The following is a 72089-nucleotide window of genomic DNA, read 5'->3' on the forward strand; positions in this document are numbered from 1 at the left end:
TCATCAAGTTTGTTCTTAAACACCCATCGAGTACCTATGATGTGTTTATTACTTGGTCTAGGCACAAGTTCCCAAACTTGATTTCTCTCGAACTGATTTAATTCTTCTTGCATTGCATTTATCCATTGATCGTCTCCTAAGGCTTCATCAACTTTGGAAGGTTCAATTTGAGAAACAAAAGCCATGTGTAAGCAAGCATCTTTGAGATTTAATCTTGTTGCAACTCCTTGACTAATATCACCAATAACTTTATCAATAGGATGATCTCTATGAGTTCTCCATTCTTTTGGTAGATCATTGGTGTTTGATTCTTGTTGTACACTTTCTTGTTGAACACTTTCTTGTTGAACTTCCAGTGCCTTCACAATTGTATCATTTGAAAGTTCTTTCGGTGCCTTCATAATTGTATCATTTGAAAGTTCTTCCGGGGGTAAATCTAAAGGATCATCATCATCACAAACAACTATTTCTTCTTTGGAAGTGTTAGTCTCATCAAAAGATACATGCATGGATTCTTCAATAGTTAAAGTTCTTTTATTATAAATTCTATATGCTTTACTAGAAAGAGAATAACCAAGAAATATACCTTCGTCGGATTTCTCATCAAACTTACCAAGATTGTCTTTGTCATTGTTGAGAACAAAGCACTTGCATCCAAAAATGTGAAAGTGAGCAATGTTTGGCTTTCTTCCTTTGAAGAGTTCATATGGAGTCTTCTTTAAGATAGGTCTAATGATTACTCGATTTCCAACATAACATGCCGTACTAACCGCATCCGCCCAAAAATATTTAGGAAGATTTGCATCACTAAGCATTGTTCTTGCAAGTTCCACTAGAAACCTATTTTTCCTTTCAACTACTCCATTTTGTTGTGGAGTTCTTGGTGCTGAAAAATTATGAGAGATACCATGTTCTTCACAAAATTATTCAAATGATGCATTTTGAAACTCTCCACCATGATCACTTCTTATGGATACAATCTTTAATGATTTTTCATTTTGGATTTGTTTTGCATACTTCTTAAAGGCTCTAAAAGCATCACTTTTCTGCACAAGAAACAAAGTCCAAGAATATCTAGAATAATCATCAACAATAACTAAAGCGTATACATTACCTCCGAAGCTTCTTGTCCTTGATGGACCAAATAGATCCATATGCAATAATTGAAGTGGTCTTGTTGTAGTCACCACATTCTTTGGTTTGAAAGATGATTTGGTTTGCTTTCCCTTTTGACATGCATCACATAGTTTATCTTTGACAAACTTTATCTTAGGTAAGCCAATAACAAGATCATGTTTGGTTAACTTATTTAAATGATCCATATGAATATGGGCTGCTCTTTTATGCCATAACCATGATTCATTATTGTTTACCAAAAGACATTTTACTTTCAAGGATAAATCATTTAAAGAAATCATAAAAATGTTATTAATTCTTGTACCTTTGAGTTTTACCTCATTGGTGACTTCATCAATGATCAAGCATTCTTCCTTAGTGAATTTGATCTTGAAGCCTTTGTCACAAAGTTGGCTAATGCTTAGAAGATTATGCTTTAGTCCTTCAACATAAAGAACATCTTCAATTGATGTGAAAGGTGGTGCACCAACTTTGCCTTTGCCAAGGATTCTTCCCTTATTGTTGTCTCCATAAGTGACAAAGCCCTTGGCCTTTAACCTTAGATCTGAAAATTGGTTTAGGTCTCCCGTCATATGCTTTGAACAACCACTATCTAGATACCATAGGTTTGAGGTGGTCTTCAAGCATGCCTACAAAACAAATTAAGTTTTGTTAGGTACCCAAATGGCTTTGGGTCCATCATAGTTAGTTCCTTTCTTCACCCATACATAATGTCCACTAGGAACACTAAAATTCCTTACATAACAAGCATTGGGTGTGTGACCAATAATACCACAATAAAAACAAGTAGGTTCAAAGTTACTTCTATATCTAGGAGGATAAGATTTCTTCTTAATAAAGTTCTTCCTTTTAGGATAATGTTGCATTACTTTAGGCTTGATCACTTTCTCTTGAATTGGTTGGTTACTAGCCTTGACAAAGATAGTCTTGTTGGATGTTGGTTTATCAAATTTAGAGAAACCAAGTCCGCTCTTATCATTGGAGTATCTTTGTGTGCTAAGAACATTTTCCAATCCAATTTGCCCTTTTTCATATCTTTCCAAAACACGTTTTAATTGGACAATTTGGAAGGAAAGTGATTCACAATTCTTGCATGCAACATTATCTTCTTGAACACTAATCAATTTTTCTTTGTCATCTTTATGTTCTACTTCACTTATCTTAACCTTCTCTTCTAAAGATAGTATGATTTTCTTTTGAGATGAGATAGTTTTATAGAGAATTTTGCATTCTTTTAATAATTCATCTATTGCACCTTGTGCACCATTATCAAAAAGAGAATCATCATAACTAACCTCGCCTTCTTCATCGTCGGAGTGGTGTGATGCCATTAGTGCTAGGTTTGCACTTTCGTCACTATCGGAGTCCGATGAGGAACTTACTTCATTATATTCCCATGCTATATAGGCCTTTTTATTTTTGAACTCCTTTTTGCCTTTGAATCCATTCTTCTTCGAAAGCTTTGGACATTCCGGCTTTATGTGTCCTTGTTTCCCACATTCATAGCATGTAACTTCTTGTGATGAAGTGGATGCTTCTTTATCTTTATGCTTTGAGAATTTCTTTCTTTTGACATAGTTAGTATTATCAATTTTATTTTTATTACCAAAAAATTTGCCTAACCTTTTTACAAGAAGCAAGAAGTTTTCATCTTCATCCGATGCATCTTTCATTTTGCTTTCTTTTGAATCTACCTTTAATGCAATGCTTTTGGATTTCTTCTCTAAGTTCTCATGCTTTTCCAATCTTCCAAGTTCCGTCTCATATTCTTGAAGTTTTCCAAATAGTGTTGCGGAAGTAAATTTTGATAAATTCTTCTTTTCGGATATCGCCGTCACTTTTGGTTGCCACTCCCTTGTCAAAGATCTGAGCACTTTAAGATTAAGTTCTTCGGTAGTAAGAGTCTTACCAAGTGCATTCAAGTGATTTGTCAAATGTACGAATCGTTTTTGCAAATCGAGAATAGTTTCTCCGGGCTTCATTCTAAACAGTTCGTACTCTTGGCTTAAAGTATTCAATCTTGATCTCTTAACTTCAGTGGTACCTTCATGAGTTTCTACAAGAGTATCCCAAATTTCCTTTGATGTTGTACATGCCGATACTCGGAAAAATTCATCCATACTAAGAGCACCTTGAAGAAGATTGACCGCCTTTTTGTCAACAAGAACCCTTTTTCTATCATTATCATCCCATGACGCTTTAGGTTTCTCCGATCCAACACCATTAACGACCGTTGTAGGGACATGAGGACCTTGTAGGACAGCCTCCCAAACTTCTTCTCCTTGTGCTTCTAGATGAGCCTTCATTCGGATTTTCCAAAAGTCAAAATATTCACCACAAAACAATGGAGGCTTGTTGTTAGAACCACCATCTCTGAAAACCGGATTTTGATTTGCGGAAGCCATTCTGGATCTTTAGGAACAAGTTACCTATAACTTGCTCTGATGCCAAATGTAAGTATCAGATATGCCTAAGAGGGGGGGGGGTGAATTAGGTACTTTATAACTTTTTCGGTTTTATGGTGTAAAGGTTATTTTTCTGGTTTATGGTAATGTTACTAAAAGATGTAAAGTGCAGAAAAATAAATGACACAAGGATATATCCTGGTTCCCCTCACAAACCGAGAGTACTCCAGTCCCCTTACGCAGTAAGAGATTTCAATATAGTTGGTATCTTGTACAAGTCTAACCAAACACCAAGAACAATCCTCTTGGACCAAGAACAATCCTCTTGGATTTTTCACTAAGACCACTTATGAGAACAATCCTCTCAAAGTGTCTAACTTGTTTCCAACAATCCTGGATAACAAGAATACAACAAGTATTTGATTTTGTATAAGAGTTTGGATAGTAGAACAATGTATCAATCACTTGATTGATCTTCCCTTTCAAGCAATTATCAATGATAGTATAGTGCTCAATGTTTATGATCAATGATATGAATTTTTTCTGGACATGTATGGAACACTAATGCAGAAAAAAAATATCAATGTGAAAGTTTGAATATTAAAGAGCACTTGGTGTGAAATTTGAGAGAATAAATGTGTATAATTGCAAAGTGAAAGAGGTGAATATGATATCTGAAAATGAGAGTATATATAGTGCCTTAACACCTTTAAGAAAGGATAAGATTATGTGAAAAGATGCAATGTTTGAATGAAAGAAAATCTGACTCGTATGCATTGAAAAAGAATGAAGAAATGCTACTATTTCAGCCGTAACGGGTTACGAGAATGGCCGTAACCGGTTACGCTGTACCGTTATAAGGGAAAATTTGAAAAATGCGTTTTCGTAACCGGTTACACCAAGAACCGTAACCGGTTACGCTGGAAAGAAAAAGAAAACCAGTAGCAAAAGGAAGTCTGCCTGCGTGACCGTAACCGGTTACGCCTATAACCGTAACCGGTTACACTGAAAGAAGATACAAAAAATTTGTTTCTTAAGACTTCTAAAATGTCAAGATATTCTAGAAAAAGACCTTAGTGACTTTATGCAATATTGTATGTATTTTGAGCACTATTTTATCAAGATAATAACATGTTTATACCTTAACTCCAAAAGTCTTCAAAAGTTGTTTTTAACAAACTTGATGCTATATTGAGACTTGGATTGAATGCTCTTTGAATCTTTTTCTCATCCTTTCTTGATAGTTAGATATCCATGTTGTCTTCATCAAAACCATTTGATTGAGAAGCTTGTGTTTACAAATACGATCATAATCTAAAAATGTAGAGAATATCATCAAGATAATATAGTTATTACACACATTGGTTACTATTTCTTCTACTACCAATGTTAAAAAAAAAATTTATGAATAGCCTTAAAATATTATCTATATTTATCTACATATTATAGTCCACTTATAAATATTAATTTACTTATTTACCACTAATTTTTGAATTAATTTTACAAAACTTAATAATTTCATCAAACAATGAATATTATTATCCATTATTATAAAATAGCGACACGTTATTGACCTGGTCAATTTATGGAAACACTGGATTACTCGTCGCATCGCATGACTTCTAATTTATTTTACAATTTACACAAATCAAAAAGAAAATTCATATATCAAGATTTCTTTATATAAATTTCATGCAGATTAGTTTAATATGAATTTTAAATGAAATTTCAACACCCAAGCATAACCATTTGTTGATACTCTTAATTTAACAAAATAAGTTGGAAAATAATTGCATGATATAATACCATAAACTAATATGAGACACTAAGAAATATATATATATATATATATATATATATATATATATATATATATATATATATAATTAAAAATAGAATATAGAGTAGAAAAATAAAAACTCTGTAAATAATGTGATTCACATTGAAAATAATGTGAAAATATAATTTCAGCATGTCTTTCATAATCAATGGTGAAAATAAAATAATATTATTTAGGATCTGTCTTAAAATATTGTTTATATTTTACTACATTTCGTGGTTACAATGTCTTCCATATCCTATAATAATCATTATAAATAAAATGTTTTTGAGTAGTCCTAAAGTCTAATACTACATTATTGACGGTTTATTATACTTTTAATTTTGTTATTTTAGTTTTTACAATTAATCATATCTATTTTTATAAAACTTTAAAGATTTCAAAATAAAAATGATTTGTATTTCCTAAACTAGTTCTTTGTACTATTATGAAAAATCTTAAATAGATGAAAACATATTTTCAATCGAAGATAATTACTATTATGTTAATATTAATGTCTTTGAAATTACAAGGATGAAAACGATTGTCTAATTAATATATAAAATTAATAGTTATTAATTTGGAATAAACTATGTATATTTTATTTGTTTTAGAGGTGAATACCTATTCCTTTCCTCACATAAAACTAAAGAATCCCATTTGTTCCTCGAGAAAAAGTAATCCTCAAGAACAATTGACTCAAAGATTATGGGGCAGAATAATAAACACTGACAGATCGTGCCTTATGGTTATACGATTTTCATATTAAAATTGTATTTAAACAATAATTTTTTGAGACATTAATAATAATTAATTATTAAAATGTGCTTAGATATAATTTTTAAACTTGTACACATAAGAGTAATTTTTCAATATCATCCAAATTTATTCAAGTAAATTAAATTAAATTGATATTATTTAAGAGTGTGAGTTTTCTGCCTATATATATATATATATATATATATATATATATATATATATTTCATAAAACTATTAATTAAGGAATATTACAATTAAATATAACTTTGAATTGAGAGATATAAAATTTTCATTGCAACTATTAAATTGAAATTATAGAATTAAATATTTTAAAAGAAATTACATTATTGATTTTCAACTTATTTTCATGAGAATTTTATAGATTATTTGTAGATAAATTAATTCAAACGAATGGAAAAACTATTAATTTTATATTAAAATTTCCCAATCGTCAAGTTGCAACAACATTCACCCCCGTTACATGAGCCACCTTTAGATTTGCCCCATTGTTTTTCACAAAAATTGTTACACTGTGCTGGCTCTGTGGGACAAGAATTCGACGGAAAACATGCTGTGGAGTCAGATTCGATTTCTCCTGAAACAATAATTTAAATTACATTAGAAAGAATAAATGGAATTGTGAACTTATAACTTTTCATATATCTTGTATTTCATAAAATTATTTTTTCTCAAACATAACATGTGCCTTTGAATATACCTGATAGCATCCAACATTCCAAGTGCATTTATTAAAAACATAAAACGAAGCAGTAAAAATTAACATATAAATATAGATTATTACTGGAAAAGATGTTTGAGGCAATGCAGTTGATCAAAATTTTATTGTATAAAATAATTTTTTTAAAACAAAAAGCATTTTCCTTTTAATATACTCGATAGTATCCTACAATTCAAGTGCTTTTACTAAAAACACAAAAATGTAATGGAAGAAATGAAAATTGAATTACAGATATAGGTTATTACTTGCGAAGATGCTTGAAGCAATGCAAATGATCATAAATGTTAAAAGGAGAGTCTTGTAGAATACCATTTTATTTTTAAATGTGTAAATAAGCATCTTGCAATGGCCTATTTATAATGACTTGAAGAGTTCAATTAGAACATTAGGTTCAAGTAAGAAAAATGATAAAATTTTAATAGGAAATCAGATGATTTGAAAAATTCTATCTTTTAACTTAATGCTTTTCACTTATTTTAATGATTTTTTTAAGCCGATTCCAAAATTAATATAGATAATGTCAAAATTGTATTTTAAGTATTTAATGTTTCAAATATTTAATTCCTTTTGGGAATGTTTTAAATGGTTATAAATAACTAGTTGACTGTGGGACAATTTTTATAAAAAAAATATAAACACCATATATATATATATATATATATTTATATATATATATATATATATATATATTTATTTATTTATATATATATATATATATATATATATATATATATATATATATTTATTTATATATATATATATACATGTTTTATGGGACATGTAACATCTTTTTTAATAGAAAATCGTAACTAATTTTAAACAGTTTCGCAACTCTTGATAAAAAAATATCATATTTTTATTTTCCAATGTATTTTTAAAATGATATATTTTTTTCTAGATTTCTTTTTGTAAATACGATCATAATCTAAAAATGTAGAGAATATCATCAAGATAATATATGTAACACCCCACACATATTTGTCTAGAATAATATGCATAAAGTATTAAATATGGTTTCATAAAGACAACAATTACATAATGTCGCAGCGGAAAGATAATGAAAACACCACAAGCACGAAGTACAAGAGCCGAATGTATCATGGCCAAAATGATAATACATCCAAAATAGTACAATATCCAACGAGGTACTACAAAAGCATAAAAAGCGAACAAGAGATAATGTCTAGTAACAACGCCAAAGGACTAATCCGCCTTGCCTTTGCCACGATCTTGCCTTGAACCACCTGAAAAAGATAGAATTGGAATGGGATGAGATTACTAAATCTCAGTGAGTCCACCTATCCTATTGGTCCACTCGGATCTAAAAGGTTCATGCATAAAACCGAATCCACCATTGATTCAGGGTTTATCCTCACATCCGGTACAAGTACGGAGTAAACAAGTGATTCATCCACCATTGGACTCATCTTATACAAATACACAAGTATATCAACAAACAAGTATGCCAAAACCCATACCCGTGTACGGGGAATCCAGAAGTGTCACAAACCTCGGCTAGATTATAGAATGAACGCACCCTCGATGAGTTCACCCATGCATATTGTCAAGTGACTCGTACAAGCACACTGCAAGAGTAGTTAAGCAGGTTCGCACAAGCCTATTTGGCCGTGAGATGACATTAGCCTAAATGGCGTCATTGTCCCAGTAACTACCCGTACGCTGGTGTGTTCACACCAAGTACCCAACCGCCATCTTGACGCATGAGCCCACCGGGCGAAAGCCTAGTAGTAGTCTACATGACTTCACTAGAGGTGAGTTACCGAAAATGTATTGGCCTACGTGGCCACATAATCCCACCATACCGAGCACGCAAGTGTGTTAACGCCAAGTGAGTAAAACCCCGTACGGAAACTCACGAGCACACTGCAACGGTAGCTCAGGTGCGCGACCTATGATCACATCATCGGACTATTCTACGGACTCCATGGTCCGGGAAAATACCTTGACTTCATAGTAAGAGGTATATCCCAATCTAGCCCCCAGTCACTTCGATTCAAGCATACGCACATACAACAAGCGTAAGGTCATAAACCAAACCAATCCGAATGTTTAACCAAAACATTTGGATATCAACATATTTCCATGCTTGTTCTCATCATAGTATTCAGAATTAATCACGATTGAATAGACAAGAACTATAGAATAAACATATTCACTATCACGCACAACATTTCACGTAAGCAGTTGAATAGGAAATAAAGACAATGCGTGTCATAAAACATCACACCTTATACGTACATAATTGTACTAATGATTAAGGAGGAGTTTGGTTACCATTAGTATCCCAAAACTGCTCTCAGGGGAAGAAAAATAAAACTCTGCTCAGCACTGGCCGCTTAGCGGGCTGTAAGCGGGCTTTCCAGTGGTGAGCCCCGACTGTTCCTCCGCTTAGCGGCCTCGCGTCGCTTAGCGGCCTCGCGATAATTATTTTCTACAAACAGCATCCTCCGCTTAGCGGCCAAGGTGGGTCCGCTTAGCGGGATTGCGAATTTCTGGAAAAATGCTCAGCATCCGCTCAGTGGCCTTAGTCCGCTCAGCGGACCATAGCAGATGCAGAAAAACGCAGAACTCATCAGTTATGTTCTGGGGTACCCTAACCCCTTAAATCCACCTGCATGCACGAATTAAACACATATCCAGCCAGCACATGGTATAAACAAGTGGTAAACAACATTAAAACATGTTATTAGCAAGAAATTGGGCATAATCTCTCAAAACCCTTAAACCCCAAAAGTTCCCAAATCGAATCAAAACCCCATTTTCTATCTAGGGACTCACCTTTAGATGGAAGAAGTAGTTGAAACTGAGATGATTGGGGCGAAAATCGGAGCTTGAAGATGATTCTTGGTGCATGCAAGATTGAAGGATGACAAGCTTCTCTCTTCCTCCTTCTATTTCACGTTTCTTTCCTCCTCTCCCTCTCCAAGAATCTGTTTGGCACAAGTGAGGGATCAAACAAGCCTTGAGACTTATGGTGGGGGAAATGTCACAATTGCCCTTTAACTAAGTCATAATAGCCATTTTGCCCTTAGTTCTATCTCAACTAATATCATTTCCATTTATTCTAAAAGAAATAAATAGGATATTACATTCTCCCCCCCTTAATTAGAATTCGTCCTCAAATTCGAAAACTCACCAGAACAATTGAGGGTAGGACTCCCGCATCTCTGACTCAAGCTCCCACGTAGCTTCCTCAGGACGCGTCTCATCCCACAACACTTTTACGAGAGGTATCTCTTTGTCCCTCATGGACTTGCTAGCATACTCCAAAATACCGCAAGGTTGGGGATCATAGGAGAGATATGGTTCTACTTCAACAGAATCTGGGAGGATAGGGTGAAAGGCGTCAGGCACGAACCTTCGGAGCTGAGATACATGGAACACATCATGCAGCCCGAATAGTGAAGGTGGCAATGCCAACTGATATGCCACTTCGCCCACCCGACTCAAAATCTGGTATGGTCCCACATATCTCGGACTAAGCTTGCGCGTTTTGAACGGTCCTCCCAATCATAATCTCGGGGTAACCTTCAAATACACGTGGTCTCCAACATCGAATTCCAAAGGCCTCCTTCGCTTGTCCGCATAATTTTTCTGTCGGTCTTGCGCTTTCTTAAGGTTATCTTGAATCACTTTGACCTTCTCAGTGGTCTCTTGTATAATTTCCGGTCCAAGAATACTCTTTTCTCCCATTTCAGCCCAACACACAGGAGATCGACACTTTCTCCCATATAGAGCTTCATAGGGAGCCATACCCAAACTGGCATGGTAACTGTTATTATATGCGAACTCTACCAAGGGTAAATGATCTTTCCAACTCCCACCTTCCTCCAGAATATAAGCTCTTAACATATCTTCAATCGTCTGAATGGTTCTTTCCGTTTGTCCGTCAGTTTGAGGATGATTAGAAGTACTCATATCCAGTCTAGTCCCCATTTCCTTATGGAACGCCTTCCAGAATCTTGAAGTGAACTTTGGATCTTGATCAGACACTATACTGGATGGCACACCATGTAATCGTACAATCTCCGCTATGAAAAGTCTCGCGAGGTGTATCACCTTGTGAGTCGTCTTTACAGGCAAAAAGTGAGCAGACTTAGTCAACCTGTCCACTATTACCCATATAGAATCATATCCGCCTCGGGCACGAGGTAATCCCACAATGAAGTCCATGGAGATAGAATCCCACTTCCACACAGGTATCTCCAACGGCTGAAACATTCCGCCTGGTCGCTGATGTTCAATCTTAACCTGTTGGCAGATAGGACACTGTGCCACGTATTCTGCAATCTCTTTCTTCATTCCTGGCCACCAAAAGTCTTTCTTCAAATCTTGATACATTTTGGTCGATCCAGGATGAATAGAAAATTTACTCTTGTGGGCTTCATCGAGAATCAAACGCTTCAGTTCCAAATCATTTGGTATACACATCCTTTTCTTAAACAAAAGGATTCCGTCGGGTGCTCTAGTGAAGTCAGGCATGTTCTCACTTGTTTGCAATTGCTCGTCATATCCTTGAGCCACTTGAATCCTCTCTCGCAGTTCGTTTTGAATACTCAAGTTACTAATTAGTACACCATTGGGTGTCCAATCGAACTGGAGGTTGAGATTTCGAAGCTTCTCTAATAATCCATACTCTAACATCATCAACTCTGCAATCCGAAATTCCTTCCTACTTAAGGCATCTGCTACTTTATTAGCTTTTCCTGGATGGTATTTCAATTCGAAATCATAATCTTTAAGATACTCCATCCATCTCCTTTGTCGCATGTTCAACTCTTTCTGATCAAAAAGGTACTTCAAGCTTTTATGATCACTAAACATCTCAAAGTGAACTCCATACAAGTAGTGACGCCATACCTTGAGTGCAAAGACTATTGCAGCAAGTTCCAGATCATGGGTAGGATAGTTTTCTTCATGAGGTCTCAATTGTCGGGATGCATAAGCCACAACTTGACCGTCTTGCATCAATACCCCACCCAAGCCCTTCTTAGAAGCATCACAGAATACTTCATAAGATCGGTTTGGATCTGGAATTACTAACACGGGTGCAGTAGTCAAATTCCTCTTAAGCTTCTGAAAACTCTGTTCACATTCGGAATCCCATTCAAAGGCAACTTCCTTTCGAGTGAGCTTTGTCAATGGTAGTGCTAACTTAGCAAATCCCATAATAAATCTCCGATAATAGCCTGCCAACCCTAGGAAGCTTCTGACTTCTGTCACACTCTTTGGTCGATCCCAATTCACCACCGCTTCTACTTTAGAAGGGTCCACTGCCATGCCTCCCCCAGAGATGACGTGACCAAGAAAACTTACTTCGGATAGCCAAAATTCACACTTACTGAACTTTGCGTACAATCGTTTCTCTCGAAGAGTAGACAACACAATCCGCAAATGCTCTTCATGTTCCTCGGGAGAACGAGAATATACCAAGATATCATCGATGAAGATCACCACAAACTGATCCAGGTATGGTTGAAAGATTCGATTCATGTAATCCATGAAAACCGCCAGAGCATTAGTCACACCGAAAGGCATAACCAAAAACTCGTAATGTCCATACCGAGTCCTGAATGCAGTCTTAGGCACATCTGAGCTCTTTACCCGAATCTGATGATACCCTGACCTGAGATCAATCTTCGAGAACACACTGGCCCCTTTCAACTGATCTAGGAGGTCATCAATTCGTGGTAAGGGGTATTTGTTCTTTATGGTAACTTTATTCAGCTGACGATAATCGATGCACAAGCGCATACTCCCGTCTTTCTTCTTTACCAAAAGAACAGGAGCTCCCCATGGAGAAACACTGGGTTGGATAAAATGCTTTGCAAGAAGCTCTTCCAATTGGCTCTTCAGTTCCCTGAGTTCAATAGGAGACATCCTATAAGGAGTGATGGAAACTAGGGCTGTTCCAGGAACAAGATCAATTGAGAATTCCGCTTCCCTTTCCGGAGGAAGAGAAGTGATATCCTCAGGAAACACATCAGGAAATTCACACACCACCGGAATCTCTGACAATTCAACTCTCACGGAAGGTTCCTTGGAAAGAACTAAAAGAAAGGATCTTTCTTGAGAAAAGAGATAATTAACCGTGCTGATTGTACCTTCTATCAACTTGGTAATTGCATCATCGGAGGGAGTCTCTTCTACTGGAATGAATATGGCCTTCTCCTTACAACCAATATACACCGAATTAAGAGATAACCAATCCATTCCAAGAATGACGTCAAGTCTCTTGAGGGGTAAGCAAATTAGATCAATCGGAAAGCCACGACCATTAAAAGACACTGTACAATCCTTACAAATCAGTCGGGCTTCCACCGTATCATCGGTCGCCGAAGAAATGACCATAGGATAGGGTAATGGAGTAACTTCCAAACCAAGTCGACAAACACATTCGGTTGAAATAAAGGAATGAGTAGCTCAACAATCAACTAAAACACACAAGGGTTGATTGTTTACATAACAAGTACCTGCGATGAGATGGTTGTTCCCCTTAGCCTTCCTCGCATCTAAGGTATACACACGTCCTGTAGTCGTCTCAGGAGCCTTCTTCTTTCTACGACAACGTGGAGAGATGTGACCCTGCTCGCCGCCTTCGAAACAAGTAACTGGAGTGAACCTGCAATCTCCGGTATGCCTCCTCCTACACTTGTCACAAAAAGGAGGTCGAGAGGATTGGTCACCAGGGCTTTGTTTCTTCTTTGATGGAGAATTGCGGGGTTTCAAGTGTTGAGTAGATCTTCCTTGGTCTCTAAAGTTAATCCTGTTTTGATTCCTTTCTTCTTGAACTCTCTTCAAGCTGTTCTCGGCAACATAGCACTGCCTCAAACATTCAGCATACGTAGTGAACTCCCTCTGGGACACACTATGAGCAATGTCAGCCCTCAAACCCATCAAGAATTGATCAATCTTCCATAACTCATCAGGAGCATAAACAGCCTGTCGTGAGTAATCAGCCATATCTTCAAACTTCTCAGCATACTCAAAAACTGACAAGTTGCCTTGCTTAAAGTTTTGGAACTCTCTTTCTCTCTGGGTCCGAACACTGTTAGGAAAGTACTTCTCCAAAAATGCCGCCTTGAAATGATGCCAGTCCTTAGGGATCTCCTGGGTAGTGAAATAGGTAGATGCGGTATTCCACCACCTAAGAGCCGGTCCTTTCATCTTTTGGGTAGCAAAGATTACTTTCTCCTCTTCGTTACACTGGATTGCCTGGAATATCCTCTCCATACTAGCCAACCAATCATGAGCTACCACCGGGTCTAAGCCACCTGCAAACTCTGGAGGATCCATTCTGAAGAAAGCACGAAAGTCTGGCCCTGCTGGAGCTTGTGGAACAGGAACTGGAGCAGGAGGTTGTTGTCCCTGCATACCTTGCATCATCTGCATCATCATCTGATTCTGCTGCTGCATCTGTTGCATTATCTGTTGCCAAGGTACGCCTGCATTCCCAGCTGCTTGCTCGGGTTCCACATTCCTAGTTCTAGGCCTCCCGGGACCTCTGCGTTGCTCAGCCATCTCCCTGTCTGTCCTACACACGGAATTAAGTTGATCAGGCTCAATGCCATAGGTAAGACATACGGAATCATGCCGGCTATACACATATGAGGCAGAATTGTACTGCATTATGATGTGTCTTTAGCAAAGCCGAGAATCGACCTGCTCTGATACCAACTGTAACACCCCACACATATTTGTCTAGAATAATATGCATAAAGTATTAAATATGGTTTCATAAAGACAACAATTACATAATGTCGCAGCGGAAAGATAATGAAAACACCACAAGCACGAAGTACAAGAGCCGAATGTATCATGGCCAAAATGATAATACATCCAAAATAGTACAATATCCAACGAGGTACTACAAAAGCATAAAAAGCGAACAAGAGATAATGTCTAGTAACAACGCCAAAGGACTAATCCGCCATGCCTTTGCCACGATCTTGCCTTGAACCACCTGAAAAAGATAGAATTGGAATGGGATGAGATTACTAAATCTCAGTGAGTCCACCTATCCTATTGGTCCACTCGGATCTAAAAGGTTCATGCATAAAACCGAATCCACCATTGATTCAGGGTTTATCCTCACATCCGGTACAAGTACGGAGTAAACAAGTGATTCATCCACCATTGGACTCATCTTATACAAATACACAAGTATATCAACAAACAAGTATGCCAAAACCCATACCCGTATACGGGGAATCCAGAAGTGTCACAAACCTCGGCTAGATTATAGAATGAACGCACCCTCGATGAGTTCACCCATGCATATTGTCAAGTGACTCGTACAAGCACACTGCAAGAGTAGTTAAGCAGGTTCGCACAAGCTTATTTAGCCGCGAGATGACATTAGCCTAAATGGCGTCATTGTCCCGGTAACTACCCGTACGCTCGTGTGTTCACACCAAGTACCGAACCGCCATCTTGACGCATGAGCCCACCGGGCGAAAGCCTAGTAGTAGTCTACATGACTTCACTAGAGGTGAGTTACCGAAAATGTATTGGCCTACGTGGCCACATAATCCCACCATACCGAGCACGCAAGTGTGTTAACGCCAAGTGAGTAAAACCCCGTACGGAAACTCACGAGCACACTGCAACGGTAGCTCAGGTGCGCGACCTATGATCACATCATCGGACTATTCTACGGACTCCATGGTCCGGGAAAATACCTTGACTTCATAGTAAGAGGTATATCCCAATCTAGCCCCCGGTCACTTCGATTCAAGCATACGCACATACAACAAGCGTAAGGTCATAAACCAAACCAATCCGAATGTTTAACCAAAACATTTGGATATCAACATATTTCCATGCTTGTTCTCATCATAGTATTCAGAATTAATCACGATTGAATAGACAAGAACTATAGAATAAACATATTCACTATCACGCACAACATTTCACGTAAGCAGTTGAATAGGAAATAAAGACAATGCGTGTCATAAAACATCACACCTTATACGTACATAATTGTACTAATGATTAAGGAGGAGTTTGGTTACCATTAGTATCCCAAAACTGCTCTCAGGGGAAGAAAAATAAAACTCTGCTCAGCACTGGCCGCTTAGCGGGCTGTAAGCAGGCTTTCCAGTGGTGAGCCCCGACTGTTCCTCCGCTTAGCGGCCTCGCGTCGCTTAGCGGCCTCGCGATAATTATTTTCTACAAACAGCATCCTCCGCTTAGCGGCCAAGGTGGGTCCGCTTAGCGGGATTGCGAATTTCTGGAAAAATGCTCAGCATCCGCTCAGTGGCCTTAGTCCGCTCAGCGGACCATAGCAGATGCAGAAAAACGCAGAACTCATCAGTTATGTTCTGGGGTACCCTAACCCCTTAAATCCACCTGCATGCACGAATTAAACACATATCCAGCCAGCACATGGTATAAACAAGTGGTAAACAACATTAAAACATGTTATTAGCAAGAAATTGGGCATAATCTCTCAAAACCCTTAAACCCCAAAAGTTACCAAATCGAATCAAAACCCCATTTTCTATCTAGGGACTCACCTTTAGATGGAAGAAGTAGTTGAAACTGAGATGATTGGGGCGAAAATCGGAGCTTGAAGATGATTCTTGGTGCATGCAAGATTGAAGGATGACAAGCTTCTCTCTTCCTCCTTCTATTTCACGTTTCTTTCCTCCTCTCCCTCTCCAAGAATCTGTTTGGCACAAGTGAGGGATCAAACAAGCCTTGAGACTTATGGTGGGGGAAATGTCACAATTGCCCTTTAACTAAGTCATAATAGCCATTTTGCCCTTAGTTCTATCTCAACTAATATCATTTCCATTTATTCTAAAAGAAATAAATAGGATATTACAATATAGTTATTACACACATCGGTTACTATTTCTTCTACTACCAATGTTAAAATTTTTTTTTTATGAATAGCCTTAAAATATTATCTATATTTATCTACATATTATAGTCCACTTATAAATATTAATTTACTTATTTACCACTAATTTTTGAATTAATTTTACAAAACTTACTAATTTCATCAAACAATGAATAGTATTATCCATTATTATAAAATAGCGACACGTTATTGACTTGGTCAATTTATGGAAACACTGGATTAGTCGTCGCATCGCATGACTTCTAATTTATTTTACAATTTACACAAATCAAAAAGAAAATTCATATATCAAGATTTCTTTATATAAATTTCATGCAGATTAGTTTAATATGAATTTTAAATGAAATTTCAACACCCAAGCATAACCATTTGTTGATACTCTTAATTTAACAAAATAAGTTAGAAAATAATTGCATGATATAATACCATAAACTAATATGAGACACTAAGAAATATATATGTGATTCACATTGAAAATAATGTGAAAATATAATTTCAGCATGTCTTTCATAATCAATGGTGAAAATAAAATAATATTATTTAGGATCTGTCTTAAACTATTGTTTATATTTTACTACATTTCGTGGTTACAATGTCTTCCATATCCTATAATAATCATTATAAATAAAATGTTTTTGAGTTGTCCTAACGTCTAATACTACATTATTGACGGTTTATTATACTTTTAATTTTATTATTTTAGTTTTTACAATTAATCATATCTATTTTTATAAAACTTTAAAGATTTCAAAATGAAAATGATTTGTATTTCCTAAACTAGTTCTTTGTACTATTATGGAAAATCTTAAATAGATGAAAACATATTTTCAATCGATGATAATTACTATTAAGTGAATATTAATGTCTTTGAAATTACAATGATGAAAACGATTGTCTAATTAATATATAAAATTAATAGTTATTAATTTGGAATAAACTATGTATATTTTATTTGTTTTAGAGGTGAAGACCTATTCCGTTCCTCACATAAAACTAAAGAATCCCATTTGTTCCTCGAGAAAAAGTAATCCTCAAGAACAATTGACTCAAAGATTATGGGGCAGAATAATAAACACTGACAGATCGTGCCTTATGGTTATACGATTTTCATATTAAAATTGTATTTAAACAATAATTTTTTGAGACATTAATAATAATTAATTATTAAAATGTGCTTAGATATAATTTTTAAACTTGTACACATAAGAGTAATTTTTCAATATCATCCAAATTTATTCAAGTAAATTAAATTAAATTGATATTATTTAAGAGTGTGAGTTTTCTGCCTATATATATATATATATATATATATATATATATATATATATATATATATATATATTTCATAAAACTATTAATTAAGGAATATTTTAAATATTACAATTAAATATAATTTTGAATTGAGAGATATAAAATTTTCATTGCAACTATTAAATTGAAATTATAGAATTAAATATTTTAAAAGAAATTACATTATTTGATTTTCAACTTATTTTTATGAGAATTTTATAGATTATTTGTAGATAAATTAATTCAAACAAATGAAAAAACTATTAATTTTACATTAAAATTTCCCAATCGTCAAGTTGCAACAACATTCACCCCCGTTACATGAGCCACCTTTAGATTTGCCCCATTGTTTTTCACAGAAATTGTTACACTGTGCTGGCTCTGTGGGACAAGAATTCGACGGAAAACATGCTGTGGAGTCAGATTCGATTTCTCCTGAAACAATAATTTAAATTACATTAGAAAGAATAAATGGAATTGTGAACTTATAACTTTTCATATATCTTGTATTTCATAAAATTATTTTTTCTCAAACATAACATGTGCCTTTGAATATACCTGATAGCATCCAACATTCCAAGTGCATTTATTAAAAACATAAAACGAAGCAGTAAAAATTAACATATAAATATAGATTATTACTGGAAAAGATGTTTGAGGCAATGCAGTTGATCAAAATTTTATTGTATAAAATATTTTTTTTAAAAAAAAAAGCATTTTCCTTTTAATATACTCGATAGTATCCTACAATTAAAGTGCTTTTACTAAAAACACAAAAATGTAATTGAAGCAATGAAAATTGAATTACAGATATAGGTTATTACTTGCGAAGATGCCTGAAGCAATGTAAATGATCATAAATGTTAAAAGGAGAGTCTTGTAGAATACCATTTTATTTTTAAATGTGGAAATAAGCATCTTGCAATGGCCTATTTATAATGACTTGAAGAGCTCAATTAGAACATTAGGTTCAAGTAAGAAAAATGACAAAATTTTAATAGGAAATCAGATGATTTGAAAAATTCTATCTTTTAACTTAATGCTTTTCACTTATTTTTATTATTTTTTAAGCCGATTCCAAAATTAATGTAGTTAATGTCAAAATTGTATTTTAAGTATTTAATTTTTCATATATTTAATTCCTTTTGTGAATGTTTTAAATGGTTATAAATAACTAGTTGATTGTGGGACAATTTTTATAAAAAAAATATAAACACCATATATATATATATATATATATATATATATATATATATATATATATATATATATATATATATATATATATATATATACAAGTTTTATGGGACATGTAACATCTCCTTTAGAAGAAAACCGTAACAAATTTTAAACAGTTTTGCAACTCTTGATCAAAAAATATCATATTTTAATTTTCCAAAGTATTTTTAAAATGATATATTTTTTTCCAGATTTCTTTTTGTAAATACAATCATAATCTAAAAATGTAGAGAATATCATCAAGATAATATAGTTATTACACACATTGGTTACTATTTTTTCCACTACCAATGTTAAAAAAAAAAAGTTTATGAATAGCCTTAAAATATTATCTATATTTATCTACATATTATATTCCACTTATAAATATTAATTTACTTATTTACCACTAATTTTTGAATTAATTTTACAAAACTTACTAATTTCATCAAACAATGAATAGTATTATCCATTATTATAAAATAGCGACACGTTATTGACCTGGTCAATTTATGGAATCACTGGATTACTCGTCGCATCACATGACTTCTAATTTATTTTACAATTTACACAAATCAAACAGAAAATTCATATAAGAAGATTTCTTTATATAAATTTCATGCAGATAAGTTTAATATGAATTTTAAATAAAATTTCAACTTCCAAGCATAACCATTTGTTGGTACTCTTAATTTAACAAAATAAGTTGGAAAATAATTGCATGATATAATACCATAAACTAATATGAGACACTAAGAAATATATATATATATATATATATATATATATATATATATATATATATATATATATATATATATATAGAGTAGAAAAATAAAAACTCTGTAAATAATGTGATTCACATTGAAAATAATATGAAAATATAATTTCAACATGTCTTTCATAATCAATGGTGAAAATAAAATAATATTATTTAGGATCTGTCTTAAAATATTGTTTATATTTTACTACATTTCGTGGTTACAATGTCTTCCATATCCTATAATAATCATTATAAATAAAATGTTTTTGAGTTGTCATAAAGTGTAATACTACGTTATTGACGGTTTATTATACTTTTAATTTTATTATTTTAGTTTTTACAATTAATCATATCTATTTTTATAAAACTTTAAAGATTTCAAAATAAAAATGATTTGTATTTCCTAAACTAGTTCTTTGTACTATTATGGAAAATCTTAAATAGATGAAAACATATGTAATACCCCGGTATTAATATTTCCTAAGAGTCTACTAATTGATTAATTAGTGGAGGACTTTTAGAGTTATGTTATACCTACCATGTATGTAGAAGTATTGAGAAGTAAACTAAATATGTGTGTGAGGGGTATTATAGTCCTTGTCCACTTAAATTAGGACTTAGGAATTGTTTGGAAGGCATGATAATCCTCCACTTTTGGAAACAAAACCAGATTTTGTAGAGAGGAAGAGAAAGAGCGTGAAACAAGAGGAAGGAGGGAGGAAGAGACCCATTATCATCTTCATCTTCCACCTTGCATGTTCAAGAGATCATCATCACAGCCCTGATCCATCATCAAGCAACCTGTTAGCAGCTTCTTTTACTCTGATTTCAAGGTGAGTCTCATAGATAGAGACGTTTGGGAAACTTTTGGGGTTTATGTCAATGTGAGGGATTAAGGGATTGAGAGTATGTGTTCTATAATCCTTATTCATGCATGTTTAAGACTTTATTTAGTAGTAATTCGTGTATGTACTACTGCCATGCCTTATTACTCCATCAAGAATGATTGCATGTGAAATTTTGGGGTCTGGGGACCCCAAATGCGTTTCTGCATTTTGCTGATTTTGCACTGTTTGCTGCAGCGAACTTTCTTCCGTTGTAGCGAATAAACCTGGGAGTTAAATTGATTTATTCGCTGTAGCGAACTTTCATTCGCTGTAGCGAATCAGGGCTTCGCTGGGAGTTCGCTGTAGCGAAAGGACTTGGATTTGAGAAAGTTTGCTTCTGTTTGAGTTCGCTGTAGCGAACAGAAGTTCGTTGCAGCGAACTGGTCTGGTGCAGAATTGGTATTTTCCCCCCTATGAGTACAGTTTCGCTTCGTATCAGAATCGAAGGCCTCTTATGACTTGTATAGCATTCTGATATGTGTTTTATTTGTATATGACCGTAATCCCTTGGATATGTTTGTATGTTGTGAAATACATATTGTGTGGATAACATTGTGATATTATTATTATCGAATTCGTTTGTTCCGGTTGAACACTCGAATGTGATTGCCTGTGTGATGGCTTGTACCGTGCTGTGTGATCTCGGTGATGTGTGTATGCTTGAATCGGAGTAGGCCTGGCTAATAGATGATAAATCGCTTAAGACCACGACTATTGCTGTGTGATCTTTAGTTCGTGCCTTGCTGTGTGGTCTGGGATACCTTGCTATAATACCCGATATTATATTTATATAATCTTTATTATTACTAATATGATTGGTATAAAATAAGATGGATAAATATGATATATATTTATACTAATTGGTCTTTTGTGCTAACTAAACCTATTAGTGGAAATAGAAGGGGTATAATGGTACTTTCACTCTTAAATGGAATTGGGACTTGTTTGGATCCCTCATTCTTTTCTTGATCAAAAACAGAATTTTGTGAGGGAGAGAAAGAGGAAATGAAGCGTGGAAAGAGAGGAAGAGGAAGAAAGTTTCAAAACTTGGTTCAAGCTCACTTCTTGCATGCAGCAAATTCTGTCCAACCCTTGCTCCTATCATCATCTCCATCTTGCTTTAAGCTCTATCATCATCTTCATCTCCTCCTAAGGTGAGTCCCTAGTTAGTAGCCATGGGGTTTTGCATGTGGGGATTCAATTGGGGTTTAGGGATTGTGAATGAACCTATAAATCAATGATGCTAAATCTGTTTGCTTTGCACTAATCTTTGCATGCTGAAGTTCTTAACGGTATTTGTATGATGAAATTTCGTTTGGACTGTTATACAAGTGTAGGGGATCAACTATAGGTTGTTTGGGACTGGTTTAGAGCTCCTAAAACACAGAAAATTGATTCTGCATCAGAGTAATCGGTTACTGGTTCCTGGGTAACCGGTTACCCTGTGTAAAATGGCATGGCTGGGCATTTTTGATGTCAGTAATCGGTTACTGGTCCCAGAGTAACCGATTACCCTGGGCGCAGGGTGAAAATTCTGCAATCTTGGGAAATTCATATCTCCTGTTTCGTGTATCCGTTTGACGTGTACCATATATTGTTAGAAAGCTAATTAAGTGTACTATCTAGGAAAATTAGCCTTAGTGTATGAATAATATTTTTTGATTTATCTGACGCACCTTCAATTAAGTGCGACACTGATAACATGTGAAGTATGTGTATTTAGACCGAATTTTCTTCATTATTCTTGATAGCTGTGTTATGTCATTGTGTACTATGCTGGAAATATGAAAACTCCGTCGTTTTGGTTAAACGATTGAATTGTTTTCCTTGTTGGTGACCTTGACATTACGTCATATTTTTGTATGCTTGAATCGAAGTGGCCGGAAGGCTAGATTGGGACGCTGCTTCGACTATGTAGTCTATGAGCCCCCCCGGACCGTGTAGTCTAATGGAATAACCCGTTCATGTGTATTGTTCGATATGGTGTGCATCTGAGCTACCGTTGCAGTGTGCTCGTGAGTTTTTGTACGGGGTTCTACTCACTTGGCGTTAACACACTTGCGTGCTCAGTATGGTGGGGTTATGCGGCCAAGTAGGCTAATGCATAATGAGGTAACTCACCTCTAGTGAAGTCACATAGACTAATACTAGGCTTTCGCCCGATGGGCTCAGGCGTCAAGGTGGCGGTTTGTACTCGGCGTAACTCACTAGCGTGAAGAAGGTTAACGGGACAATGACGCCAACTAGGCTAAGGTCATCTCGCGGCCATTTAGGCTTGTGCGAGCCCGTTTAACCGTCTTGCAGTGTGCTTGTACAAGTCCCTTGACAATAGGCAGGAGGTTACTCATCGAGGATGCATTTATTCCATAATCTAACCGAGGTTGTTTATGCTTCTGGATTCCCCGTGTGTGGATGCGGGTTTGCATACTTGTTTGCTATACATTGTGTATTTGTTTGAGGCGAGTCCAATGGTGGACGAATCCCCTTGTTTACTCCGTATTTGTATCGGAAGTGAGAATAACCCCGATTCCATGGTGGATTCGTTCATTTTTTGTATGATCCCTATAGATCCGAGCGGACTAATAGGATAGGCGGACTCACTGAGATTTAGTAATCTCATCCCATTCCAATTATTTCTTTTCAGGTGGCTCGAGGCAAGATCGAGGTAAGGGAAAGATGGATTAGACCTTTTGGCGATTCTTGGACGTTTCTTTAGTTTCTTATCGTGCTTGCTAGTTCTTGTATTTTGGTTATGTACTGTATGATGTACTTATATTTTGGCCATGATACATTCGGCTTATGTATTCGTGTACTTCTATTTCCGCTGCAAACATTATGTAATTGTTGTCTTATGAACCATATTTAATACTTTATGCATATTATTCTAGATGTATATGTGTGGGGTGTTACAGTTGGTATCAGAGCAGGTCGATCCAAGACTTTGCTAAGACGCATCATAATGCAGTACAATTCTGCCTCATATGTGTTTAATCAGTATGATTCCTTATGTCTTATTTATGGCATTGAGCCTGATCAACTTGATTCCATGCGTAGGACAGACAGGGAGATGGCTGAGCAACGCAGAGGTCCCGGAAGGCCCAGAACTAGGAATGTGGATCCCGAGCATGAAGCCGGAGGTGCAGGCGTGCCTTGGCAACAGATGATGCAAAAGATGATGCAACAGAACCAGATGATGGCTCAAATGATGCAAGGCATGCAGGGACAACAACCTCCTACTCCAGTTCCCGTTCCTCAAGCTGCAGCTGGACCGGACTTTCGTGCCTTCTTCAGGATGGATCCTCCAGAGTTTGTTGGCGGACTTGATTCACTTTTGGCTCACAATTGGTTAGCTGGTATGGAAGGGTGTTCCAAGATATTTAGTGTACTGAAGAAGAGAAGGTGGTGGAACACTGCATCCACTTATTTCACCACACAAGAGATTCCTAAAGATTGGCAGCACTTCAAAGTAGCATTCTTGGAGAAGTATTTCCCTAATAGTGTGAGGACTCAGAAGGAGCGAGAATTCCAGAACTTCAAGCAAGGTGACATGTCTGTTTCTGAATATGCAAAGAAGTTCAAAGACTTGGCTGATTACTCCCGACAAGCTGTTTATGCTCCAGATGAACTATGGAAGATTGATCAGTTTATGATGGGTTTGAGGGCCGACATTGCTCATAGTGTTTCCCAAAGAGAGTTCACTACTTATGCTGAATGCCTAAGACAATGCTATGTTGCTGAAAACAGCTTGAAGAGGGTTCAAGAAGAGAGGAATCAGAACAGGGCTAACTTTAGGGAACAAGGAAGATCTACTCAACACTTGAGGCCCCGTAATCCTCCACCAAAGAAGAAACAGGTTTATGGTGACCAATCGGCTCAACCGCCCCATTGTCGCAAGTGTGGAAGGAAGCATACCGGGGAGTGCAAGTATGTTTCTGTGACTTGTTTTAGATGTGGCGAGCAGGGCCACATAGCTCCACAATGTCCACAAAAGAGGATTCCTGAGAAGACTGCAGGTCGTGTTTACACCTTGGATTCAAGAAAGGCCAAGGGAAACCACAATCTCATCGCGGGTACGTGCTATGTTAACAATCAGCCCTTATATGTTTTAGTTGATTATGGAGCCACTCATTCTTTTGTCTCTACCGAGTGTGTTTACCGACTTGGGATGGAAGTTACTCCATTACCCAATCCTATGATTATTTCTTCGGCAACGGATGATACCATGGAAGCGAGACTAGTTTGTAAGGGTTGTTCGGTGTCTTTTAATGGTCGTGACTTCCTGATTGATCTAATTTGCTTACCCCTTAAGAGGCTTGATGTTATTCTAGGGATGGATTGGTTGTCTCTTAACTCGGTGTACATTGGTTGCAAAGAGAAGGCCATATTCATTCCTGCTGAAGAGATTTCTTCCGATGATGCAATTACCAAGTTGATAGAAGGTACGATCAACGCGGTTAATTATCTCTTTTCTCAAGAAAGATCCTTTCTTTTAGTTATTTCCAAGGAACCTTCCGTGAGAGTTGAATTGTCAGAGATTCCGGTGGTGTGGGAATTTCCTGATGTGTTTCCTGAGGATATCATTTCTCTTCCTCCGGAAAAGGAAGCGGAATTCTCAATTGACCTTGTTCTTGGAACATCCCCAGTTTCCATCACTCCTTATAGGATGTCTCCTATTGAACTCAGAGAACTGAAGAGCCAATTGGAAGAACTTCTTGCTAAGCATTTTATCCAACCCAGTGTTTCTCCATGGGGAGCTTCTGTACTTTTGGTAAAGAAGAAAGACGGAAGTATGCGTCTGTGCAATGATTACCGTCAGCTGAACAAAGTTACCATAAAGAACAAATATCCTTTACCACGGATTGATGACCTCCTAGATCAGTTGAAAGGAGCCAGTGTGTTCTCGAAGATTGATCTTAGGTCAGGGTACCATCAAATCCGAGTGAAGAGCTCAGATTTACCTAAGACTGCATTCAGGACCTGATATGGTTACTACGAGTTTTTAGTTATGCCATTTGGTGTGACTAATGCTCCGGCGGTTTTAATGGATTACATGAATCAAATCTTTCAGCCATATCTGGACCAATTTGTAGTAATCTTCATTGACGATATTCTGGTGTATTCTCGTACCCCCGAAGATCATGAAGAGCATTTGCGGATTGTGTTATCTACTCTTCGAGAGAAACAGTTGTATGCCAAATTCAGTAAGTGTGAATTTTGGCTATCCGAAGTAAGTTTCCTCGGTCACGTCATCTCGGGAGGAGGCGTGGCGGTGGATCCTTCTAAAGTAGAGGCGGTGGTGAACTGGGATCGGCCAAAGAATGTGACTGAAGTCAGAAGCTTCTTAGGTTTGGCAGGCTATTACCGGAGATTTATTATGGGATTTGCTAAGTTAGCCTTACCATTGACAAAGCTTACGCGAAAGGAGGTTGCTTTTGAATGGAATTCCGAGTGCGAGCAGAGTTTCTAGAAACTTAAGAAGAAAATGACTACTGCACCCGTGTTAGTGATTCCGGACCCAAACCGATCCTATGAGGTGTTATGCGACGCTTCTAAGAAAGGTTTAGGCAGAGTATTGATGCAAGATGGCCAGGTGGTAGCTTACGCGTCTCGGCAGTTGAGATCTCATGAAGAGAATTACCCGACCCATGATCTTGAGCTTGCTGCAATAGTTTTTGCACTCAAAGTGTGGCGACATTACTTGTATGGCGTTCACTTCGAGATGTTCAGTAACCATAAAAGCTTGAGATATCTTTTTGACCAGAAGGAATTGAATATGTGACAAAGGAGATGGATGGAGTACCTTAAAGATTATGAATTTGAATTGAAGCATCATCTAGGAAAGGCTAACAAAGTGGCAGATGCCTTAAGTAGGAAGGAATTTCGAGTTGTGGAGTTGATGATGTTAGAACATGGAATATTGGAAAGGTTTCGAAATCTTAACCTTCAGTTTGAATGGACGCCCAATGGTGTGTTGATCAGTAGCTTGAGCATCTAGAATGAACTGCGAGAAAGAATTCGGATACCACAGGAGTTTGATGAGCAATTGCAAGCAAGTGGAGGCATGTCTGATTTTGTGAGAGCACCTGATGGAGTAATCTTGTTTAAGCAACGAATGTGTATACCGAATGATTCTGAGTTGAAGCGTTTGATTCTGGATGAAGCACACAAGAGTAGATTTTCTATTCATCCTGGATCGACCAAAATGTATCAAGACTTGAGGAAAGACTTTTGGTGGCCAGGAATGAAGAAGGAGATTGCAGAGTATGTATCACAATGTTCCATTTGTCAACAAGTTAAGATTGAACATCAGAGGCCAGGAGGAATGTTACAACCACTGGAGATACCAACGTGGAAATGGGATTCTATCTCCATGGATTTCATTGTGGGATTACCTCGTACTCAAGGCGGGTATGATTCTATATGGGTAATAATGGATAGATTGACTAAGTCTGCTCACTTTTTACCTGTAAGGACAACTCACAAGGTGATTCATCTCGCAAGGCTTTTCATAGCGGAGATTGTACGGTTGCATGGTGTGCCATCTAGTATAGTGTCCGATCGTGATCCAATATTCACTTCAAGATTTTGGAAGATGTTTCATAAGGAATTGGGGACTAGACTAGATATGAGTACGTCTAACCATCCTCAATCCGATAGGCAGACGGAGAGGACGATCCAGACGATAGAAGACATGTTGAGAGCTTGCATTCTAGAAGAAGGTGGGAGTTGGAAGGATCATTTGCCGTTAGTGGAGTTTGCATATAATAACAGTTACCATGCTAGTTTAGGTATGGCTCCTATGAGGCTCTATACAAGAGGAAGTGTCGATCACCTCTATGTTGGGCCGAGGTAGGGGAGAAGAGTATTCTTGGACCGGAGATTATACAAGAAACTACCGAGAAAGTCAAGATGATTCAGAATAATCTCAAGAAAGCCCAAGACCGACAAAAGAATTATGCGGACAAACGGAGGAGGCCTTTAGAATTTGAAGTTGGTGATCATGTGTATTTGAAGGTCACTCCAAGATTGAGGTTGGGAGGACCGTTCAAAACGCGAAAACTGAGTCCGAGATATGTGGGACCATATCAGATTATGAGTCGGGTAGGTGAAGTGGCTTATCAGTTAGCATTACCGCCTTCACTATCCGGGTTGCATGACGCATTCCACGTATCTCAGCTCCGGAAGTTCGTGCCCGATACTTTTCATCCTATCCTTCCGGATTCTGTTGAAGTAGAACCAGATCTTTCCTATGATCCTCAACCTTACCGTATCTTAGAGCGTGCTAGCAAGTCCCTACGGAGTAAGGAGATACCTATCGTGAAGGTGATGTGGGATGAGACGCGTCCTGAGGAAGCTACTTGGGAGCTTGAGTCAGAGATGCGGGAATCCTATCCTCACTTGTTTTGGTAAGTTTTCGAATTCGAGGACGAATTCTATTTAAGGGGGGGAGAATGTAATACCCGATATTATATTTATTCAATCTTTATTATTACTAATATGATTGGTATAAAATAAGATGGATAAATATGATATATATTTCTACTAATTGGTCTTTTGTGCTAACTAAACCTATTAGTGGCAATAGAAAGGGTATAATGGTACTTTCACTCTTAAATGGAGTTGGGACTTGTTTGGATCCCTCATTCTTTTCTTGATCAAAAACAGAATTTTGTGAGGGAGAGAAAGAGGAAAGGAAGCGTGGAAAGAGAGGAAGAGGAAGAAAGTTTCAAAACTTGGTCCAAGCTCACTTCTTGCATGGAGAAAATTCTGTCCAACCCTTGCTCCAATCATCATCTCCATCTTGCTTTCAGCTCTATCATCATCTTCATCTCCTCCTAAGGCGAGTCCCTAGTTAGTAGCCATGGGGTTTTGCATGTGGGGATTCAATTGGAGTTTAGGGATTGTGAATGAACCTATGAATCAATGATGCTAAATCCGTTTGCTTTGCTCTAATCTTTGCATGCTGATGTTCTTAATGGTATTTGTATGACGAAATTTCGTTTGGACTGTTATACAAGTGTAGGGGATCAACTATAGGTTGTTTGGGACTGGTTTAGAGCTCCTAAAACGCAGAAAATTGATTCTGCATCAGAGTAATCGGTTACTGGATCCTGGGTAACCGGTTACCCTGTGTAAAATGGCGTGGCTGGGCATTTTTGATGTCAATAATCGGTTACTGGTCCTAGAGTAACCGATTACCCTGGGCGTAGGGTGAAAATTCAGCAATCTTGGGAAATTCATATCTCCCGTTTCGTGTATCCGTTTGACGCGTACCATATATCGTTAGAAAGCTAATTAAGTGTACTATCTAGGAAAATTAGCCTTAGTGTATGAATAATATTTTTCGATATATCCGACGCACCTTCAATTAAGTGCGACACTGATAACATGTGAAGTATGTGTATTTAGACTGAATTTTCTTCGTTATTCTCGATAGCTGTGTTATGTCATTGCGTACTATGCTGGAAATATGAAAACTCTGTCGTTTTGGTTAAACGATTGAATTGTTTGCCTTGTTGGTGACCTTGACATTACGTCATATTTTTGTATGCTTGAATCGAAGTGGCCGGAAGGCTAGATTGGGACGCTGCTCCGACTATGTAGTCTATGAGCCCTCCCGGACCGTGTAGTCCAACGGAATAACCCGTTCATGTGTATTGTTCGATATGGTGTGCATCTGAGCTACCGTTGCAGTGTGCTCGTGAGTTTTTGTACGGGGTTCTACTCACTTGGCGTTAACACACTTGCGTGCTCGGTATAGTGGAGTTATGCGGCCAAGTAGGCTAATGCATAATGAGGTAACTCACCTCTAGTGAAGTCACATAGACTAATACTAGGCTTTCACCCGATGGGCTCAGGCGTCAAGGTGGCGGTTTGTACTCGGCGTAATTCACTAGCGTGAAGAAGGTTAACGGGACAATGACGCAAACTAGGCTAAGGTCATCTCGCGGCCATTTAGGCTTGTGCGAGCCCGTTTAACCGTCTTGCAGTGTGCTTGTACAAGTCCCTTGACAATAGGTGGGAGGTTACTCATCGAGGATGCGTTTATTCCATAATCTAGCCGAGGTTGTTTACGCGTCTGGATTCCCCGTGTGTGGATGCGGGTTTGCATACTTGTTTGCTATACAAAGTGTATTTGTTTGAGGCGAGTCCAATGGTGGACGAGTCCCCTTGTTTACTCCGTATTTGTATCGGAAGTGAGAATAACCCCGAATCCGTGGTGGATTCGTTCATTTTTTTGTATGATCCCTATAGATCTGAGCGAACTAATAGGATAGGCGGACTCACTGAGATTTAGTAATCTCATCCCATTCCAATTATTTCTTTTCAGGTGGCTCGAGGCAAGATCGAGGTAAGGGAAAGATGGATTAGACCTTTTGGCGATGCTTGGACGTTTCTTTAGTTTCTTATTGTGCTTGCTAGTTCTTGTATTTTGGTTATGTACTGTATGATGTACTTATATTTTGGCCATGATACATTCGGCTTATGTATTCGTGTACTTCTATTTCCGCTGCAAACATTATGTAATTGTTGTCTTATGAACCATATTTAATACACTATGCATCTTATTCTAGATATATATGTGTGGGGTGTTACACTTGCTGTGTGATCTTGGTATGTCTTACGCACCTGAGCTACCATTGCGATGCACTGAGAGGGTCTTCTATGGCGTTCCTCTAGCAGGTAAACATCTGCGTGCTTGGTATGGTGAGGTAGTGGTACCATATAGGATGCACTTCTATGTAAACTCACCTCTAGTGATGTCATGTAGACCATTTCACTAGGCTTTCGCTCGGTGAGCTCATGTAGTCTTGATGGCGTTTTGTACATTGTAGCGATCACATCTGTGTATAGTGATTGACGGGGTCGTGATGCCATATAGGCAAATCACCGCTGTAACTCGTCGCGGATAAACCACATAGGATTATTCGTTTCACTTGCGATGTGCATGTACAAGTCTCTCGACAATTAGGCATGAGAGGTAACTCATCGAGGGTGCGGATGCATAGTCTATGTAGTAGGCAAGTAACTTACTCCTGGATTTCTCGTACATGGGTACGGGTCTGCATACTTGTTTGTGATGGCATTGAGCCTCTTGTTGTTGATGCCTCTTTGGATAGTTATGGGACTTCCATTAATGGTGTACCCTTGTTTGTACTTGTACCTGGCCGTGAGGTAACCCGGATTCTCGGTGAATCCGTTGATTGCATGTTCCCTGTAGAACTGAGTGAACCCGTAAGATAGGGAGACTCACTGAGATTTATTAATCTCACCCCATTCCAATTATTATTTTTACAGGTGGTTTGAGGCAGGATCGTGGAAAGGGTAAGATGGTTTAGCTTCGAGATGGTGTTTCTTGGCGTGACGCTTTTTTGTAGTTTATGATCTTTTGTACTACCATCTTTTGTATCATGGATATGTACTAGTACCATGTTGGAACTCTTGTATTTTGGCCATGACAGTTTGGGCTTTTGTACTCGTACTTATACATCACCCATTTCCGCTTCTTATTATATGATTTTCGTTTACCATTTTAATGCCATATACGTATATCCTAGGCAATGTATGTATGGGGTGTTACAGTTGGTATCAGAGCAGGTCGAACCTCGGCTTTGCCGTGAAACATCATAAGTCAGCATAATTCTGCCTCATATGTGTAGTGTCGGCATGATTCCTTATGTCTTACTTATGGCATTAAGCCTGATCAACTTGATTCCGTGTGTAGGACAAACAGGAAGATGGCTGAACAACGTAGAGGTCCCGGAAGGCCCAGGACGAGGAATGTGGAGACTGAGCCTAGAACTGAGAATGCGGGTGTGCCTTGGGTGCAGATAATGCAACAAATGTAACAGCAGAATCAAATGATGATGCAAATGATGCAAGGCATGCAAAGGCAACAACCAACCGCTCCTGCTCCTACTCCTCAGGCTGCAGCAGGGCGTGATTTTCGTGCCTTCTTTCAGATAGATCCGCCAGAGTTCTTGGGTGGCTTAGATCCTGTGATTGCTCATGATTGGTTGTATGGCATGGAGATGATATTTCAGGCCATTCAGTGCACAGAGGAAGAGAAGGTAATCTTTGCTGCCCAGAAGATGAAGGGACCGGCAGGTAGATGGTGGAATATGGAATCCACGTATTTCACTAACAGAGGGATTCCAAAGGATTGGCAACATTTCAAGACAAATTTCTTAGAGAAGTACTATCCCAACAGTGTGCGTGCTTTGAAGGAGCGTGAGTTTGAGGACATGGCTGCTTATTCCAGACAAGCTGCCTATGCACCAGACGAGCTATGGAAGATTGATCAGTTCCTCATGGGGCTGAATGCTGATATTGTACACAGTGTGTCTCAAAGGGAGTTTACTACTTATGCTGAGTGTTTGAGGCAATGCTATGTTGCTGAGAACACATTGAAGAAGGTTTAGGAGGAAAGAGAACAGAATAAGCCAGTTCGTAGGGAACAAGGAGGGTCGGGACAGCATTTGAAACCCCGCAATTCTCCAGCTATGAAGAAACAGGTTTATGGGGATCGTTCTAGTCAACATCCTCAGTGTGGAAAGTGCAATAGGAGGCACTATGGGAATTGCTCATTCGATGCAAAGAAGTGTTTCAAGTGTGGAATGACGGGTCACTTTGCGAAGTATTGTACAACCCCAGATGTTCCGGAAAAGACTAAAGGACGTGTTTACACCTTGGATGCTAGGAAGGCTCAAGGAAACACCAATCTTGTTGCTGGTACGTGTTATGTCAATAATCAACCCTTGTTTGTGCTAGTTGATTGTGGAGCAACACATTCTTTTATTTCTTATCCTTGTGTACGGAGGCTTGGTTTTGAGACAAGTCTTCTTCCTAATCCTATGATTATCTCGTCGGCTACTGACGATGTGGTAGAAGCTCGGGAAATTTGTAGGGAGTGTTTTATTACCTTCAATGGTCGTAGATTCTTGATTGACCTTATCTGTCTACCGCTTAAGAAGATCGATGTAGTACTGGGTATGGACTGGTTGTCGGCTAACTCGGTGTACATTGGTTGTAAGGAGAAGTCTATCTTCATCCCTGCTCGGGAGACTACACCAACCAGTGCCATTGAACATCTTTTTGAAGGTACGGTTAACATAATCAATTACCTTTTTACTCAAGAGAAGTCTTTCCTTTTGGTTCATACGTCGGACTCCAATGACAAGAAGAGTGTATCGGAGATTCCAGTTGTGTGTGAATTTTCCGATGTATTTCCCGATGATGTTACTTTTCTTCCGCCGGAAAGGGAAGTTGAATTCTCTATTGATCTTGTTCCGGGTACTGCTCCAGTTCGATTGCCCCTTATCGAATGTCTCATGCAGAGCTTAGAGAGTTAAAAAGTCAGCTAGAAGAGTTGTTGGCGAAACACTTCATTCGTCCTAGTGTTTCTCCATGGGGAGCCCCAGTTTTGTTGGTAAAGAAAAAATATGGTAGTATGTGTTTGTGCATCGACTATCGTCAGCTGAACAAGGTAACCATAAAGAATAAGTATCCTCTACCACGGATTGATGACCTCCTGGATCAATTGAAAGGAGTCTGTGTGTTCTCGAAGATTGATCTGAGGTCGGGATATCATCAGATTCGGGTTAAGAGTTCGGATGCATCTAAGACTGCTTTTAGGACGAGATACGGTCATTATGAGTTCTTGGTTATGCCATTCGGGGTAACCAATGCTCCTGCTGTCTTTATGGATTACATGAACCGAGTGTTCCAACCGTATTTGGACCAGTTTGTGGTAATCTTCATAGATGACATCTTGATCTACTCTCAGACTATCGAAGAGCACATGGAGCATTTGAGGATTGTGTTGTCGGTTCTTAGAGAAAAGAGGTTGTTTGCGAAGTTTAGCAAATGTGAGTTCTGGATGTCTGAAGTCAAGTTTCTTGGACATGTCATATCTGGCGGCGGCGTAGCTGTAGACCCTTCAAAGGTAGAAGCAGTGATAAATTAGGAACGAACCAAGAATGCAACTGAGGTCCGTAGTTTCCTAGGCTTGGCAGGTTACTATCGGAGGTTCATTATGGGCTTTTCCAAATTGGCATTACCTTTGACTAGGCTTACAAGGAAGGAAGTTTCATTCGAATGGAATTCAGAATGTGAGAAGAGTTTTCAGAAACTTAAGGAGAAATTGACTACAGCTCCAGTGTGTGTGATCCCAGATCCAAACCGATCTTACGAAGTTTTCTGTGATGCTTCTAAGAAAGGGTTAGGTGGAGTGTTAATGCAAGATGGACAGGTTGTAGCTTATGCATCTAGACAACTGATATCTCATGAAGAGAATTATCCTACTCATGACCTTGAACTCGCTGCAATTGTGTTCGTGCTCAAGGTGTGGCGACATTATTTGTATGGAGTTCATTTAGAGATGTTTAGCGATCATAAGAGTTTAAAGTATCTCTTTGATCAGAGGGAACTTAACATACGTCAGAGGAGATGGATGGAATACTTGAAGGACTTTGACTTTGATTTGAAGTACCATCCCGGTAAAGCTAATAAGGTAGCGGATGCCTTGAGTAGGAAGGAGATTAAAGTTGCATAGCTGATGATGTTAGAATTTGGCCTTATAGAGAAGTTCAGAAATTTGGATTTGCAATTTGAGTGGGCACCAACGGGTGTGTTGATAAGTAACTTGTGTATTGAGAATGAGTTGCGGGAAAGGATCCGTCAAGCACAGTGGAATGATGTAGAATTGCAGGCTAAAGCAAACCTTCCAGATTTCGTTCGTACATCTGATGGACTCATTCTTTTTGGACGGGGGATGTGTGTGCCAAATGACGCGGAGTTAAGGAGGTTAATTTTGGACGAGGCTCACAAGAGCAAATTCACCATTCATCCCGGATCAACCAAGAGGTACAAAGACTTGAAAGGTAATTTTTGGTGGCCTAGTATGAAGAGAGATGTGGCTGATTATGTAGAGCAGTGCGTGATTTGCCAACAAGTGAAGATAGAGCACCAAAGGCCCGGTGGTATGTTGCAACCATTGGATATTCCTGTTTGGAAATGGGACAGTATATCCATGGACTTCATTGTGGGACTACCTCGAGCCTTAGGTGGCCATGACTCTATATGGGTGATAGTGGACCGTTGGACTAAGTCCGCGCATTTCTTACCGATTAAGACAACTCACAAGGTTTCTCACCTTGCGAGGCTTTTTGTAGTAGAAATTGTAAGATTGCACAGTGTACCTTCTAGCATTGTGTCGGATAGAGATCCGAAGTTCACCTCCCGATTTTTGAAAGCTTTTCATCAAGAGATGGGTACAGATCTAAATTTGAGCACTGTTAGGGACCAAATAGTACTAATTTTCATATATTGTTTTTGGTCCCTTTAGCCACTTTTTACTCAATAATCACACATTTATTCTTACAATCTGATAATTTTGCAATTTAGTTAGTTTTAGTTCTTTTGAATTGTTATTTCACTCGTTTGTTAGTTTTGTAGTGCTTGGATTAAGTTTGAAGCTCATGGAAGCAAAAGGGGAATCACTTGAAGACTTGGATTAGCAAAAGAAGTGCTGATGAGAAGTGTTTGCGCCGCAAACATCCTTGGCGCCGCAACCTGCAAAAATCCCATCTGTCTTGGTTTTTGGCTGGATTCTGATGTGGCAGAAACTAAAGTGTTTGCGCCGCAAACATCCTTGGCGCCGCAAACACTGCGAAGCAGAACTCCTCTTTCACTTTAGCTGGTCTGCCACTTGTCATTAGGTTTTTATCTTTTTTGAATATGGACAGAGTACGCATTTTTGGGGGGTTATTTTAGATAAAAGAAAAGGAACCAAGGCCATTCATTCTTCTATTCTATTATACACCACACATTGAGATTAGGGTTTTGGGGAGAAAAGCTTGCATCTTTGTGAGAGATTGGCTCATAGTTTCTTATTCATTCTTCTTGTTGTCAACCATGGTGATGAGTAGCTAAATCCCACTTTGATAAGATTGGAGGTAGTAGCTATCCTTGTTAACTATGTATTTCCTCTAACACTTTTGTATGAACTTCCTTAGTATTGAAATGGATGAATGTTGTTGTTTTATATTTCATATTTAGATTTGATTTATGATTGAGAAATATATTTCAAGTCTTGTTCTACAACATCTTATCAAGTAGTGAATAAATGCTAGAGATAGATTTATTTGCCACTTATCTATTTGTATCAATCAATCAAGCTTAATGTATTGATAGTTAGAGTGAGAGATCATCTAAAGATTAATATATTAACTTTCACAACTTAGTTTAGACATAAACATTGTTGAGAGGATACTAGAACATTGCATTGCTATTGAAGTATACTTTAGTTGTTAAAGTCACATAGGAGATAGGGATAGTGAAACCAAAACCAATCTTGTCAATCTTTTATCTTTGAACAAATCTTATTTTATTACTTGTATTACCTTTTGAATAGAAAAATAGAAACTCAACTTAAACCAACTTTGTTACAACTTAAACTTAAAGTGATAGTAACTATAGAACGGCGGTAATATCATCCAATCTCTGTGGATACGATTTAAAAATATTTGCCTTGAATATACTTTTCAATAAATTGGCGCCGTTGCCGGGGATTGGCGTTTGATATTGCAAGCATTGCAATAGTTCATTGTTTTAAGTTTGTTACTTTATTCTTAATTCTTTTGCGTGTCACTTGGTTTGCTAGTTTTGTAGATTCTTGTGTATGCGAGAAAAGGCTACCGAAGAGCAATTTCATTTCGATCCCGAAATTGAAAGAACACTCCGAAAGCTCAATAGCAAGACACGAAGAAGAAGGAAGTTAGCCCAAGAGAAGCAACAAAGAGAAGAGGCATCTACTTCTTCTAACAATCACATTGAAGAGGTAGTTGTAGACACTTTTGAAGGAGACATGGTGGGTGTTGTTCCAACCGAAATGTCCGCCAATAGTCCAAGACGTACCGCCCAATTTGCACGCAATTCTCAAGGTGGAGCAAATACGAAGATGAAGACCGGAATCCTCCAACTTGTTTATGCAAATCCATTCACCGGAATGGATCATGAGGATCCTTTCGCACATCTCACCAAATTTTATGAGATTGCGGGTTCAACGGGAGTCGATGCGGCCAATGAAGAATCATTGTTCAAGAGACTATTTCCACACTCATTACTTGGGAAAGCCAAAGAATGGTATCTTGATCAATTACCAAATGTGATGACGGATTGGAATCTATTGGAAGAAAAATTTTTAGAACGATATTTTCCTCAATCCCGATTCATGGAAGCTAAAACGGCAATTGCGGTTTTCAATCAAGGAAGCAACGAGTCCTTAAATGATGCTTGGGAAAGATTCAAATCCATGCTTAGAAAATGCAAGGGTCATGGTTTTGATGATCTCACACAAATTCACATCTTCCGCAATGGACTTCAACCGGTGCACAAGACACTTTTGGATGCTACCGCGGGTGGCTCTCTAATGTCAAAAAGCGCGGAGGATGCTATAATGATAATCGATCGTATGGCACTCAATGATCTCCAAACTCAACATGATAGGAGTCCATCACAAAGGAAGCCGGGTGTTCTCGAATTAAACACCAATGACGCCATCCTTGCTCAAAACAAGATTCTCTCTCAACAAGTTGAGTTACTCACTAAGCAAATGTCGAAGCTTCCACAACAAATGAAGGAAATTCATGGGATGCAAATGACTTCTCACGTAGCAAGTTGTGAACTTTGTCAAGGTGACCATCCTACCGGGTTTTGTCCTCCTCCCGATGGTGAAGAAGTGAATTATGTCAACAATCAAAACCAAGGGTATCAAAGGCAACCTCCACCTCACAACAATCCTTACCAAAGAAACAACTAAGGATTCCAACCTTCAAGATTCGGCAATCAACACTATCAACATCAAAGTCCTTATCAAAGTTCAAACCCACAAGGCCAAGGTCAACAATCTCAAGGCGGAAGCTCAAAGTTGGAAGATACTCTTACACAATTCATGCAAGCATCCATGGCTAATCAAAGGAGTAATGAAGCGGCCATAAAGAATTTAGAAAATCAAGTGGGTCAACTTGCAAAGCAATTGTCCGAGCAACAACCGGGAGCATCCTTTTCCGCCAACACCCAAACCAATCCTAAGGAACATTGTAAAGCCATTGTTACAAGAAGTGGGAGAAAGGTGAATAATGGTGTGAATGAAGAGGTCATAGTGGAAGATGATGAGGAAGTAGTAGTTGAAGAGGAAGAAGTGGAAGTGATAGTTGAAAATGAGGGAGAAAAAGTGAGGAAATGATAGAGGAAGACTTAGTTGAAAAAGAGAGGAAAGAAGATGAAGAAAAGGAGAAAAACACTAAAAGTGTGAAGAGAAATAAAAAGAGAGATGAACAAAAGAGCGCAAATCCTTCCCAACACTTACCACACCCTCATGCCAAATCAAGGAAGGATAATGCAAGGCAATACGCTAGGTTTATGGATATTTTCAAACAACTCCAAGTGAATATCCCATTTTCCGAAGCGTTAGAACAAATGCCAAAATATGCAAAGTTCACGAAGGATATTCTCACCAAGAAAAAGAGATATTCGGAAGAGGAGACTATTCTACTTGATGCTCGTTGTAGTGCCATAATCCAAAAGACATTACCAAAGAAAGAAGCCGATCCGGGACGAGTTACCTTACCGGTTACAATCGGAGGTCATTACATAGGTAACGGTTTGGTCGATTTGGGCTCAAGTATTAATTTAATTCCGTTATCTATCATCAAGAGATTGGGAAACATAGAGATGAAGCCGACCCAAATGACTTTGCAACTAGCCGATAAGTCTCTCACCTCTCCTTATGGAGTTGCACAAGACATGCTAGTCAAAGTGGACAAATTTTTGTTCCCGGTAGACTTTGTGGTAGTTGATATGGAAGAAGACCGTGACGTACCATTGATACTTGGAAGACCTTTTATGAAAACAGCCTGGATGATGATCGACATAGACGATGGTCTTATGAAGGTGAGAGTGCAAGATGAAGAAGTCACTTTCAATCTCTTTGAAGCAATGAAGCATCCCAAGGATAAACATGACACATTTCTAGTCGATGCCACCGAAGAGGAGATCGAGGAGGTTGCTAATCAAGTTCACATCTCTAGTCATTTGGAAAGATCTCTTATAGGAGCTTACAATGCCTTATCCGAGATTGAAGAGAAAGAAATGGAAGCATTCTTGAATGAGTTGGAATCTTGTGGGGAGATAGATCATAATGAAGAAAAGGTAGAAGAGTTGCATGCGGAAAAGAAAGTGGAAGAATCAAAAATTGAGTTAAAGATGTTGCCACCTCATTTGAAGTATGTTTTCCTTGGTGATAACTTCACTAAGCCGGTGATCATTAGTAATTCTTTGTCTACTCAAGAGGAGACTCGCTTAATCGAGGTGTTAAAGAAGCATGAAGGTGCAATAGGGTGGGTTTTATCTGATTTAAAAGGTATTAGCCCCGCTTATTGCATGCACAAAATCATGATGGAGGACGATTACAAACCGGTTGCTCAACCTCAAAGACGGCTCAACCCATCAATGAAGGAAGTCGTGAGGAAGGAAGTAGTTAAGCTATTAGAGGCCGTGATGATTTATCCTATTTTCGATAGCGAATGGGTGATTCCGGTGCAAGTTGTTCCTAAGAAAGGCGGCATGACGGTTATCCGAAATGAAAAGAATGAATTGATTCCGACAATAACGGTAACCGGGTAGAGAATGTGTATCGACTATAGAAGATTAAATCAAGCAACAAGGAAGGATCATTTCCCATTGCCTTCATGGATCAAATGATGGAAAGGCTAGCCGGCAAGAATTTCTATTGCTTTCTAGATGGTTATTCGGGTTACAACCAAATTTCGGTGAACCCGGCGGACCATGAGAAGACCGCTTTTACATGTCCCTTTGGTGTTTTTACCTATCGAAGAATGCCCTTTGGACTATGTAATGCTCCGGCTACATTCCAAAGATGCATGCAAGCCATCTTCGTGGATTTAATTGAAGAATGTATTGAGGTGTTCATGGACGATTTTTTGGTGTATGGAGCATCTTTTGACCTATTCTTAAAGAATCTTGAAGTGGTATTAGAGAGATGTGTGAAGACCAACCTTGTGCTAAATTGGGAAAAATGCAATTTTATGGTCACCGAAGGAGTGGTTCTTGGACACAAAATTTCTTTCAAAGGACTTGAAGTTGACAAAGCCAAAGTGGAAATCATAGAGAAGCTGCCACCACCAACCAACATCAAGGGAATAAGGAGCTTTCTTGGACATGCCGGTTTCTACAAGAGATTCATCAAGGATTTTTCGAAGATCGCAAAGCCATTGAGTAATTTACTCAACAAAGGTACGCATTTTAATTTTGATGAGTCTTGTCTAAAAGCATTCCTTGAGCTGAAAGACAAATTAGTTACCGCACCCATAATCGTTGCTCCAAATTGGAAAATGGATTTTGAACTCATGTGTGATGCAAGCGATTATGCGGTTGGTGCGGTATTAGGTCAAAGAAGATCAAAAGTTTTCCATGCAATTCACTATGCTAGTAAAGTTTTGAATGAAGCTCAAATTAACTATGCAACAACTGAAAAAGAGTTACTAGCCATAGTGTATGCATTGGAGAAATTTAGAGCTTAGTTGATCGGTTCTAAAGTTGTAGTCTACACCGATCATTCCGTGATAAAATATTTGCTAACCAAGCCGGATTCCAAACAAAGGTTAATCCGTTGGATTTTACTTTTACAAGAGTTTGATTTGAAAATCCGAGACAAAAAGGGATCCGAAAACTTGATGGCGGATCATTTATCTCGATTGGTAAACGCGGAGATTACAACGAACGAGATAGAAGTAAGAGAAGAATTTCCAGATGAAAAACTTTTTGCGATTCACGTGAGGCCTTGGTTTGCCGATTTTGCAAATTTTAAGGCAACCGGGTTGATCCCGGAGGACCTCACTAGCAATCAAAGAAAGAAATTTTTAGCGGATGCCAAACACTATGTATGGGATGACCCATATCTATTCAAAGAAGGTGTTGACAACATTTTGAGAAGATGTGTCACCAATGAAGAAGCGAAAGATATTCTTTGGCATTGTCACAACTCTCCGTATGGAGGCCACAATAGTGGATGGAGAACAGCCACCAAAGTACTCCAATCAGGGTTCTTTTGGCCTACTCTATTCAAAGATGCTCATGAGCACGCAAAAAGTTGTGACAAATGCCAAAGGAGTGGAGGAATAGGCCAACGCGATGAAATGCCCTTAACCAATATGTTAGAAGTTGAAGTTTTTGATTGTTGGGGCATTGATTTTGTTGGTCCGTTTCCGCCCTCTTTCGCTAATGAATACATTCTGGTCGCCGTTGACTATGTATCTAAGTGGGTGGAAGCACTTGCGACACCTAAGGCCGATTCCAAAACTGTGATCAAATTCTTAAAGAAAAATATCTTCTCACATTTTGGTGTGCCAAGGGTATTGATAAGTGAAGGGGGTTCACACTTTTGTAATACACCTTTGGAAAAAGTTTTAGAGCATTATGGTGTAAAACATAAGGTGACCACCCCCTACCACCCACAAGCAAATGGTCAAACGGAAGTATCAAATAGAGAGGTAAAGAGAATTCTTGAGAAAACGGTCTCGAGTTCTAGAAAAGAGTGGTCTTTGAAACTAGATGAAGCTTTGTGGGCATACCGTACTGCCTACAAAGCTCCTATTGGACTAACCCCTTTTCAGATGGTCTACGGAAAAACTTGTCATCTTCCAGTAGAGTTGGAACATAGAGCACTTTGGGCTCTTAAGTTTCTGAACTTTGATTCCGCTCTGGCCGGCCACAAAAGAAAAGACCAACTCCATGAATTGGAAGAGTTAAGGAACCAGGCGTATCACTCCAATAAGCTCTACAAAGACAAAGTCAAAGCTTATCATGATAAAAAGGTCCGATGCAAAAATTTTCATGAGGGGTAGATGGTGTTGCTATTCAATTCGCGGCTTCGATTGTTTCCCGGTAAACTTAAATCAAAATGGTCTGGACCATTTGTGGTGAAGGAAGTGAGGGACTATGGAGCCATTGTGATTGAGGATCCCAAGTCTAAGGAAAGCTGGACAATTAATGGTCAGAGACTCAAGCTTTATCATGGTGGGGAAGTGGTACGCGAATCATGTGCTATGTTACTTAATAATCCGTGAGGATCATTGAACCGTTGAGCTTAAACGACGTTAAACAAAGCGCTTGTTGGGAGGCAACCCAACGTCGTAAGTAGCTAGTGTTGTTTTCATATAATTTCTGTCTTGTAGTTGTTAGGTGTTTGTATTTTCTCTCGAAAGTGAAGGGTATTGTGAAATTGGCAATTTTTGAGAATTTAAACAAAGCGCTTTTATTTTATTTTAGTTACTCTTCCAACTTTTTTAAAACTCTCTCTCACAAAACTTCCACCCTCCACTTTCAAACCCTAAGTTCACCAACACTATCACACATACCTCTTCAATCTTTACAGTTGCTTAACTCAAATCAAAGGTATGCTTTTCTATGTTCTTGACTCTTAAAGCTTGTTGTTCATCTCATTCTAGGCTAGGGTTCTTTAATTAGCATGAGATTCAATCTTGATGTCTAAAAAATTTGAACTTGCATGTGTTACTCTTAGGGTTTAATGGGTTGAATTTGCATTTGTGTGATTGGGGTTCTTATTGTTGCAAGCAACACTTTCAATTTGAGACATGGTGGCTGAGTATCGCATAGTTTGCGCCGCAAACACCCCTTTGCGCCGCAAACACCCCTTTGCGCCGCAAACTGGGTTTGAAATTTTATCTTTGCGCCGCAAACAATGATGGCGCCGCAAACTGGGTGTTTTACCAATTCTTGTTTTTAATTCTAACAGTTTGGTTGCTGTGGTTTGGTTGATTGATTGGTTGCAGATGTCAAAGCGCACAAAAACCAGAAGCACTAATCCTTCCCACTCCGTACCAAGGTTCCTTGGCGAGGAACAAGAGGAGCGATACACCTATTTATGCAACCGAACCGTCCAGGCTGCAAGGTTTATCCGGTTCAAACCGAATGGTCCGATGCGAGATTTACTTCAGACATTGAATAAACTCAAATGGGGGAAGATTTGTGAACCGTTAGCGGAGATTAATTATGACATTGTTCGCGAATTCTATGCGAATGCCATGCCGGTTGAAGAAGGGATAGAATTTTCGTACAAGACAATGGTGAGGGGGAGAACCATCTCTTTTAAGAGGAGTGCTATGAATGAATACCTGGGATCCCCGTTAGAGCTACCCGATGGAGTAAGAAGTGAGTACCACAGAAGGTATCTCACTAATGATTGGAACATCGAAGTCGTCAGTGAGTCCTTATGCCTTGAAGGAAAGACCTATGAGTTGAATGACTCGGGAGCACCAAAAAGATGGAAAAGAGAAGATTTTAAAGTGGAGGTCAAGGCCTTGCTAGTGGTGGTATTGCATAACATCCGGCCAAGAACTCACACAACACACACTTCACTCGAAGTGGGATACATGCTGTTTTGCATTTTGTACGGAGTACCGATTGACTTAGCCAGCATAATCTCCGAGGAAGTGAGGAGGGTCTCGGTTATGGGGACAAGGCATGGAGGCAAAGCCGGTGTCCTTATCTACCCCGGCTTAATCATGGGGCTGTGTTTCGAGGCGAGGGTGGCCATTCCGAGTGAGGTACATTTCAAAATCACAAGTGTTATTAACGAAGCTTTTATTAGCAGGTTTTGCGAAGGCGCACCAAAGAAAGCTGAAAGAGGAGGAGCATCCACTTCGAGGTCTAGAGGTGGTCGTGCACCTGTTTTTGACCACATGGCCTTTGCTACCTATTGTGCAGAGAATTTTGAGGCGACTCAAAGATCCAACCGGTTCTTGGTGCAAACTTTATCTCAACAGTTTCAGCGCACCTCTTTGGAAGCAGAGTATGATGCCTATGCAAATTGGCCTGTGGGCAGGCCAGCTTTCATGGGGGGTGCAGGAGGCAGTGGTACTGGAAATGAGGATGAGACGATGGAAGATGTGATCGGGACAGTTGGTGGCGGTGACGAAGAAGAGGATTGAAGTAGTGTTGCAACACTTTTGTATTTTTTATTTTTATTTTAATTTAGTCTGAATTCTGTTTTATTTCTAGTTATTTACTGTTGCACTTTTCGGTTTTTAATTTGTGTACTTTATGGTGGCTCTCGTTTCACCATTTGAACCTTTTAAAAAATAAAAATTTGCATTTTTATTAGTGTAGTTTAATTGTGTGTTTGGGTGGAAAGTGATTAACCCAACTTTTTCAAAGTGTTTTGTTTAATTGTTCTTTTGCAAAGGAATCTTGAGGAACCATTGGGCACGGACAATAGTTGATTTGGTGAACACTTCGAGTGGCAATGATGAGAATCGGTATCGAGGAAAATTAAGGTACACTTTATCGCTTTCTAGACTTAACATGGTTAGTTGATGGTGTGTGCAAATTACTTAGCATAAATTCCTCGAGTCACATGTCATTTTTGAATCAAAATTTAGAACTTAACCAATTGTGAGGAAACTTTCCATTGTGCACTAAATGCGGGATACCGGAATTTATTTCAACTCATTTTTATCATGCTAAACCATGCATTATTCTTGTTTGTGAAAAGTGTGAAAGTGATAGAGGCACTGTTTGAATTTGAGAAAAATCACTTGACCAAAAAGTTAAATCAATTAACCTTGTGAGGAGTGATTCTTAGTCAACCCCTTTGAGCTTATATTAGGATTCGTGTGATTACTAAATATGGTTTGTATGTGAATCCTAATCTCTTTTTTTTATTGAAACCTTCAACCGCAATGGTTGCAATTTTGCCTTGTGCCTATGTCTATGTAGGGAGCATTGTTGTATCTAATATGGTTTGAATCCTAAAGTTGGGGAGAGTTGATTGAAAAACAAATGAAAAAGTGGTACTTAGGAGTTTTGTGGTAATAAGAAAAGAACAACACATTTTGAAATTATGGGGCAAGAAAAAGAAAAAAAAATCGTTCCCGTTATGTGTTGTTGAAAAATAATGAAAAAAAAAAGAAAAAGAAAAGAAAGAAAAGGGGATTCAAACAAGTGTTGTTGTTAAGTGAATTGATAGGAATGCTCCCTTAGGATAGGCATTTTTGTTTAATTTACCTTTAATAAAACCCCTTCTTTGTAACCCAAGCCACATTACAACCTATGAAAGCCCTCTTGATTCTCACTTTGCACATTATTTTAAACTTGTGGTGGTGAAAGCATGATTTGAGTTGTTGTTGATTTAAATGCCCGGATGAGTGAAAGTGAACCCCTCTTGTATTCATCATTACTATGATGTGTGTGTAGGTTTGATTCAATTTTGACATGTCTCTTTTGGAATTTCTTGATAATAATTTGCACTTTGCCATCATTCTTTCTCATGCTTTGTTTTAGCATTGTGGTGAGTGTACTTTGAAAAGACTTATACTTTTGAGCCACTTGAGTGTTCGGTTACCTTGTCATCATTCTCTTGTGCGTTTCTCTTGCTACTCTTGTGAATTTTTGTTTAGGGACAAACAAAATGGTAAGTTGGGGAGAGTTGTTAGGGACCAAATAGTACTAATTTTCATATATTGTTTTTGGTCCCTTTAGCCACTTTTTACTCAATAATCACACATTTATTCTTACAATCTAATAATTTTGCAATTTAGTTAGTTTTAGTTCTTTTGAATTGTTATTTCACATGTTTGTTAGTTTTGTAGTGCTTGGATTAGGTTTGAAGCTCATGGAAGCAAAAGGGGAATCACTTGAAGACTTGGATTAGCAAAAGAAGTGCTGATGAGAAGTGTTTGCGCCGCAAACATCCTTGGCGCCGCAACCTGCAAAAATCCCATCTGTCTTGGTTTTTGGCTGGATTCTGATGTGGCAGAAACTAAGGTGTTTGCGCCGCAAACATCCTTGGCGCCGCAAACACTGCGAAGCAGAACTCCTCTTTCACTTTAGCTGGTCTGCCACTTGTCATTAGGTTTTTATCTTTTTTGAATGTGGACAGAGTACGAATTTTTGGGGGGTTATTTTAGATAAAAGAAAAGGAACCAAGGCCATTCATTCTTCTATTCTATTATACACCACACATTGAGATTAGGGTTTTGGGGAGAAAAGCTTGCATCTTTGTGAGAAATTGGCTCATAGTTTCTTATTCATTCTTCTTGTTGTCAACCATGGTGATGAGTAGCTAAATCCCACTTTGATAAGATTGGAGGTAGTAGCTATCCTTGTTAACTATGTATTTCCTCTAACACTTTTGTATGAACTTCCTTAGTATTGAAATGGATGAATGTTGTTGTTTTATATTTCATATTTAGATTTGATTTATGATTGAGAAATATATTTCAAGTCTTGTTCTACAACATCTTATCAAGTAGTGAATAAATGCTAGAGATAGATTTATTTGCCACTTTTCTATTTGTATCAATCAATCAAGCTTAATGTATTGATAGTTAGAGTGAGAGATCATCTAAAGATTAATATATTAACTTTCACAACTTAGTTTAGACATAAACATTGTTGAGGGGATACTAGAACATTGCATTGCTATTGAAGTATACTTTAGTTGTTAAAGTCACATAGGAGATAGGGATAGTGAAACCAAAACCAATCTTGTCAATCTTTTATCTTTGAACAAATCTTATTTTATTACTTGTTTTACCTTTTGAATAGAAAAATAGAAACTCAACTTAAACCATCTTTGTTACAACTTAAACTTAAAGCGATAGTAACTATAGAACGGCGGTAATATCACCCAATCTCTGTGGATACGATTTAAAAATATTTGCCTTGAATATACTTTTCAACAAGCACTTCTAACCACCCTCAGACAGATGGGCAGACAGAAAGAACTATTCAGACCATTGAGGATATGCTGAGGGCATGTATATTGGAAATTGATGGAAGTTGGAAGGATAACTTACCTTTGATAGAATTCGCGTATAACAACAGTTATCATGCGAGTATCAGGATGGCACCATACGAAGCCTTGTATGGAAGGAAATGTCGATCACCTTTATGTTGGTCTGAAGTTGGTGAGAAGCGAATTCTTGGACCGGAGATAATTCAAGAAACCACGGAGAAGGTTAAGATGATCCGAGATAAGATGAAACAAGCTCAAGATCGACAGAAAAGTTATGCGGACCAACGAAGGAGACTGTTGGAATTTGATGTAGGAGATCATGTGTTCTTGAAGGTGACTCCGAGGTTGAGGTTGAAAGGACCGTTTAAGACGCGCAAGCTCAGCCCGAGATACGTAGGACCTTATCAGATCATGAGACGGATAGGTGAAGTCGCATATCAGTTAGCGTTGCCTCCTTCACTATCCGAGCTGCATGACGTATTCCATGTGTCTCAGTTGCGGAAGTTTGTGCCAGATTCGTTTCATCCTATCCTACCAGATACGATTGAAGTAGAACCCCACCTTTCTTTCCAACCGCGACCTTGTTGTGTTTTGGAGTATGCTAGTAAGTCTTTGAGAAGCAAGGAGATACCTCTTGTCAAGGTGTTGTGGGAAGAGTCGCGTCCTGACGAAGCTACTTGGGAGCTAGAGTCGGAGATGCGAGAGTTGTATCCTCACCTATTCTGGTAAGTTTTCGAATTCGAGGACGAATTCTAATTTAAGGGGGGGGGGAGAATTTAATACCCCGATATTAATATTTCCTAAGAGTCTACTAATTGATTAAATAGTGGAGGACTTTTAGAGTTATGTTATACCTACCATGTATTTAGAAGTATTGAGAAGTAAATTAAATATGTGTGTGAGGGGTATTATAGTCTTTGCCCACTTAAATTAGAACTTACGAATTTTTTGGAAGGCATGATAATCCTCCACTTTTAGAAACAAAACCAGATTTTGTAGAGAGGAAGAGAAAGAGCGTGAAAGAAGAGGAAGGAGGGAGGAAGAGACCCATTATCATCTTCATCTTCCACCTTGCATGTTCAAGAGATCATCATCACAGCCCTGATCCATCATCAAGCAACCTGTTAGCAGCTTCTTCTACTCTGATTTCAAGGTGAGTCTCATAGATAGAGACTTTGGGGAAACTTTTGGGGTTTATGTCAATATGAGGGATTAAGGGATTGAGAGTATGTGTTCTATAATCCTTATTCATGCATGTTTAAGACTTTATTTAGAAGTAATTCGTGTATGTACTACTGCCATGCCTTATTACTCCATCAAGAATGATTGCATGTGAAATTTTGGGTTTGGGGACCCCAAATGCGTTTCTGCATTTTGCTGATTTTGCAGAGTTCGCTGCAGCGAACTTTCTTTTGCTGTAGCGAACTGTGTAGCGAATAAACCTGGGAGTTAAATTGATTTATTCGCTGTAGCGAACTTTCATTCGATGTAGCGAATCGGGGCTTCGCTGCGAGTTTGCTGTAGCGAAAGGACCTGGATTTGAGAAAGTTTGCTTCTGTTTGAGTTCGTTGAGCGAACAGAAGTTCGCTATAGCGAACTGGTCTGATGCAAAATTGGTATTTTTCCCCCTATGAGTGCAGTTTCACTTCGTATCAGAATCGAAGGCCTCTTATGACTTGTATAGCATTCTGATATGTGTTTTATTTGTATATGACCGTAATCCCTTGGATATGCTTGTATGTTGTGAAATACATATTGTGTGGATTACATTGTGATATTATTATTATTATTATTATTGAATTCGTTTGTTCCGGTTGAACACTCGAACGTGATTGTCTGTGTGATGGCTTATACCGTGCTATGTGATCTCGGTGATGTGTGTATGCTTGAATCGGAGTAGGCCTGGCTAATAGATGATAAATCGCTTAAGACCACGACTATTGCTGTGTGATCTTTAGTTCGTGCCTTGCTGTGTGGTCTGGGATACCTTGTTGTGTGATCTTGGTATGTCTTACGCACCTGAGCTACCTTTGCGATGCGCTGAGAGGGTCTTCTATGACGTTCCTCTAGCAGGTAAACATCTGCGTGCTTGGTATGGTGAGGTAGTGGTACCATATAGGATGCACTTCTCAGTAAACTCACCTCTAGTGATGTCATGTAGACCATATCACTAGGCCTTCGCCCGGTGAGCTCATGTAGTCTTAATGGTGTTTTGTACATTGTAGCGATCACATCTGCGTATAGTGATTGACGGGGTCGTGATGCCATATAGGCAAATCACCGCTGTAACTCGTCGCGGATAAACCACATAGGATTATTCGTTTCACTTGTGATGTGCATGTACAAGTCTCTCGACAATTAGGCATGAGAGGTAACTCATCGAGGGTGAGGATGCGTAGTCTATGTAGTAGGCAAGGAACTTACTCCTGGATTCCTCGTACATGGGTACGGGTCTGCATACTTGTTTGTGATGGCATTGAGCCTCTTGTTGTTGATGCCTCTTTGGATAGTTATGGGACTTCCATTAATGGTGTACCCTTGTTTGTACTTGTACCTGGCCGTGAGGTAACCCGGATTCTCGGTGAATCCGTTGATTGCATGTTCCCTGTAGAACTGAGTGAACTCGTAAGATAGGGAGACTCACTGAGATTTATTAATCTCACCCCATTCTAATTATTATTTTTACAGGTGGTTCGAGGCAGGATCGTGGAAAGGGTAAGATGGTTTAGCTTCGAGATGGTGTTTCTTGGCGTGACGCTCTTTTGTGGTTTATGATCTTTTGTACTACCATCTTTTGTATCATGGATATGTACTAGTACCATGTTGGAACTCTTGTATTTTTGCCATGACAGTTTGGGCTTTTGTACTCGTACTTATACATCATCCATTTCCGCTGCTTATTATATGATTTTCGTTTACCATTTTAATGCCATATACGTATATCCTAGGCAATGTATGTATGAGGTGTTATAACATATTTTCAATCGAAGATAATTACTATTATGTTAATATTAATGTCTTTGAAATTACAAGGATGAAAACGATTGTCTAATTAATATATAAAATTAATAGTTATTAATTTGGAATAAACTATGTATATTTTATTTGTTTTAGAGGTGAAGACCTATTCCGTTCCTCACATAAAACTAAAGAATCCCATTTGTTCCTCGAGAAAAAGTAATCCTCAAGAACAATTGACTCAAAGATTATGGGGCAGAATAATAAACACTGAGAGATCGTGCCTTATGGTTATACGATTTTCATATTAAAATTGTATTTACACAATAATTTTTTGAGACATTAATAATAATGAATTATTAAAATGTGCTTAGATATAATTTTTAAACTTGTACACATAAGAGTAATTTTTCAATATCATCCAAATTTATTCAAGTAAATTAAATTAAATTGATATTATTTAAGAGTGTGAATTTTATGCCTATATATATATATATATATATATATATATATATATATATATATATATATATATATATATATATATATATATATATATATATATATATATATATATATATATATAAACTTCATAAAACTATTAATTAAGGAATATTTTAAATATTACAATTAAATATAACTTTGAATTGAGAGATATAAAATTTTCATTGCAACTATTAAATTGAAACTATAGAATTAAATATTTTAAAAGAAATTACATTATTGATTTTCAACTTATTTTTATGAGTATTTTATAGATTATTTGTAGATAAATTAATTCAAACAAATGAAAAAACTATTAATTTTACATTAAAATTTCCCAATCGTCAAGTTGCAACAACATTCACCCCCGTTACATGAGCCACCTTTAGATTTGCCCCATTGTTTTTCATAGAAATTGTTACACTGTGCTGGCTCTGTGGGACAAGAATTTGACGGAAAACATGTTGTGGAGTCAGATTCGATTTCACCTGAAACAATAATTTAAATTACATTAGAAAGAATAAATGGAATTGTGAACTTATAACTTTTCATATATCTTGTATTTCATAAAATTATTTTTTTTCAAACATAACATATGCCTTTGAATATACCTGATAGCATCCAACATTCCAAGTGCATTTATTAAAAACATAAAACGAAACAGTAATAATTAACATATAGATATAGATTATTACTGGAAAAGATGTTTGACGTAATGCAATTGATCAAAATTTTATTTTATAAAATAATTTTTTAAAACAAAAAGCATTTTCCTTTTAATATACACGATAGTATCCTACAATTCAAGTGATTTTATTAAAAACACAAAAATGTAATTGAAGCAATGAAAATTGAATTACAGATATAGGTTATTACTTGCGAAGATGCCTGAAGCAATGCAAATGATCACAAATGTTATAAGGAGAGTCTTTTAGAATACCATTTTATTTTTAAATGTGGAAATAAGCATCTTGCAATGGCCTATTTATAATGGCTTTGGCTAATATGCATAAGGATTTTCCTTATGCACCATGCATAAGCCTACCTAAGCCATTGGATCATTTTTTAATCCAGTATTGAGCATTGAGTGGTGAGTATTGAGTAATAATAATTGATGTCTAGAATTTGATCCAATGGTCCATAATAATCAATGCACGGTACATATAATTTTATCTATGCACGGTAACTACACCCATTTATAATGACTTGAAAAGTTCAATTAGAACATTAGGTTCAAGTAAGAAAAATGACAAAATTTTTATAGGAAATCAGATGATTTGAAAAATTCTATCTTTTAACTTAATGCTTTTCACTTATTTTTATGATTTTTTTTAAACCGATTCCAAAATTAATATAGATAATGTCAAAACTAAGTTTAAACAGTTTTGCAACTCTTGATCAAAAAATATCATATTTTCATTTTCTAATTTATTTTTAAAATGATATATTTTTTCCGGATTTCTTTTTGTAAATACGATCATAATCTAAAAATGTAGAGAATATCATCAAGATAATATATTTATTACACACATTAGTTACTATTTCTTCCACTACCAATGTTTAAAAAAAAAAAGTTTATGAATAGCCTTAAAATATTATCTATATTTATATACATATTATAGTCAACTTATAAATATTAGTTTACTTATTTACCACTAATTTTTGAATTAATTTTACAAAACTTACTAATTTCATCAAACAATGAATAGTATTATCCATTATTATAAAATAGCGGCACGTTATTGACCTCATCAATTTATGTAATCATTAGATTACTCGTCGCATTGCATGACTTCTAATTTATTTTACAATTTACACAAATCAAAAAGAAAATTCATATAAGAAGATTTCTTTATATAAATTTCATGCAGATAAGTTTAATATGAATTTTAAATAAAATTTGGGATAATAGGTATTCACCCCCTAAACGTGTAAAAAACATTGAAAAACCAGGGGGGTAAATGTAACACCCCAAATCTACCCGATAAATTATACGGAAAATCAGAGTATAAATTCCAAACAAGTTCATTTGAGGTATCACATATTCGTCATCTCAAAAACATTTACGGCTTACTTGCCTTCATATAGATACATAGCACAAGAATTTAAAACGATAATCAAATCATTACAAAAAAATCACTTTGTTTAAATTCAATAATTAACTCGCAGCGGAATCAACAAACTTCATAACTATTCAAATCAAGTCGTAGCATCATTGCACGGTAACTTTAAGTTACAATTTAAACCAAAACCATATAAAAATTCAGCAAAAGAATTAATAAATAAAACAATCGTTTTATCCCCTCGAGTGCTACGTATCAGAGCAAGACACCAACTCGACTAACAACAACTAAAGACTTCATAAAATCACTTCAAAACTTCCACCGCTATCTTGAGTACCTGTCCGTTTCCCATGGTAGGGAAACATCATTCAGAAAGGGTGAGATATCTACCAATATAAACAAACGCATGATAAATAATATATTAGAATTAAATCATACAAAATTATCATGTTACAGACAACAGTTATAATAACAATTAACCTGAACAGTTATAATAACAAAATCAACAACAACATATTAATAGTTATAACAACTATTTCTCATCTCCCAGACAATACATGTCACAATACGTCATTAGTATAACAACTTATAATTTCAACTTCACATTATCACAATTCAACAACAACTCAAGTCACAACACATCACAATTAAATCACACTCATGCCACATATAATGAGACTCTATCAAATGCACATGCATGTGGTACCCAGGGCTTCAGCCCCCATCGCCAATTGCCAGTTAAACAGAGGCATCAAGGCATAAGCCTTCGTCGCTAATTTGTCAATCCAGGCCGTCACCAAAATGCATATGTATATGAATGCAACAAACACACACAACAAACAAAACAACATCACCGTCACAAAGGCATAAGCCTATATCGTCGCTATACCAATAAATAAAGGTATTCATCGTCACTGAAACATCCTGCAACTTCGCATAAAACCACGACGCTATACACATCGCTCAGAAATCACAAGGAAATAACAACACAACGTACTCATCATAATTCACAAAACAAGCCAAACACAATCACCTACTAACATATACGAACTACCTATACAATTTTCAATTAATTCCAGTCTCCAAGTATTCCAATAATTATTTTGCACCACAAATTTAACTACACTATCAATTCAACAACAACAAGATTCGACACAACAGCATATAAATTATTGTTTTGCAACATAAATCACACACAATAAACCGGAATAATTTCCAACGAATTTAACCCCCACATATCATTCATCATGAGTCCGGTTATAGAGTTAGAACCCCACCCCTTACCTTGTATTCGGATTCCGTTCTACAATTCTACCGATCGAAGCCATCTAGCCTTAGCTCCCAACCATTGCCTCTTTTAATCAGAATCAAAAGCTGAAAATTTTCCCAAATATGCAGCCACAGTACGATGATAATATCTCACAACTCAGACCTTATTTTTAAGATCCCAACGGTCCAAAGTTAGATATAGGTGTTGCGAACCTACCCACAAAATTTGGTGACGATCCAACGGTTAACGAATCGGGGATCTTCGATTTAGTGAGACTGCTGCAAGAAAAACGGGAATGAATTTCTCTCCTATTTTCTCTCTTCTCTACAACTTCCCATAACAAATTCCCCAAGACTTTTTCTCTTCATATTAGCCTAATCCTTATCTTAACCTAATTTCATTAAATCTATTGGGCCTAACATTCACACCCCACCTTTTACTACCACCATCACTTAATTAAGTCCATATAATAAATCTAGTATTTCTTCAATACTATTTCTACAACTTAATCAATTAATTAATCGACTAATTAATCATAAAAACTCATGTCAACAATTCTCAACACTCCACAAATTCAATAATTAAATTCGAAATAATTTGAATGTATATAATTAAATAATTAACTAAATACCGGGTGTTACAACTCTCCCCCACTTAGAATATTTTCGTCCTCGAAAATTTATCCGATACAACCATCATCAACTTCACCTCCACGTCCAACCATCCAACATAACAAACCATTAACACATCTCAAATCGATTACACATATGTCGACCATTCCGGTACTTCTTCAACATAACCGTTACTAACTTGTAAACTATTCCAACGCTATTCGAAAGTGCGAACATCGACGCCATGCAGCGACACTCTTTACGGTATCTCCAAGACTTCTCAAATGGTACACTAATTCTTAAAATTTATTTTCAACAAACCTATTAACTACTCCTTAAATTCACTCAACTCTGACATTAACGTCCAGCGCAACACCAACGCACAAGTCTGGTCCCAAGGACAAGCATAACCGCAAACTTCATCTCTTTCCAACATCATCTTGTTACAAATAATTCTATTAAAGCTGATGGAACCATTTTTAAAATAAATTTCTTCTCATTAGCTTTCCAACGCTTCAAACGGGACTCGAATCGGATACCCAGAACTCCAGTTATGAATTTTTGAAGTTTCACAACAAATTCAGCAATTTCCTGCGTTTTGCTTACGAAAATTTCACTCCAAAACCTGTTTTTCTTCAACTTAAACATATTTCAAACAACTCTTAACATATCTCCTCACTTCCAAACTTTTTATAACTCGAGATACACATTCTTTCGCCGAAATTCAGTTTTCGAAACACCAAGACAACAATCCTCTTTGCAAACTTACAACTGAACCACATCCGAGAAGCAAAGCTTCTCCCCCACTTCGCTGAAACTAATTCCTGCAACAACCAGAAAGCAACAAGTACCGACAGTGTTGTACACACTTGTCGCGTACAGAGGAATAAACAACATTAGACAACTTGGCCGGACGGACCGACCTGCTCTGATACCACTAATGTAACACCCCAAATCTACCCGATAAATTATACGGAAAATCAGAGTATAAATTCCAAACAAGTTCATTTGAGGTATCACATACTCGTCATCTCAAAAACATTTACGGCTTACTTGCCTTCATATAGATACATAGCACTAGAATTTAAAACGATAATCAAATCATTACAAAAAAATCACTTTGTTTAAATTCAATAATTAACTCGCAGCGGAATCAACAAACTTCATAACTATTCAAATCAAGTCGTAGCATCATTGCACGGTAACTTTAAGTTACAATTTAAACCAAAACCATATAAAAATTCAGCAAAAGAATTAATAAATAAAACAATCGTTTTATCCCCTCGAGTGCTACGTATCAGAGCAAGACACCAACTCGACTAACAACAACTAAAGACTTCATAAAATCACTTCAAAACTTCCACCGCTATCTTGAGTACCTGTCCGATTCCCATGGTAGGGAAACATCATTCAGAAAGGGTGAGATATCTACCAATATAAACAAACGCATGATAAATAATATATTAGAATTAAATCATACAAAATTATCATGTTACAGACAACAGTTATAATAACAATTAACCTGAACAGTTATAATAACAAAATCAACAACAACATATTAATAGTTATAACAACTATTTCTCATCTCCCAGACAATACATGTCACAATACGTCATTAGTATAACAACTTATAATTTCAACTTCACATTATCACAATTCAACAACAACTCAAGTCACAACACATCACAATTAAATCACACTCATGCCACATATAATGAGACTCTATCAAATGCACATGCATGTGGTACCCAGGGCTTCAGCCCCCATCGCCAATTGCCAGTTAAACAGAGGCATCAAGGCATAAGCCTTCGTCGCTAATTTGCCAATCCAGGCCGTCACCAAAATGCATATGTATATGAATGCAACAAACACACACAACAAACAAAACAACATCACCGTCACAAAGGCATAAGCCTATATCGTCGCTATACCAATAAATAAAGGTATTCATCGTCACTGAAACATCCTGCAACTTCGCATAAAACCACGACGCTATACACATCGCTCAGAAATCACAAGGAAATAACAACACAACGTACTCATCATAATTCACAAAACAAGCCAAACACAATCACCTACTAACATATACGAACTACCTATACAATTTTCAATTAATTCCAGTCTCCAAGTATTCCAATAATTATTTTGCACCACAAATTTAACTACACTATCAATTCAACAACAACAAGATTCGACACAACAGCATATAAATTATTGTTTTGCAACATAAATCACACACAATAAACCGGAATAATTTCCAACGAATTTAACCCCCACATATCATTCATCATGAGTCCGGTTATAGAGTTAGAACCCCACCCCTTACCTTGTATTCGGATTCCGTTCTACAATTCTACCGATCGAAGCCATCTAGCCTTAGCTCCCAACCATTGCCTCTTTTAATCAGAATCAAAAGCTGAAAATTTTCCCAAATATGCAGCCACAGTACGATGATAATATCTCACAACTCAGACCTTATTTTTAAGATCCCAACGGTCCAAAGTTAGATATAGGTGTTGCGAACCTACCCACAAAATTTGGTGACGATCCAACGGTTAACGAATCGGGGATCTTCGATTTAGTGAGACTGCTGCAAGAAAAACGGGAATGAATTTCTCTCCTATTTTCTCTCTTCTCTACAACTTCCCATAACAAATTCCCCAAGACTTTTTCTCTTCTAATTAGCCTAATCCTTATCTTAACCTAATTTCATTAAATCTATTGGGCCTAACATTCACACCCCACCTTTTACTACCACCATCACTTAATTAAGTCCATATAATAAATCTAGTATTTCTTCAATACTATTTCTACAACTTAATCAATTAATTAATCGACTAATTAATCATAAAAACTCATGTCAACAATTCTCAACACTCCACAAATTCAATAATTAAATTCGAAATAATTTGAATGTATATAATTAAATAATTAACTAAATACCGGGTGTTACAGTAAATCAAAAAAACAAGTTTACAGGGGGGTCCTAGGGGGGTAAGTCATAGAACTTTTCATATTTCAAGGGGGTAATCCAAAAAAATAAATTAATAGGGGGGTAAATCGAATCTCGCCTATATGGTAGGGGGAGAAAATACCTATTATCCCATAAAATTTCAACTTCCAAGCATAACCATTTGTTGATACTCTTAATTTAACAAAATAAGTTGGAAAAGTAATTGCATGATATAATACCATAAACTAATATGAGACCCTAAGAAATATATATATATATATATATATATATATATATATATATATATATATATATATATATATATATATATATATTAATATATATTTATATATATTAATATATATTTATATATATTAATATATAATTAAAAATAGAATATAGAGTAGAAAAATAAAAACTCTGTAAATAATGTGATTCACATTGAAAATAATGTGAAAATATAATTTCAGCATGTCTTTCATAATCAATGGTGAAAATAAAATAAAATTATTTAGGGCCTGTCTTAAAATATTGTTTATATTTTACTAAATTTCGTGGTTACAATGTCTTCCATATCCTATAATAATCATTATAAATAAAATGTTTTTGAGTTGTCCTAAAGTGTAATACTACATTATAGACGGTTTTTATACTTTTAATTTTACTATTTTAGTTTTTACAATTAATCATAACTATTTTTATAAAACTTTAAAGATTTCACAATAAAAATGATTTGTATTTCCTAAACTAGTTCTTTGTACTATTATGGAAAATCTTAAATAGATGAAAATATATTTTCAATCGAAGATAATTACTATTATGTTAATATTAATGTCTTTGAAATTACAAGGATGAAAACGATTGCTAAATTAATATATAAAATTAATATTTATTAATTTGGACTAAATTGTGTATATTTTATTTGTTTTAGAGGTGAAGACCTATTCCGTTCCTCACATAAAACCAAAGAATCCCATTTGTTCCTCGAGAAAAAGTAATCCTCAAGAACAATTGACTCAAAGATTATGGGGCAGAATAGATAAACACTGAGATATCGTGCCTTATGGTTATACAATTTTCATATTAAAATTGTATTTAAACAATAATTTTTTGAGACATTAATAATAATTAATTATTAAAATGTGATTAGATATAACTTTTAAACTTGTACACATAAGAGTAATTTTTCAATATCATCCAAATTTATTCAAGTAAATTAAATTAAATTGATATTATTTAAGAGTGTGAATTTTATGCCTATGTATATAAATTTCATAAAACTATTAATTAAGGAATATTTTAAATATTACAATTAAATATAACTTTGAATTGAGAGATATAAAATTTTCATTGCAACTATTAAGTTGAAATTATAGAATTATATATTTTAAATGTAATATCCATATTTCTCTAAGCATAAGAATATAAGTTAAGGAACCAAATTGTTAGAATCCAAGTGTTTTGTTAAAAACCAACTAGAAGGGCAAACTTGTAATAGCAGCATAGTTGAAGGGCATATTGGACATAAAACCTTGTTGCATGGTCCTTAAGACATGTTTAATGGAATAAATTCATGTCTTGGGGGATAATCATTTATTGGAAGGGCTTAAGATCAAGAGAGAAAGAATAACAACTTATGTTCATCTTCATCAATTGCATTTTCGCACTCTAAGAACAACCTTCACTAAAAAGGTAATAACTCTCTGCTCGTAACTCCGACCATAACGGTTCTGGTCTTGTTGGAAAGCTAACGAAAATTCTCTTCAATTTGCATATATGTTTCGCGTTCATAGCTTCTGTTTTGAAGGAGAAAATCGAGCTTGAAGTTGTGTCAGTCATGCTGAAAGTGTGAAGAGAGGGATTTCGGGTTTGTTCTTGTTAGAGAGGAAGTTTTGATCAAGAAGGAAGCTTAATGGCTGCATGATCATCATCTCAACCTCCATTTTAGCAAGGTGAGTCCTTTCGATAGAACTTGGGTAGGATTTGGGGAAAAATGCACGACAAGGGTTTAGATTGAGATAAACATATTGCATGCTTAATTGAATGATAGAAATATGTTTCCATGATGATAATGTATGCATTGGATCATTACAATATGTTAGAATTTTATTTGAGATGCTATAACATGTTTGGTGTTGCTTAGAAATGAATTGGAATGGGTTTAGAACTCTTAAAATGCAGAATTTTTGGGTCTGTGAGTCATGTAACCGGTTACATGGTTGATGTAACAGGTTACATGTGTGAAAAAGGGTGAAAAACGCAGTTTTTGGGTCATGTAACCGGTTACATGATTCATGTAACCCGTTACATCACTGTTTGGGCAGATTTTCCAAAATTTCGAAAATTCATAACTTTTGCGTCGTAAGCCCGTTTCGCGCAAACTTTATATCGTGGGAAAGCTAGTAATACGTACTATCTAATAAGATAGGTCCTCAGACCAGAATACTAACTTATCACGAGAATTTATGTCTTTCCAATTGTTATTAATTATTATATCTTGCATTAAGTAGAATGTTTATTTCTATTACGAATAATATATCCATGTTTGAGATGATATGCTACTATGTGATGTGCATGAAATCCTGTTGACACCGTCATTTTGGTTAAACGATCGGATTTGATTGTATTGTGTGATTGACGCTTGTTATGCGTGTGGTATGCTAGAATCGAAGTGGGCCAATACCGGGTGGTAAGACCCCATTGTGTATGGACTAGTTTCCAAAGATACCATTGCGATGTACCTACGGGGTCTTTCAGGGCGTTTCCCAAAGGCATAATACATTGGCTTCTTGATATTATTTACACACCTGAGCTATCATTGCGATGTACCTGCGGGGTCTTTCAGGGCGTTTCCCAAAGGCGTAATACATCGGCGTGCTTGGTATAGTGGAGTTGTGATGCCAATTAGGCGATATCACTTGGATAACTCACCTATAGTGGTGCCACGTAGGCTACACCACTAGGCTCCTAACCGGATGGGCTTGTACAGTCAATTAGGCGTATTCGCACTTGTGGATACCATATTGCGTATGGATGATGATGAGGCCGTGACGCCGTGTAGGCAACGTCACCGCTATAACTTGTCACAGATGGAATTCCACATAGGATCTATCTGTTTCATCTAGCGATGGGTCTTGTGCGAGTCTTCTTGACGATAGGTACTTGGTTACTCATCGAGGGTGTGTGTGCAGCCTTGGTAGTTAGTTGTTACCGCTTCTGGATTCCCCGTACATGGGTATGGGTCTGCATACGTGTTTGTTGTACTGTCTGTGTACTTGTGATACGATGACTCCTATGGTGGACGATTCATGTGTTTGCTCCGTACTTGTACCGAATGTGAGGATAAACCCCGGATCAATGGTGGATTCGGTTTTGATGCATGTACCCTGTAGATCCGAGTGGACCCATAGGATAGGAGGACTCACTTAGATTTAGTAATCTCACCCCAATCAACTTATATTTTTTCAGGTGCAGTTTAGTAGCGTTTGGTTAGTAGCAGGTTTGTACTGAAGACTTGGAAGTGGTGATGGCTCGGAGACCTCGTCAGATCTCATTTTCCGCTGTGCAGATCCATTGAAGACACATGTTTTGCTATTCCTAGTAGAATTTCATGTTGTACTCAATATGGATCTTTCTATATCTATAGCTTTTGTATGTACTCAGTATCAACTTTTAACGTTTCATGCATAATATACTAGTCAGTTATGTATGGGGTGTTACAGTTGGTATCAGAGCAGGTCGATTCTCGGCTGAGCCATGAGACATCACTAGCAATTCCTTTCTTCCTCACATGTGCGCGTTGCTAGCCTTATTTTACTGATATCTCATTCAGTTGTTGAACTTGATCAACTCATCGACTGAGTGTGAGACACTAAAATTACGGCAGAGCCGCCACGAGGACTCGTAAACATGTAGTGTCGTGAACCTAAGTAGAAAGGATCGGTTGGGTGGTGAATTGCATATGGAAGCTGGACTTATTGGACGACGTAAGTAGAAGGAATATTGGAGTTGTCAGACTTAAGAGGAGCGTTTGACGCAAAGAAGTAATACCCGAACTGTCAAGATGTGGATCGAGACAACTAGAACCCCCAGGATTTTGACTGGACGAAGTGCAACTTTCTCTAAGTCTTGGTAATAGTAAGGGAAATCCAGACAGGATTGAGAAAGAGCCTTGTAAATGAGATTCTTCGAAGGTGTTGAGCTGGGATTTAGTAGGATTCAGTGCTGATGATGCTGCCGGTGTTAAGTGCAACTGATGAGCTGATAGGACAGAATAACCTTTGGAAGTGCGGACACAGAAGTCAGACCTTTCTAATTGCGCTGGTACGGACGGTAATTGGATGGGTGAAGTATTAGATCCTGATTTAACTCGAAGTACCCTAAGCGAGAGTAGTTACCTAGTAAATGTTGGTGGAAGGTACGAGTGTGGTAGCTTACGATTGGGCAAGGTTTGAATACCCGGTCGATAGAAGAGGATATGTATTTCTGTTCTTATCATTTTATATTTAAGTTCTAGAACTACGCTAGATGGAATATGAAATGATGTAGAAGCGTGAAATGTAGTAACCTAAGTTTTTGTTAGTTGTTGTTCGTCTGACCCCGAGTGAAGCCATAGAACTACGCTTGGCGTTGGGTGTCAAGGCAAGTAAGAACTAGCATCTATCTGGAACGTCAGCAGGATGACCGCAGTTGTGTCGGTTGTTAGGGACCATAGTATTCCTATCTGAACTAAATTATCCCTGGAATCTCATGCATGTGTGGGACGAGTGGGTACGCACACTGCATGGTAATCCGAAGTTGAACTTTAAATCTCCGTGCTTGGCGTTTTGGCTTTCCGAGTAAGTAAACCTTGGTGTGTAGCACTCTCAGGTTTTAGCATCCTGAGGAGTGTAATTTGAAGGACTTGAGGAACAATGAACATGTTGGAGGCCTGTTCAGACACTTGTCGGTTGCAACTATAGGATACGCGTGGGGATCATTATACGCCACTGAGGTAGGCTACCTGGATATATGGCTTCGGAGTTGGACCACCATGTTAGTACTACCAGACGGGTATAATGCCACAGTATCGCTATCGTGCACAAGATGCGTGAGTCATCCTTTTCCGACATGTGTGGGACAATGGTGATCTGAAGCTCAAGGTAGAATTCTGATTTGGAACTCGTGAGACACAGATGCAGACTCTCATTAGGTATGTGGGATAAGGATCCATACGTCACATTCGATAGTAAAGGATCAAGTTCCGATACTATGCTTATAGAGACTCTGAATGATCGTGCTCACGCAAGTTAGAGTCAGATCGTACCTTGCATATGTTCTCGTTTCATGAAGTGTTAAGTTGGCAATTTTGCATGAGTGTCTAGGGTGGGACTCATGTGCGGTCATGATATCCTGGTCAGCATGGTGAGTGGCTATCATGTACCATTGGCGACCGGTAATGGAATATGCGAATTATATCTTGGACTAGTTTGATGTGTGACGTATCTGGTAGAGTGTCTGTAGATACTCTGAGTGAAGAAATGTCAATCTTAGTAAGGCTTAGACATTTTGGTTTGAGAACTACTGAGGAGTCTATAAGAGAGATGTTCGAAGTGCAAAGTGCAATTTATCGCATTGTGGCTACACTGTAATTGTTAGAAGCACTGCAATGAAGGATGCAGCCGCCGAGGAAGTCATTTTAGTGTCTAATTCAGAGGTGGAACATACATTAGATGAATGTGTGAATGGAGTGTGGCTATGGGAGGATTGTTATATCAGTAAGTCGCACGAGTTATCAGAGGTGATACTACGCTAAGAAAATGAAGGTGTATGGTTGGGTAAAAGTTGTGTAGAACTGCTAGAGTTATCATGAGTTGCAGTATGTTTTTGAAGGGCTTACCATACCCTCTAAGCAATCAGACTTGTTGGAAGGGAAAAACATAGCAGTTGTACACTGTGGAAATCAGTGACAAGGACGAACCTCTAAGTCAGTGAGTATTTGTGTTTCAATGTCCTGAGATCGAAACGTGTGCCTAAGTTGTGGTAGATGAACTATATGGAATGGCAGAGTAAGTAGAAACTTGATTTTGGAGAGTACGCAACTTCGAGGAGTAGTAGTCGACGATGGATGTATATGGAGTTCTGGCACGTGTTGTAATTGGACAACTATAGATAAGGAATCATTGTGTATTAATGGAAACTAAGTGAATTATGGATATAGCGTGACTCAGAGGATTTCAAGGTGTGGGACTTGTTGGAATCAGAGTAGCGCATTGGATCAAGGAAGAATCAGATAAGTCTGAGGTAGGAACGAATAGACTATTTGTAGGATTTTATGTTGGGATGAAAGTATCTTCCTAAGGGAAATTGTCAAAGTGGCGTTTCGATCATTCCAGACTCTCAAGGATCCACCATAAACTCGAGCGGTGTTGTCAATGGGCCAGCTTGGGAATACATTTTTTGGATGGCATGCGGTCTGATGTTCGTAAGTTATCAGTTTAGCTTGTAAGTCACCAGGGTTGGACTAAGTATCAGACCGTTGAAATGCTGAAGACAATTGAAGGATTTCAATTGGCGCAAGTTCTTCGTGGTTATGTCTTGTGCACTATGATGGTACAGGAAGATTAGGATAATGGTTACAGGTCAGTTGTTGAATTTCGCCTCTTATCAGTAGAATCTTGTGCAAAGTTGTCGAATGCCAAGGCTATAGTTGCAAGATGATTACACCATCGCGGTTTACGGACAATTGTTATGTCTAAAATGGAGTAAGGGTTAAAGTAAGGAGATTCAGTTGTATAAGTAAAGGTAAACTTGGGACAACCATCCTAAGACCTTGGGAACCAGAAGTTGAAACCAAAACCTTTGGCTAACACCTAATGACATTGTATGGACTCGAGTGGAGAATAATTTGAAGTGTTATCGCAGAAGTGACGTTGTGACAGTAATTCTCAAACCGGAAGTAATTCAAGGAGCTGAGTGGATCAGTAATGTCTGTCGAATGAGGGTGAGCATATAAGAGGTTGAACAACAGATATCCAACATGAGTGGATTATTAGGATTGCTGAAGTCATGGACGTCCAGTATAGAACAGTAAAGGTCTAGAACCTTGGAAGAGTCGTCCCAAATTATGTTGATGTGGAGTATCGGAAGGTATGTGTTGTGTGTGGACCATCGTCCCAGTCAAGAATGTTTGGACACAGGTGTATATATGATTTGTATTTCTTGGATGGAACGACTTTCAATTGAAGTTGTGAGATTTACCCAAGGGAGGAATATAAGGAACATTTATCCCCTCGTTGATGGAAGATGAGAGAAGCTTGTTATCACGGTGATTGGAAGGAATTCAAGGGCGAATTTTATTTAAGGGGGGGGGGAGAATGTAATACCCATATTTCTCTAAGCATAAGAATATAAGTTAAGGAACCAAATTGTTGGAATCCAAGTGTTTTGTTAAAAACCAACTAGAAGGGAAAACTTGTAATAGCAACATAGTTGAAGGGCATATTGGACATAAAACCTTGCTGCATGGTCCTTAAGACATGTTTGGTGGAATAAATTCATGTCTTGGGGGATAATCATTTATTGGAAGGGCTTAAGAGCAAGAGAGAAAGAATAACAACTTATGTTCATCTTCATCAATTGCATTTTCGCACTCTAAGAACAACCTTCACTAAAAAGGTAATAACTCTCTGCTCGTAACTCCGATCGTAACAGTTCTGGTCTTGTTGGAAAGCTAACGAAATTCTTTTCGATTTGCATATATGGTTCGCGTTCATAGCTTCTGTTTTGAAGGAGAAAATCGAGCTTGAAGTTGTGTCAGTCATGCTGAAAGTGTGAAGAGAGGGATTTCGGGTTTGTTCTTGTTAGAGAGGAAGTTTTGATCAAGAAGGAAACTTAATGGCTGCATGATCATCATCTCAACCTCCATTTTAGCAAGGTGAGTCCTTTAGATAGAAGTTGGGTAGGATTTGGGGAAAAATGCATGACAAGGGTTTAGATTGAGATAAACATGTTGCATGCTTAATTGAATGATAGAAATATGTTTCCATGATGATAATGTATGCTTTGGATCATTACAATATGTTGGAATTTTATTTGAGATGCTATAACATGTTTGGTGTTACTTAGAAATGAATTGGAATGAGTTTAGAACTCTTAAAATGCAGAATTTTTGGGTCTGTCAGTCATGTAACCGGTTACATGGTTGATGTAACCGGTTACATGTGTGAAAAAGGGTGAAAAACGCAGTTTTTGGGTCATGTAACCGGTTACATGATTCATGTAACCCGTTACATCACTGTTTGGGCAGATTTTCCAAAATTTCGAAAATTCATAACTTTTGCGTCGTAAGTCCGTTTCGCGCAAACTTTATATCGTGGGAAAGCTAGTAATACGTACTATCTAATAAGATAGGTCCCTAAACCAGAATATTAACTTATCACGAGAATTTATGTCTTTCTGATTGTTATTAATTATTATATATTGCATTAAGTAGAATGTTTATTTCTATTACGAATATTATATCCATGTTTGAGATGATATGCAACTATGTGATGTGCATGAAATCCTGTTGACACCGTCATTTTGGTTAAACGACCGGCTTTGATTGTATTGTTTGATTGACGCTTGTGATGCGTGTGGTATGCTAGAATCGAAGTGGGCCAATACCGGGTGGTAGGACACCATTGTGTCTGGACTAGTTTCCAAAGATACCATTGCGATGTACCTGCGGGGTCTTTCAGGGCGTTTCCCAAAGGCGTAATACATTGGCGTTCTTGGTATGATTTACACACCTGAGCTATCATTGCGATGTACCTGCGGGGTCTTTCAGGGCGTTTCCCAAAGGCGTAATACATCGGCGTGCTTGGTATCGTGGAGTTGTGATGCCAATTAGGCGATATCACTTGGATAAATCACCTATAGTGGTGCCACGTAGGCTACACCACTAGGCTCCTAACCGGATGGGCTTGTACAGTCAATTAGGCGTATTCGCACTTGTGGATACCATATTGCGTATGGATGATGATGAGGCCGTGACGCTGTAACACCCCACACATATATGTCTAGAATAATATGCATAAAGTATTAAATATGGTTCATAAGACAAAAGCCGAATGTATCATGGCCAAAATATAAGTACATCATATCAGTACATATCCAAAATACAATAACTAGTAAGCACGATAAGGAACTAAAAGAAACATCCAAGCATCGCCAAAAGATCTAATCCATCTTCCCCTTACTGCGGTCTTGCCTCGAGCCACCTGAAAAGAAATAATTGGAATGGGATGAGATTACTAAATCTCAGTGAGTCCGCCTATCCTATTAGTCCGCTCGGATCTATAGGGATCATACAAAAATGAGCGAATCCACCATGGATTCGGGGTTATTCTCACTTCCGGTACAAATACGGAGTAAACAAAGTGACTTGTCCACCATTGGACTTGCCTTAGACAAATACACATTGTATAGCAAACAAGTATGCAAACCCGCATCCATATACGGGGAATCCAGAAGTGTAATAAAATCTCGACTAGATTATGGAATAAATGCATCCTCGATGAGTAACCTCCTGCCTATTGTAAAGGGACTTGTACAAGCACACTGCAAGACGGTTAAATGGGTTCGCACAAGCCTAAATGGCCGCGAGATGACCTTAGCCTAATTGGCGTCATTGTCCCATTAACCTTCTTCACACTAGTGAGTTACGCCGAGTATAAACCGCCACCTTAACGCCTGAGCCCATCGGGCGAAAGCCTAGTATTAGTCTACGTGACTTAACTAGAGGTGAGTTACCTCATTATGCATTAGCCTACATGGTCGCATAACCCCACCATACCGAGCACGCAAGTGTGTTAACGCAAAGTGAGTAAGAACCCCGTACAACACTCACGAGCACACTGCAACGGTAGCTCAGATGCACACCTTATCGAACAATACACATGAACGGGTTATTCCATTAGACTACACGGTCCGGGAAGACTCATAGACCACATAGTCGGAGTGACATCCCAATCTAGCCTTCCGGCCACTTCGATTCAAGCATACAAAAATATGACGTAATGTCAAGGTCACAAACAATACAATCAATCCAATCGTTTAACCAAAACGATGGCGTTCTCATATTTCCAAGTATAGTACACAATGACATAACACAACATTCAAGAATTATGAAGGAAATTCAATATAACAACATAATATCCACATGTTACCGGTGTCGCTCTTGACTGTAGGTGCGTCAGATATATCAAAAAATAATATTTAAATACCAAGGCTAATTTTCCTAGATAGTATACTTAATTAGCTTTCTAACGATATATGGTACGCGTCAAACGGGTACACGAAACGGGAGATATGAATTTCCCAAGCTGCTGAATTTTTCCTTTCCCACTCAGTGTAACCGGTTACACCAGAACCCGTAACCGGTTACGGACACGCAAAATGCCGAGATTTCCCAATTTTCTACAGCGTAACCGGTTACAACAAAACCCGTAACCGGTTACACTGTACCAGAATCATTTTTCTGCATTTTAAAGAGTCCATAACAGTCCCAAATGCTCTATAATGGATCCCCTGCACTCCCAATACAGTTCTAACGAAATTGTGTCATACAAACACATTTAGAAACATCAGTATACAAGGATTATAGCATAATTAACATGATTAGCATTATTGATTTATACTTTACTCACAATCCCTAAACCCCAATTGAATCCCCACATGCAAAAACCCCATGGTTACTAACTAGGGACTCACCTTAGAGATGAAGAAGATGATGATAGAGCTGAAAGCAAGATGGAGATGATGACAGAAACAAGATTTGGGACAGAATCTGCTGCATGCAAGTAGGGCTTGGACCAAGTTGGAACTCTTCTCTTCTCTTCCTCTTCTTTCCACGCTTCCTTTCTTCTTTCTCTCCCTCAAAAATTCGGTTTTGGCCAAAGAAGAGTGAGTGAACCAAACAAGCCCCAATTCTATTTAAGAGTGAAAGTACCATTATACCTTTCTTATTGCCACTAATAGGTTTTGCTAGCACAATAGACCAATTAGTAGAGATATATATATCATATTTATTCATCTTCTTTTATACCGATCACATTAGTAGTAATAAAGATTGAATAAATATGATATCGGGTATTACATTCTCCCCCCCCCCTTAAATAGAATTCGTCCTCGAATTCAAAAACTTACCAAAACAAGTGAGGATAGGATTGCCGCATCTCTGACTCAAGCTCCCACGTAGCTTCCTCAAGACGCGTCTCATCCCACATTACTTTCACGATAGGTAACTCCTTACTCCGTAGAGACTTGCTAGCACGCTCTAAGATACGGCAAGGTTGAGGATCATAGGAAAGATTTGGTTCTACTTCAACAGAATCCGGAAGAATAGGATGGAAAGTATCGGGCACGAACTTCCGGAGCTAAGTGTGGTGTCGTTTTTTTACCTCCCCGTTTCACTTGGGAGGACGGCACGCTAGACCCTTCACGCGAAATTTGAAAGGAGAATGCGCCCGGGGCGGGATGAATTTTGTTTCAGTTCTTCCTATGATATCACACGAACTTTTTAATTGTCCTAACGAGTAGGAGAGGGGGAGAAGATCTCAAATTAACCCTAGGAGTTTGCTAAGTGTGGGGATTCACCTAGACTAGAAATTCTGGAGTCCGGGGGGTCAGTTATACATAGGGAAGAGTTTAAGCACCCTACATATCTGTAGTACTCTATGGGAACCTTCTCTGTGTCATTGTGATTGTGTTTATTGCTAATGATTGGGAAAGTTTCTCCTTTGTGTTAGGGGAAGGAATTAAATTGATTTGAAAAAGACAGACAGACAGACAAACAAACTGACTATTTTTGGTATTTTATTAGCTCGCTGAGATTCCTTGTGAACCTCATGCCTACATATCCCTAGTGGAAGTCAGAGCTTAATGTAGTTCGGGGAACTAATTAGGGATTTTAAATGATTTTTGGTGCATTGCTTGAAGCTCAAGGTTGAAGCTTTGAATTAAATCTCTGTTTACAATAAAGAGACATGAAATCATCTTTAAAGAGAGGTATTTCTACTATTCCACCACAAACATTTTTAAGTGACAGAAAAGCTAAAAAAAATGATGTTTCATTAAGAGGGGAGTCTACTTGTTTGATCAAGTATGACAGCCATCGTGCCTCTAAAAATGAAAGATTCTCAACCAAATTAGGGAAAGGGTCGTACAAGTCTGGGTGTGTTGCCAGAGCATGCCTTTCACGAGTCCTAAATGGGAGAATATTTGAAATGATGATTTGTTTGAAATGATGATTGTTTGAAATGATTGTTTGTTTGTGGTGAGATAAGAGAAATATCTACCTATGAAGATGAGCTATGTCTATCTATTGTTTGAAAGATTTGATTTTTTAGCTGGCTTGAATGAGGCCCAAGCTTGAGGCTTTTGATTGGTTTATTGTTTTTTATGAAAAATAACTCTACTGGGGAGAATTTAAACTAAAGGGTTTTTGTGTTCTGTACAAAGCCCATAATTGAGGCTGACTCTAGTTGGAGAGTGTTTATTTTATGAGTTTTATTTGGTGTCCTGTACAAAGCCCAGAATTATGGCTGACTCTACTTAGGGAGACTCTATTTTTTGTTCCTTGTATGAAGCCCAAGGTTGTGGCTAACTACTGAGGAAACTGAGTTTTTAAGACTATGGATGACTCTATTTTGTGTGCCTTGTACAAAGCCCAAGGTTGTGGCTGACTCTCAACTGTGGAAGTTATTAATTTGTGCCTTGTATGAAGCCCAAGGTTGTGGCTACTTTGGATAGGGAAAACATTATTTTCTGCCTTGTATAAAGCCTAAGGTTGTGGCGGGCTCTTAAAGAAACTGAGTATGGAAGACTCTATGGGGGAAAAGATCCTTGAGATTAGGAATCTTATACACAGGAAATATGGTTTATCTGCCTTGTATAAAGCCCAAGGGTGTGGCTACTTAAAAATGAAAGACTCACTGGGGGAGTTTTACTCTGCTAGAGGATTTGTCTATTAACTAATTCATTTTTATGTTTTTTTTGGAAACTAACCCTTTCCAGGGATTTTGACTCAGCTGGTGAAATTATCTTTTGAAAGAATGAAATTTTGGAAGCTAACCCTTTCCAGGGGTTTTGACTTTTTTTATTAACTATGATTTGGAGGCTGGCCCTTTCCAAGGGTTTTGTTAAAATGAAGGAGTGTGTGGAGGCTAACCCTTTCCAAGGGTTTTTTTGTTAAAATGGCAGAGAGATTATCTAGTGGAGACTTCTTATTTTAAAGCCCAAGATTAAGGCTGACTCTTGCTGAGAATAAGCAAACATGGATCCTAGACTCTGCTAAAGAAGATTGATGAAGATAAGGGTGACAGAGACTGTCCATGTCTCTCATTCCAAAAAGTGTACTCAATATGAGATTGAGACAATCTTAGCTTGTTTAAAAGTCTGGTTTAAAGAATGAAAGAAACTCCCCAGTATAGGCTAAAAGGTAACTAAAGACCTGTTCCTATGTTTATAAGAAACCTGATGGGTCCTTGTATACAAGCTCAAGAGGAAGCTGGGAATGCTTTTAAGAAGCCTGTGGGTCCTTGTACAAAGCCCTAGAGGAGGCTAATTGAGGGTCATCGAGGGTCCTTGTTATAGCACAAGAGAAAGCTATGTGGTTTTGAACTTATTTTGGCTTTAAGCAAATGGGTAAGAGGTTTCACCGGGAATAATTCCTCTTTGGGTGGATGTGTCCTATTTTGGGTTCTAAGGCTTTTTCCAAGATGTTTCACCGGGAATAATTCATCTTGGGGGTTTGAACTACAAATCTCTAATTAGGAAAGAGCCTTCACCGGGAAGACATTCTCAATCCTAGGTCATATTCCTATAATATATATATAGTTTAACTGTCCTAAGGTTTACATTAGGCGTAGTTCTAAACAAAAATATAAACAGTTCTATATTTGACAGTAATTTAAATAAAGACTGTAAATTGAAAGCTTGTAATGCCTAACCTGGATGGAGTGGAGGCCTTTGAAGAAGTATGTACAAAGCCTTACCAACAATTTTTGTTGTTTTTGTTGATAACAGTTGAATACTTATGATAAACAGTTAAGGGTTTTTGAAAACAGAAGAAGTGAAGATGGACAAAGGTCACATAGGTATCTGAAGAGTTTCACTGGAAATAATGCCCTTCAAATACCAGAAGAATGTTTTGAAAACAGAAAGAAGGTTTTGTAAATACAGTTTTTGAAAACAAAATATGAAAAGAAAAGTTGTTGGGTCTTACACTCTAATAGAGGCCCAATGAAAATGATTTTTTTTGTTTATGAGAAACAGTTGAGAAGATGCGAGGTTCTGTTGTTTGAAAACCTCGATCGTCTGTTTATTTTGAAGTATGAAAACAGTTTTGAATTTTGACAAAAGTCAACTTAATTAGGGTAAAGATGAAATCTAAACCCAATTGAGACCTAAATTGCTTAGGGTTTTAACACAAAATATTTATGAGATATTAGGTTTTTTGAAAATTCAATGAAAACATATATTAAAACATATTTTTAAACACTTAAAACAACACCATTTTCAACCTAATAAAAATATACAAAATAAATAATATTTTTGTGATTTTTTTGATTATTCATAAAATATATATATTAATCAACAAGTGTGTGAAAAATGAAGTTAAAAAGAATTAAGTTGATAGGTTAAATAATTGGTTAAAGTTATGAAGAAGTTTAGAAAAGAAAAGTGGTAAAAAAAATGGGTTTGGTCCTAGCAAGGCTTGAACCCACGCCCTTGACAACTACTTCACAAAACCTGACCAACTGAGCCACGCACTCAGTTTGTAATACTACTACCATAAATTAATTTTATTTTAAAAACACCCAGGAGATTCAAATTTGCGCGCCACCATAGTCATCTTCTTCCTCAAGCTCGTGAGAATTTGAATTTCTAATTCTCTGGTTTCTTAACCAAATGGTATGATGTAAACATCAATTTTGCTCGTTTTTGGACGAGGAACATGATCATGGGTTCATAATTCATTT

General features: G+C 37.5%; 2 protein-coding genes across 2 annotated transcripts; both read left to right on the plus strand.

The window, feature by feature from the left end:
- The first annotated feature begins 32410 nt into the window (after positions 1 to 32410).
- LOC131638010 (uncharacterized) lies at positions 32411 to 33259 on the plus strand. Its single transcript, XM_058908568.1, has one exon. It carries the CDS (start codon positions 32411 to 32413, stop codon positions 33257 to 33259), a length of 849 nt encoding a protein of 282 aa, XP_058764551.1.
- A 4891-nt stretch (positions 33260 to 38150) lies between these two features.
- On the plus strand, positions 38151 to 39593 carry LOC131638012 (uncharacterized). The gene has a single exon (XM_058908569.1). The coding sequence runs from the start codon at positions 38151 to 38153 to the stop codon at positions 39591 to 39593; it is 1443 nt and encodes a 480-aa protein (XP_058764552.1).
- The last annotated feature ends 32496 nt before the right edge of the window (positions 39594 to 72089 follow it).

This window comes from Vicia villosa, unplaced genomic scaffold (assembly GCF_029867415.1).
Source record: "Vicia villosa cultivar HV-30 ecotype Madison, WI unplaced genomic scaffold, Vvil1.0 ctg.002145F_1_1, whole genome shotgun sequence".
Taxonomy (NCBI): domain Eukaryota; kingdom Viridiplantae; phylum Streptophyta; class Magnoliopsida; order Fabales; family Fabaceae; genus Vicia; species Vicia villosa.

What these genes read in the sequence shown, in the direction of transcription:
- LOC131638010 (XM_058908568.1), top strand. Translation starts at nt 32,411, where the DNA reads ATGAAGAAACAGGTTTATGGGGATCGTTCTAGTCAACATCCTCAGTGT.
- LOC131638012 (XM_058908569.1), top strand. Translation starts at nt 38,151, where the DNA reads ATGATAGAGGAAGACTTAGTTGAAAAAGAGAGGAAAGAAGATGAAGAA.